Raw genomic sequence first — 72,089 nt, forward strand, 5'->3', positions numbered from 1 at the left:
ATGCGATTTTTACAGTGAGATCTCCCGTGAAACGCGATTGGTCTAGTTTTGGGCTAGTTTTAAGTAGCAATTGGGCAAGTTTTGTTGTGAAAATCTGGCAACCCTGGGCATAATAAAAGTGAAAAGTTTATAGACTATCCAAATTAAACTGTTTTGCAACAGTCCACAATCGGTGAATTCGGTGAATATTAGGTGAATTGGTAATTGTTCAGACTGTCGTGATTGGGTTTAAAAGGTTTGTAAATAATACTAAAATAACTAATGAAGAGAAAAGTGCAAAAATATATTTATTTTTTATATTATTTCTTAAGAAAATCAACCTTGCTTTAAAGATGTTTAGATATAAAGTAAATATAAATTATTTAAAAATAAAAATACACAAATGCTGATCAAGAAAACGATTCTTTCCATGGTATTTATCGGTGTGGTAAACATGAAATGAATTAGCTGTGAGAAAGAGGAAGTGCTGCATGGGGAGAGAATGGGAAGACATCAATTAAAATCCATACTTTCTAAATAAGCATCCTATTCCCTTGCAAACAGGATTTATAATTGAGAAAACAACAAAATAGGCTTACCATTTTAATAGAATTGGCTTTATATGTCTGTGACTACTAAGCATCATTCTTTCTTTTTATAAATAAATAAATAAACGTGGGACAATTTTCACCCTAGGCCTCTCCATCTCCTGAAAAGTCATATAGTGCAGGGAGAGAATATTTACTCTCCTGCATTAGATTTATCAGTCTATATGCTTGCTCATAAAGGATGCGTTCCTCTTTGTTTATGGTAATGAAGGAACCTTAATAATGCTTTGTTGGATATTGCTCACTTTTATTACATTATATTAATAAAGTACTCTGAATCAGGGGTATGTGAGCTGACAGCAGGCCGGCGTAGACCAAGGGAATGGATCTTATTGACTGAATTAGAACAAGGATTGATGTGTTCATGCTTTCTTGGTCAGTGCTCAGCAGAAAAGCATCACGATTAAATTCAGAGCTTTCGGTTTTCTCATGCATCTATTATAAGAGTCTGAGTCTGCTAAGCTGAGTCAATACACTTTATTTAATGATTTAAAGCTGTGGAATTCTGTCGACGAATCAGACTAGAGCTTTGCATCATTATGTTGCTTTTAGCTTTTTGAAGGTATTTACACTAAGTGGTTCTGATTTTGTGTGTTACATTTATGTCACAGGAAATGGCATCAGTTATATCAGAAGTACTGGATGTTTTGAATGGCATTGATTATACCAAAATGAGAAGAATATTTTTGACAGTTAAAAAGTCCTTTAAAGGGATAGTTCATCCAAAAATGAAAATAAGTTTCTGGTCAGTCAGAGGCGTTCAAAGAGTACTGATACTTAGTAAAACATTGTTGGGAAATTTCGTTTTTGGCATTACTTTGGACAAGCTTTGTTTGAATTAATAGACTAATGACTAGGTTATTTTAGCTCTGGAATTTCTAGTTTTTCTTGGAAACTGGTCACCAGCTGGTATGTCAAGGTGCGTTCATGCCAAGTCGTAATTACCATAACGATTCTGAACTGTAAAAAGCATTGGTAACACTTTATTTTACAGTGTCATTGTTGCACATGTTACATGTAGTTACTGTAGTAACAACTAGAAATTATGCATATTACATGCAATTAACCCTAAACCAATCCCTCACCCTAACCCTAAACCTATAGTAAGTACATGCAGTTAATTATTATTACTCAGCACTTAAATGTGTAATTACACTGTAATACTGACACCTTAAAATAAAGGGTAACACTTTATTTTAGTTACATATGTTACACGTAGTTACTATAGTAATAACAGTAAATTATGCATAATTACATGCAACTAACTCTAAACCAAACCAAACCCTAATCCTAATCCATATAAGTATATGTAGTTACTTAATATTACTCAGCACTTAAATGTATAATTGCAGTGAAACAAAGACACCTTAAAATGAAGTGTAACCAAATAAAGTGTAACCAAAGCATTCACATGCTTGTAGAACTTGTAATTACAACATGTAAACTCGTAATTTTCTGAGAGCTACGACTTGTACCACATGGCCGCTGTACCACCTGACCACTGCAGATTTAATGTGTGTTGGACTTGAAGTGGCGCTGTGCAGACCGATTGGTGTATACCGCAAGAATGATTCGAAAGCACACGGAGCCTAGTTATGTTATGGTGTGAAAGCAGAATCACACCATCCCCTATTAGCTCCACAACCACTTTGACTTGCTCCAACTTGCCACATTCTTTAAGCTCCTATTTCAGCCCTGGAGTTTCTCCAGGGCTTTCTTTGATTTTATTTCTCTATATTTTTTTTTTACTTGTTTTACAGTACAAATATGTAAACACTCTTCAATAAAGATACATTTACTTTTACAAAATTGCTTAAAGTATTAAGTATTGTTTTCTGTTGAAATGACAGAATCAAACCTCATGACAAAGAAAAAAAACACATAATATGAAGTTGTTTCCCTCCAGTAAATAACAATGAAGTTAAATGTGAAATTTATTATAGGGCTCATATTTTTTGTGTTGTTAGTAAATGGAAAATGAAAAGGAGTCAATTCAATAATGGCTTCTAATCTTAAAGGGGAATTCAGGGCCTGTTCAAATACCCACACACTCAAAAAACAAACAAAAAAAAATATATATATTTTTTGATGCTGTTCACTTTATTTAAACAATTTATTTTGATTTAACACCATTGTATCAGGTTTCTGGTTCAAACAGGAAGCATTATTTGAATGTCAATTTAAATGAATCCATTTATTTAAGATAATCTAAAACCATTCATTCAAGTTAAATGAACATCATTGATTCTAGTTACTTGTTGGTTTTACTTGTTTTGGTCACGTGGAACCACTGCCCATGATTGAATCATGTTCAGCCAATGAGCTACTTGCAGTCTTTGCACTTAAAGGGTTAGTTCACCCAAAAATGAAAATAATGTCATTAATTACTCACCCTCATGCCGTTCCACACCCGTAAGACCTTCGTTAATCTTCGCAATGCAAATTAAGATATTTTTGTTGAAATCCGATGGCTTAGTGAGGCCTGCATAGCCAGCAATGACATCTCTCTCAAGATCCATTAATGTACTAAAAACATATTTAAATCAGTTCATGTGAGTACAGTGGTTCAATATTAATATTATAAAGCGACGAGAATATTTTTGGTGCGCCAAAAAAAAAAAAAAATAACGACTTATATAGTGACGGCCGATTTCTCGTCGCTTTATAATATTAATATTGAACCACTGTACTCACATGAACTAATTTAAATATGTTTTTAGTACATTAATGGATCTTGAGAGAGGAAATGTCATTGCTGGCTATGCAGGCCTCACTGAGCCATCGGATTTCAACAAAAATATCTTAATTTGTGTTCTGAAGATGAACGAACGTCTTTCGGGTGTGGAACGACATGAAGGTTAGTAATAAATGACATTATTTTCATTTTTGGGTGAACTAACCCTTTAACCACTTGTTTTCTTTCATGACATATTTCCAGAGTTTGGCCAAAGTGTTCAAGTGAGCATGAAGACCACAGGTATTTTAAGACTTTGTTTACTCAATGGGACACCAGTGCGTGTGGTGCACCAATAAAATGCGCATGTCCACATTTTACAACCAAATTATATTTAACATCTAATTAACTTAATTTACACTAGAAAGTTTTCCTAGACATGACACTTCAAAGCAGTATTAGAGATGTAGATTTAGTCTGCATTAAGCGTACACTTGAAGTCTTGGCAACTTGAAACACTGTGCATGCAACAGGAAGTAAGTGCGCAAGACTGTTCCAGCTCTGAAAAATGCCAAAACACAGTACTCTTAACACACACTAAATCCACATAATGGTTGTGCCTTAAATCGCATGCTCTCTTAAGTCGGTACTTATTTTGAATAAGTACTTACTTTGCAAGTGCTAAAAAGTACATTCTATATATGTGATCTGCAGCACCAGTTGCGCCACTTTATAATACATAAAATTTGTTTGTAAAATGTAAAGTGTTGCACATTTTATTAGTGTGGAGACTGCAGGGATTATTATTTTGTAAAATGTTTGCAAATGAAGCACTACAGTAACGCACCAGTTAAGTGTGTCCCATTGAGTAAATGAAAGCCTTAAAAAACTTGCAGTCTTCACATCCATTTGACCACTTTGGCCTACCTCCGGAAATACATCATGTAAATAGACAAGCGGTCAAATGCAAAGACCGCAAGTGTGGGTATCTAGCGTTAACATTGCTGTTCTTTGTGTACTTTACTTCACATTGGTGTTTGCTGCCATGTAAATAACACTGTTACTTGTTTTAGAGAGTGGTCTACACAATAATTCATTCACTTAACTGTCCAACAAAACAGAAGCAACTTATGCGCATCTCAGGATCTTTCCACCTTGTGTATGCCTATTTACATTTGTGTTTAGTGTCTTGTGACTTCACACGTTTTCAGCTTCTTCGGTCATACAGGTGTAACAGAGGCCAGCTAGTAGTTGCTGTTAGTGTAAACTTCACTCCTCTGATCTCAAGAGATGCTCTAGCGACTGACGCTAAAGGTTGCAGTCTTTAGCCTCCTTGTTAGAGCGTCCTACTCCCACGCCGGAGACCGGGGTTCGAGGCCCACGCAGAGCGGAGCGAGTTGGACCTGGGTAGAGGGGTTACACAGGTAATGATTCTCCCGTTGTCTAATTTCCACTCTTGAAAATGGAAGCTTGTTTCTGCCACTGAATAAAATAAATAAATAAAAATTAAAAGATAATTGCACCTTTTTATCTCACAATTATTATTATTTTTTTTTTTTGAAGTTTACAGAATTGTTAGACATAAATTTGCAATTGCGAATTATAGTCTATCTCATTTATATATCTCACAATTCTGACCTTTTTCCTTGCAATTCTGACTTATTTTTCTCGCAATTGCAAGTTTAGCCTATATCTCGCAATTCTGACCCCTTTTCTAAGAATTGTGAGATACAAACTCGCAGCTGCGTGATATAAATTTAGAATTGCGAGTAATTATGACACAATTATGAGGATTGCAAGATATAGGCTAAACTTGCAATTGTGAGATAAAAAGTTGCATTCCTCGTTCCTACCTGTTGATCAGGGGCGTTTCCTCCGAGGAGGCAAGGGAGGCAGTGCCTCCTCAAAAAAACTGGATGAGAAAATAATTGATATTACAAAAATAAAACAACACAAATGTTACAAAATTTGACATTAAAAAGTGTAAAAGTCACTCGTTTTTCTAAAGAAAACACTGTCAAACAGCGACACCCGCAGGTGAAGTTACAGCGGGGAGTCCCCGTCTCTTGTGCCTCCCTTCAGCTCATAGAAATAACGCAGAGCCCCCAAAGGGTGCGGTGGGTTTAGTGGGGCGTAATTGAGAATGAATGAGGCAAAGTCACGTGACAGGAGGCAGTGCCTCCATCGCGCTATGATTGGATATGATCGGTTACGATTGGACATGATTGGTTCGTGTGATAAATCCCGCCTCTTGTTTTCGTGCGCGCTCTCGTCGAATCGGCTTGAATGAAGGCATTGATGGCATTAATGGGAAGACTTATTAAAAATTAAGTAAACAACTGTCACTTAGATATCACCACTTTATTTCATGTCCAAATCAAACTCGAAATGGCCTGAAAACATGATGACTGGTTTCAGTGAGCAATCACCGTGGTGAAATTAAAGGTACATCTTTGTATCTGTGACCAGTGAGTAACCAGTGTGTACAAGCTTGATGACTGCTGAAAATAAATTGACTATTAAAAAGAAAAGCTGAATATTAGTTTATAAATAATATATATTGTTTACATTGTTACTGCCTTTAGTTATTATTTTGGAGTAAATGTAAAAATGCGTAAAAACACTACTTGATCAAATTTATACATGATTTTAATAAATATAACATTACATAGTGTAAACATACAAAATAGAATTGTATTTGGTCTCTCTTTTTATGTAATGTTAAATAGTGTAACTTGTGTAACAGGGACATAAATGAGGACTTTGCCTCCTCATTTTAAAATGCCACTGCACAGCCACTGCTGTTGATATAGCATTTGAATTAGTTTTGGGGAAATGAGGACATAAATTGTTACTATAAATGTCGCTATAGCCAATGTAAAAAAATCTAAATTATCAAATGATTACCAACACACAACAACTGATCCATGACGTTGCCACAACTAACATCAAAAACCTTTGTTGTAGCAACAAATCCAAGATCTCACAGCGTGTTTCCACAACAAAATGCTATACGTATATGTTATCAGTAGCCTATATCTTGTAGTCATATGAGGCACTGTCACATATTTTGGTTAGCTGGGGCTTTCTTTGTCTCTTGGTTTATTCAATTCTGCCTCATAATAATGCTGCTAACTGTTTTTTTTTTCTTCAGCTGGTTCATGAATAGCTTTTCAGATTTAATGCTCTACAGAAATAAAATAACAATAAACTAAGCAAAGTTTATGCTTAAAACAATAAATGAAAGAGCAGAGTGCATTTAAAGCCTGTAATGGCATACAATGGTAGTGAATGCAAAACAAGACCGAACATTGTGCAAGAGTTTAAACAGAGGCTCATTGAGAGGAAAGGGGCACTTAGCTATAATTGAAATCTCTTGGTAATAGACTCAATCTACAGGCAACAAAGCAACTACAGCACATTTTATGCATTCATTTAAATGATGTGCCATTAAGCTGTCAACAGGGCTCAACTCTTGAGTATGGGCTTGATCTTCATCTTTGTCAGCTCTGATAAGCTACCTGAAAATGTCACCTTTCAAATGAAATCAGTGTCCAAACACTCTTTACTTTTTACTCATATATCTTTTTATATTGTAAGTGAGCAGATATAGTGTCAACTGTTATGAATATCTACATTTTTTTTTTTTCTTCCATACAAAACCAAGATACCAAGCTTTGGTGGAGGCCTGTGTTGTACCTTCTGTAGGTTAATAGATACCTATTCTTACAATGAGCGGTTGTGTGTTTGAACCAGGCATTTAATGCATTGAAATTACTCCGAAATACATCCACCAGTGAATAAAGCATCCCTTGGGTACAATAAGACAAAGGGAAAAACGCTCTCTGTGTTCTGTGATCTTAAGCCTTTGAGGTAACAAAGTGACACAGTGATTCTATTGGTCGGCTCTGTTCTTTCATTTCACTCTCATTCCTGCATCAGCTTACAAATGTTCAAAACTACTTTAAATTGAGCACAAAAAGCAGTACCATAGCACAGATGTAAATGAAGCTTTAATTTGGTATCTGATCCAGTCCAAAGCCTCTTTTTTTGAAGCTAAACTGACAATAATTGCTTTGAAAACGAAGCTTTTTTTAAAACAAGAGCAATTCTGTTTCATCTATAATTTCCAAGGGTGATCCAAGACATTCAAATACTTACACTTCCAAAAAAAAAAATATATATATATATTTTAGTCTACATTGCAAAAGGATTACTTAAACCAGATGTTCTGAGGATTATGACACAGACATATTTTCAGACAAAAAACTTGTACAGTACAGTAATTCTCCATGGAAAATTACAGTCATGCTTGTATCCTGCCAAATCTTTAGTTCTGGAGGCTTGGAGGAGTGATATAGCTGGCCTTTTTGATCTATTTCTTCACAGGGTCATATCAGTTTTATGCGGTCAGCCCTTTCCATCAGCTAGTCCTAGAATAGTTTCTTTTCAATAAGAAGGCAATGTTCTTCTGTCTTTCTTTTCATGAAATGCTCTTTGCGACAAGCCTATTTTAAGTGATATCGAGCATTTGCCTGAAAGATACTGTAGGTCAGTGAAAATCTAAATAAAGCATGCTCTCAGAGTGCTGTCAGCAGTCTATTGAATGCAGTCAACTCCTCACAGTTAGAGGTCACTGAACTCTGACTGAGTGACTGGGTGCTACTGTACCCTTAAAAATATCTCTTCCACATAAGAATTGCTTTTCACTTATTACCGTGACCTCTGTGTATCTGTGTGCCTCACTAGTCTGCTCAGGGAAAGAATGCAACACAATAGTGGTAAGACTGCAGGCCTTAATTAACTTAGAATGTGGGAGGTGTTCAAATATCCTCCTACTATCTCTCAGGTTTGGGATAGAGGTTTGGGACAGGTTACTTTCATAAGGAGTGGGGAAGTTTTGAGCAAATGTACTAAAAAAAGCAACTACCATCTAAATTCACAAGATAGTATATTTTTGTCATTGTCTTTTCTTTATTAACTCCTGAATATAGAACTGTCCACACAAACCTCTATTTACAAACAGTATATCAACATTAATGGAGAAAGTTATAGTCCTAACAAGCATCTCTCAATGTTGGAATGGATCTCTCAATGTTGGACGCCATCTTGTGCACACTGTAAGTATTACCACAAAGATGGCAATATCCGAAATCCTTATACTTGTCCTTTTGTGGACATTTTTTGGTCCCCATGAGGAAAACAGTTTATTAATCATACTACGTGACATTTTTTGAAAATGTAAAAATGTAGAAAGTTTTCTGTGATGGGTAGGTTTAGAAATACGGTTGGGGTTAGGGGATAGAATATTTTGTACAATACAAAAATCATTATGTCTATGGAATGCCCCCATAAAACATGAAAACCCAAGTTCTACATTGTAATAATATTTCACATTATTACTATTTTATTGTAATTTTGATCAAGTAAATGCAGCCTTGGTGAACATAAGAGACTTTTAAAAACATAAACAATCTTAATTATTCCAAACTTTTGACCAGTAGTGCACATATAATGTGTATATTAGAAATTATATATATATAAAAGTCATTGTTATACAACTAAACTCCTCATTAAATAAACATGTATTTTCATTTGTATCTACAGCTGAATATCTTTTCAAATCAACACAGAACACACATTGATGCTATTTTTAATAAATGCATTACTAGAATAAAATCCAGTGCTTCATTATGTAGTAAAAATCGAAATGACTGACAAAAGGGGGACAGGGTGGTTATTCTCTTCAATCAAAACACTCTCTATCAGTTAACTATTGGTCTCTAACAAAAAAAAAAATCCTTCAGATTAATTATTAATCACTGTATACACCTGTTATAAACCAGAGCAGAAGTTTATTTTAAATTAAGCCATAATATTGTACTACAACGAACTTCTTTACAAAGTACAAAGTACAACGGAAACTGAAAAATCCTCCATTCAAACATTTAATATGATGAAATAATTGAAACTTTTATTTGAATTTGAATTATTTGAATTTTATTTGAATTGATTGTATCTTGGTACTGTTTCCTGTCACATAAATGTATGTACAATTATAAATCAAAGCAGAGGAATGCAAAAATTCAGAGTTGTTGTGTGTCTAGATTGTGATATTCAAAAGCTTCATCTATCTATCTATCTATCTATCTATCTATCTATCTATCTATATATCTATCTATCTGTCTGTCTGTCTGTCTGTCCACATACAGTGCTGGATAGATTACTTTCAAATTGTAGTCTATTACTGAATGCAAATTACATGATAAAAATTAGTTAAAAATGTAATCTATTACATTACACATTTTTAGGTAATATAATCTACTTTTTGATTACTTTTAGATTACTATTGACCTAACTTGTTAATGGCATAGGTTTGAGTTGTACCATATAAAAAATACAAAGAGAAAGAAAAATGAATTAAATATTTATTTGTTTATGCTGTGTGGCCTCTTAGTTTTCCATGTAATTTTGTCGCCTGACTAGTGGTCGGTCTGTGTGTGCAATTCCATAAAACTGGAAGACTTTCTGAACATAATCTTTTTTTTTTTTTTTTTTTTTTTTTGAAAGGGCTATTTAAAAAGATTAAAAAAAAAAAAGAATTATGAAGGATCAATGAATTCTGAAAATTATACTGCCATTTTGTGACGACGAATTAATCATGTAATCAATAAAAAGTAATTGTAGTCTGATTAAGAGTATTTTAAAATGTAATATAACTTTTGAAATATGTTTACATAATCCAGATTACATATAATCAGTTACTACCCAGCACTGTATACATCCACCAGGTGGAGTGCCCTTGATTTCCACCAGAGGGCACTCCTCTCGACTCCTGTGCCCTTTCCCAGTGTCCTTTTTCTGTGCTCGTGATTGTTTTGATTATGTTCAGCTGTGTCTCATTATCTTGTTAATGTTTCCCTTTAAGCCCGCGTGTGTGTTCTTTGTCTCTTTGTCTGGTCTTTTCCTTTGTATGTTATTGCTGTATCTCGGTCAAAGCATAGCACTTGAGTTTCAGAAAAGTGCTATATAAAATAAACGTATTATATATATATATATATATATATTTCTGTTAGTGTGGTATTAGTCTGCTCAGTCTACAAATAAAACACAAGGGAGCAGCTACTTAACAGCCAGAGTCATTGTCATCCAGTATAATGAGTTGGATCTCTGAGGATGTGTCTGCGTCCTGCTTGTTTATATGAGTGGTTTGTCTCATCTGTCGACTAATTATCTCTGTGCGCTGGTGGTGAATGAAATTTGACTGCAGACGGCATGGATCTTCTCCCTCCTCTGGCTCTTCTAATGGACTCAGTAATAGGATGATATTCTTATCATTCTTGTCTCTGCTCATCTGGAACATCAGGCTAATGACTCTGATTGGGTCGTGCCACAGAGAGTCCCCAGATGTCCTTGGCAGAACTCATTCATACTCAGATATATTGTCCTTTAAGATTACTATTTGAAAGGTTTTAAGGGTTGGGATTTGGAGCACCATACACTCTTAAAAATTAAGGTTCTTTATTGGCATTGATGGTTCCATGAAGAACCTTTAACATCCATGGAAACTGTCCATTGGAAAAAAAGGTAATATGGGTAAAGGTTCTTTAGGTTATTAAAATTATTTGCACTAAAAAATGGTTATTTTTATAGGAACTGTTCACTGAAAGGTTCTTTGGGGAATCACACTTACGGTACTTTGGTGTCAAATCTGACAGCAACAAAATCCGACATGAACTGTCCCATAAATGTTGTTTTCTATACTAAAATAGCGTTAAAAAGGCTTATTTTTCAGGCTAGACGAGCCAATGTGCATGTGCAGTCCTAAGCGCGAGTCTCAGGTTTCTATGGTAACCAGAGCTTCTAACGGCAGCTGCAGTGACGCAATGACTTGATCATTCAGCGATTGGCTCTTTTACTTAGAAGGCGGGACATATTCCACCATATTGCGCATTGCAGTTTCTCCCATTCATAACTAGTAGTGAACCGTCTTCTAGAAGTAGAACCAAAGTCCCTTTCAAGGAAAGTCTGTTCACTTGGTGGCCATATTTGCAACACCTCCGGGCAGCTATTTCGGGCATCCAAGACCAAGTCCTAACTATTTGAATGTGGGAATCCTGAAATTTCAAAAACTGCTTGGCGAACTCACAATTAAATAACACATTTCAAATTAGCAACAAAATCTGACATGAACTGTCCTATAAATGTTGTTTCTTATGCTCAAATAGCGTCAAAAAAGCTTATTTTTCAGGCTAGATGAGCCGATGTGCATGTGCGGTCCTAAGCGCGAGTCTCAGGTTTCTATGGCAACCGGAGTCTCTAACGGTAGCTGCAGTGATGCAGTGACTTTATCAATTAGAGATTGGCTCTTTTACTTAGAAGGTGGGATGTATTTCGCCATATTGCGTGTTGCAGTTTCTCACATTCATTAAGTGAACCATCTTTCTATATCTATAGTCTTTGGTAGAACCCATTATAATCAGTAAGTACAACCGATGCTGTCTACACTGGCCCTGTCCCAAATGGCACCCTAAACACTCACGGCCTTCCTACGAGTCCACACTTTCGTGACGTAACGTCGCTTTGACTGTCGGGAAGAAGTCTGCCGCGGAGCTCGCACCAGTGCGGGCTCAGCAAAAGTGTGCATCGAGGGCGCATATCGGCTGCAAATCGGGCACTCGCAAGCACCCTTCTGAAGCCTAAAATTGACAAATGGGACACGGTCTCATGGACTTAACGGACACGCGCACGAGGCAGCCATTGTAAGTCCACAAGACCGAAAGTGCATAGAAGTGTGCCATTTGGGACAGGGCCACTGAATGCTGCACCACGCAGCGTGATGCGACATGTCTCGGCCGGCCTGTAGACACGGGCTGCATCCGAAAACTGGAAAATGCTGCCTTCGGAGGACACATTTCAAGGTAGGAAGGCATCAAGGCACGTTCGAATCCAATGTTAGCTTCACTTCCTGTTTCCTGAGATACCTTCATCTGATCGATTTTTGAAAACAGCATAGATGCATCCTTTGCTGCCTTTGATATCCCACAATCCTGTGCTTTCCATTCTGTGACAGTTGAGCTAGAAAAATAAAGATAGCATCCGAAAGTTGCGTTTGCTGGTCAGTTTGTGTGTAAATGTACATATTTGACCAACACTTTCCACTTTTGATGTTATTTCTAGCAAGAAATTACTACTGTAGTAATAAAATTTGTTTAGTTCTCACCAAAGCTTGCCCTGTTTTGCTGTAGATAATTAAACTGTTACACTGTCCAAAATCAGTTTCGTGAGGTGCCTTCATGCACAAACGCTGCCTTACAAGTCATCGCCTGATAAGGCATCGAGGCAACAAGTCAGCTGCCTAGGTTTTCGGATGCAGCCATGGTGTATTGGTCAAATTCGGCTACGATGATAAATGTCAGTTGCTGTTCTTACTTTTTACGTAACAGATTACGTAATTCAAATTTGAATGATTAAAAAGTATGATAAGTCTATATTTAGAATATAGCCTCCAAAAATGGTTTAACACTATTTAAATTGCTTAGTGTCAGTGTTTTAAAGAAAGACATGCAGGCATTTTACAGATGTTTGTATGGTTTCAAATGATGATAGATTAAACAACTTCATACATTTTCTAAAAATCACTTCAACACCAGTTTCAAGTCATTGTAAAATCTCTCAGAAAAAGCTAATTCTGAGACAAAAAGTCCAACATCATTTGTGTGCATACGTCACTTGGTATTTAAAAGTTTAATGTTTTATCAAATGCAATGAAATTCTGACATTTACCACAATTTTATGTGTGATTTAAGTGTCCAAATACTTTTAGGGCCACTGCATAACATCAATTTATTTTTCAAAAGTACCACTAGATGTCACCAGAGTACTGACATCTGCTAGAGAGCTCTTTATTTTGTGATGAGGAGCGATTCATGGGTTTCTAATTGTTTCCAAAGAATTGTTTCTTAAATATAAATATATATATATATATATATATATATATATATATATATATATATATATAGATATATATGTATATTAATCAATATTACACTTTCATTAAATATTCTGATATAAGGTTAACTGGAGTCAGTTTTTCAAAGTTATACAGTACTTGCATATTCCTATTAATTTCAGTCATATAGCCTACTGTAGGCCTAATAATACTAAAATTGTATGAAATGTGTTTTGAGATTTCCATAGCTTACAGTTTGATTTTCCATGCATAAATGAATAACATGTTCACGTCCTCACAGGAACTCAAAATAACTGCGTGGGAAAAGCGATAGACTGACAGAAGTGGCTTTCAATCTCTTCACTCTCATCAGTTGCAATCGCGTACGTGAAACTGTATGAAAGTGTTTATGTGGGCGTTCAACTCGGTGGATATTCACTGATTTTCTTTCACCTGCAGTTTGACAGAGTGGTCAAAAGTAGGAGCTCTACGCCATGAATATATTTTTTCTTATAAAATTTCTTAAGTCTTCTTCTTCACACAGGTCAGGATAATACACCTGAGGATGCGCTTACAGTACATGAGGACTAGAAGAGCGCCGCTCCTGAGACAGAGGGAGGAGTTACTACACAATCACCTAGTAACCAGTAACGTAAACTGACCAGAAGGGTCGTAAATACGAAACCCGATCCGCGAAGTCGGATCTTTTGTGCAGCTGCTTAAACGCTCGCAGACTGAACTTGTCTCGAGATTGAGAAGACAACCCTTGCGATTTTTGAAGGAATAAAGAAAAGGGAATAGGAATGTGCACGCAACACATGGACAACGTGGGAAAGCATCGATGCACGCGGCTGGTATAAAGAGAGAGGAGTTCATTAATAGACAACGAACGCTTCCTCGAGCAAGTGGAATAAACCCGTACTTTCACACATTTTTATTTGGTAGGTTGTTGAATTTGCATGTCATCATTCCATGCGGTCATATTCATATTTCCAATGTTTTCTACCGTGAAATTTGTATGAACTTCTATTAACTTATGTATCGAAACGGCTAAAGTAACTTCAGTTGATTACTGTTCTCTAGTATAAGGCGAATGGATTGAGAAACTTTTCTGTTTTGCACTGAAGACAATGGATCACAAATTGCCCAGTCATGTTTTTCATTATTATTATTGCTATTATTATTATTATTATTATTATTATTATTACCTTTACAAAAACCATTCAGGTTTTTTTTTTTTTTTTTTTTTTGTTTTGTTATCGATCCCCAGCGCTGAAAATCATGAGATAAATAACAATCATTTAGTTTGGTGACCATTTGGCGTGCAAACGCACGTTTGTTTTTAGCTGAATATACAACTGCGCTAACAAAGTCAAAGTTTCCGAATGCATTACTTAATCGCATCACCGCAGTTACTAGACTGTTACGTTGTTGTTGTTTACCTGCTGCTATACTCTGTATTGTCCGCAGTATATGTACAGTCTTCTCGTCCCTGATTGACGTGGCGAGACCATTGACTCCAGCGGTCAGAGTTTGAGCGGTCAGCTGGTGATATAGTTTTAAACACAGACTTTTACAGGTCTTGTGTTTTTGTGACTAGCTATAATTTAACGTTATCTCTAAAGAAAGAGAACTTAAACCAGTTTATGTTGTTTGTTCAGGCGTCTCCAGTGAGTATCATAGTACAATTTACAAAGTTAACAACATTGAACTAGTGAGCTCACAGCACGAAAATACGCAGGTGGGTGAAACGGAACTTTCAAACAAAACTCGAGTAAAGTTTCTTTGAGCTGTTTCGTTCCGGAAGCCTATTATTAGCTGAGTAAAAAAGACATCATTTCTTTTTAAGTGTATTACCAAACAGCCTAAAACTCTACGTTAGTGAATGCACACGTGATGAGTTGAGTTAATAAAGAGGTGGTTAACCGAAAAATTGTTGTCTACTCACTAGTTATGTTGCTTCAAACCTGCATGACTCTTTCTTTTGTGTAACACAGAATGAGATGTTTATAGACTTTACAGTGTAAAAGTAACTGCTCTTCCATAAGTGAATGGTGACCACATCTGTCGAGCAAGATTTAAAGTGAATAACAACATAAATTTAACTTTTTTCTTCATAAAGAAAAATTTTTTTTTTTTGGCTTGACTCTTCCTGGTCAAGGTGAGCAGTAGGCTATTAATATTTGTCATCACTTCTTTTGTTGTGTGTTGGCAGTAATTGTATGGCAAATGAGTTTGGAATGATATCAGGGCTACAGACAGCGACTGAAAATTACCTTTTTTCCTTGCTGGTGCGACTACATTTCGTAAGAGGTTGCACTAGTGCCGCTACCAGTTTTTCTAAGAGACAAAACAAATAATATTATTATTTTATTACTATTATTAATTATTTTTGGTGCTACCAAATCAGGTGCTGGTGCCACCTTCTGAACTCTGTAGAACTTGGTGGCACCTGTGCTACTGCTCTCAAATGTTAGTCTGGAGCACTGGACATGAAGCTTTGTAAATGATGACAGAGCTTTCATTTTTGGGTGAACTATCCCTTTAAGGGTTGTTCATGTAGGTCACCCACTTGCTTTCGCACACTACAACCATCAATCATAAGAGTGTAAAGTGCAAGCTGACATCTGCCCCCTCTCGCATTTGTGCTTAGCTCCTGTTCTGTGTGGTTTCTTACACGCACAGGATTGGTAATTTATAGCTCTTTATCTGGTTTGGTTAGTGACTGTTGTACTTGTAGCATAGCGACTCAGCCACGTTGTGTGATCAAACATTATTGACTGGAGCAGTCAATAACTGTGATAACTGTGGTAATACCACAGAGGAGTGCAACTTAAAGCAGCACGCATCATGATAAATGGCCTAGCACAAATCATTTAAACATTTATAAAAGTAAGAGAGCATCTTTTTAAAGACATTCACGTTTCATTTACATTTACTTACTGTATGTCTTCAAACTGAGTCTGTGTTTGAATTAGCCAGTGTTGACTTTTTTCAGCACTGAAGTGTGTGTGTGTGTGTGATACTAATGAGATACTTTTGACACATTTTAGTAAATATAAAAAAAACGAAAGTTTTCTTATGACTTTTTGGAGTCCTGCAGATGGAAATTTGTCAAAATTCGGTGAGGGAGTAGAGAAAAGTTTGCATAGTGTGACAGGGCTAATTGTCATTCCCAAACATCATTGTTTAAATTCATTTGCGAGAGTAAATGTTGAACATTTTAACGAGAAACTGGATTTATTTGCAGTGTTGGAGCTCAGGTTTGTTGTGGAGCTTTGAAACTGGTGTTGATGAATCATCCTGAAAACCGTCACCATCTGCCAGACGTTTTCCAGGTCTGTTTACCCCTCTGTGCATGATGTGCCTTATCCCTTCAGAAGAAGTTTTGCGCTCTATACTAAGTCTTAAAAGTTGTGAGCAGTGAGAGCTTTGTGTCTTTTTCTTTATGGGAAACATGTCTGGTGAGAAAGCTGTATAGTTATCGGAGCTCTCTCTCCATGATGAGGTGTGGTTTTTATTGGACCTTTTCCCCACTTGTAAAGTGCTGTGGGAGAGGCAGAAAATGAGTACAGCTTTAGTCACATAAGCCTCAAAGAACCCCATGAAAAACTATTAACATACATGTTTCAGTCTTAGGGGCCATTCACACAAAACACGTTTTTCTATTCCACTGTGCTACTTTTTCATTTTTTTTCAATGTAAACATTAAATATCGCTAGACAGACGTGTTTGATTGTTGCTCTCATGTCTTTAGGCCAATTCACACTGCACCGAGAGACGTCAATAGTCACCAGATTACAGTACGTCACATCTCAGACATTTCAAGACCTGACAAACAGTAATTTAACATGTTCAACTGGCGAAAACGAGAGCCGACCAACGGCAACAGACGCAGACTGGGGTAACACCGTGATCCAACAAAACCTGACGTTCGTATATCGGTCATCTCTCTCGCACATGACATGACATTCTAAAAACGTGGCACTCAAGTTAAAAGAAGTGCAACTTTTAAAAAACATGTCTCTAGACCTTGCGCTTTTTTTTTTTTTTTTTTTTTTGTTCTACTGTCCTCACACATTCTGTGTGATCCAGTCCTTACTGAAGGTTTCATGTTAATAATTTGGCTACAGACATTCAAGTATATTGATTTCCACTACTTTTGCTTTATTTTTTGCCATTTGCAAAACTTTTTTTTTTTTTTTTGTTTGTTTCATGCCAATCAGTGTGTGTCAGACACGTCTTTGGTTGTTGTTTTGTGTATCTTTTTTTTTGTTTGTTTTGTTTTGTATATTCATTATTATAGCCTTTGTTACAAAAAGTACAAAAATCTCCAAAACATTGTTTTGTCATTATGTGACAAGGTGTTTTCTGCAGATTACCATAATTATTTTAAAGTGCCCCTATTATGCCTTTTTTAAGCTTCCTAATATTGTTTTGGGAGTCTCCTACAGCAGATTTACATGCATGCAAGTTCAAAAAACACTTTCGTTTTCTCATACTATACATTTAATTTCACCTCAGTTCTCAATGTTTTATAAACAATTCGTTAGAAGCAGTTCAAAGAATCAGTCTCTCTGAACCCCTCCTTTCCGTGAGCCTACACTGCTCTGATTGGTCAGATGGCCCAATCCTTTGTGATTGGTCTACTGCGCGCACCATGTGCCCATTGCCATAACTGAATGACAGCTATCAATTCGCAAGACATTGTATACAATGTATGGACAGAAAAGATAGCATCGATTTTATCGTATCAATTCGAGCCCGAGTCCAACGATGAAACGACTGAAGTAGTCGATCAACCAGAAACTGATTTGCAATCACGACTAGAGTAGGACGTTTCTCTATGGTAAGTGTCACCTTAGTTATTTATAAGACGTGATAGCAGCGTCACTGTTATACTTTATGTAGGTGCATCTGTGGGAACTGTAACGTTATCAGAATGCCAAGCGAAGCTGAAAACCTCTAACATAAGATAAACATTTAGACCAGATGTGTACACAGACTTTTTGCCATAACTATTAACAAAGTAATAAATTGCTATATCATTGTTTGACATTATAATGGGTGTTTACTGTTTGCAGAGAGAATACCTAAACTAGTTAGCTTGGACTAGCATCTTAACATCCTATTACAATACAGATAGAGCTCCACTCTATTGTAATACTAAAAACGCAGAGGAAAAAAAAACAGTTTGTTTTACAGTTATGTAAGCAAACCGGACCAACAGCTATGTTGTAAACTCCCACGTCAGCCAAGCACAAACGTGAATAACTGATAATGCATTGCACTTTGTAAACATGCTCCATTCTTGATCATTACTCCAGGTAATAAGACAGATAAGTTGCATTAATCAACACATTTTTAGACTATATTGGACCCACATCTGAATAGCAGAACTACAGAAACGTGAGTTAACCGGTTAGCATAAGACATACAGGCTAGGGTGTACGTTACACAACATAACATACAAAACTATGAATTTTGAACGATCGCTAGAAAATATAAACATCAATTATTAATCATACTTACAGGTTGAGATTCAGAGGAGCAAGATGGTCCACATAAACTGGGCATTGAACCATCTTTTAAGCGTTTTGTGAATCCTGCGTTAAACTCCCGGAGGTTTGAGAAGCAGTCGTCAGTAAAATGCTGTGGTATTGTTGAAAAAATGAATTTTCCTTGGCGTCTGCGCGCACAATAAGTGGGCGGGCAGTATGCTAATGTTTCGTTGTGACATCACAACAAAACGGCTTGGGATTCGTTTTACAAACGACTCGTTTAATTGACTCAGAGTCGACTCTTACTTTTGAAAGACAATAACTTTATATACTATGCACTTTCAGATTTAAAACTTTGCAGGATGTTTTCATTCACTTAGAGCTGTGTTACACACTACATGAAAGGTAATTTTCAAAAATCCATAATAGGGGCACTTTAATAAGCAGAGCTGTTATAAGCAATGTGGATTTAATACACGTGTCCAGGCAGTTATGTCTATGAAATAATCAGTATTTATTACCGTTGGGTACAGTTTTCTTTTCTTTTTTTTTTTTCTTTTCTTTTCTTTTCTTTTCTTTTCTTTTCTTTCTGTGCAGTTGATCATGGGCTGACATTGCTGCGCCATTATTTGAATGAGTTTTTCCCCCATCGGTCTATTAATGAGTTGTCAGCTATTTCAGATCAACCCGACTTTAAATGACACTTAAAAACAAAAACTGTGGTTGAGCACTTTACATGCTGGTCTCTTCCTGTCTAAGTCTGTGTTTTACTTGTATAAGCTTCAAAGTAGGCCAGACTTTATGCCACTGTAGTCAAAAGTCTGGCTACATGAGACTACCAATAGAACAACTGTGCCAAACACCTATAAACACTTTTATTAGATATGAAAGTACAAAGAGTATGAACTTGTGTGCTTATTAAGGGAGGTTTTGCTCTCATTAAAAATGACTCTATCTTACTCTATCCAATATTTAGTCAAATACTGTGTTCAAAGTGTGCATGCTGCTGCCTTGTTTGAAACAGTCTTTTGAATTCAAGTTAGTGATGTAATCACTGAGTCATATCTCGTTTGACTCGGACACATTTGACTAGCCTGATCATGCCTGGATCTGCTACACTGGCAAATTGACTGTACAATTCTCTTCATTTCCTCTCTGTCTCTCTGTCTTTTTTTAAGAGTATGTAAAGTAGAATTTACAAGCCCCTTCATGTGAAAAATGTATCTGCATTTACCCTAAATCAGAATGATCTATGATTCCCCTACATGATACCCAATAGTTTCACACTAACCTCAACATTAGCGAATTTCACCAGAGAATACAGCGGCTGAGTTATGTTTCTTTGTTCCTAAATTAAAACTGAGATGTATAACTTAGTATTTATATTATAGTTAATATTATGTTATAGAATTATTATATTTCACATTATCGCCCCAGTCATTGCATGGCGGTACACCCCACGTGAAAAAAAAAAAAAAAAAAAAAAAAAAAAAAAAAAAATCATAATCAAATTTCTAAGCAAACGCTGAATTGAATAACACAAAATGTGTATCATTTTAAAACTTACTTGCTTTAAAACTCAGCTTTTCAATGCACCAACCCTTTTGATCAACTGTTATTGAGTGCTGCTGAGTAGTCCCTCTAAAACTAAGTGTACCGCCCATGGGCGCCACCTAGCTACGAAAAGAACAATAATCATATTTTTCAAAACTACTGCCTTGATCAACACAAAATTTGAAAGCTTAGAGTCTGAACTTTACAATGCATGTAGCCAATTCGATTAACTCCTGAGTAGTGCTTATTTGCTGATAAATAAAGTTTTCATAATTTATAAAATACTTGTTTTGTACTATGTACTGTAATATGTCAAAAACATCATATAGCTCAGATAGTCATGTGTCAAATGTCATTTGAAAGGTCTCATGGAGTAGAATACAACAAGCATAATTGTTTTGGGCTTTGACTAAACTTGAGCAAGTTTTTGTATGTGAAGCCCTGCAAGACCCATATGTAAATAATATACGGATGCGGCATGCATGTCATGTTTTCGCTCATAACTTCATGAAACTTGCTCAGATTGTGGAAAATGGCACAATGTTATTTACAGCAGATTCCCAATTAAAATTAGTCCAATCTCAACATAATCCATTGCGCCGATCACGAGATATTCCTCACGGAGTTACGACAAATAAAATTCCAAAGGCACACATCGCTAAGTAAAATCAAATGTAGTGTTCACGTGGCGTTTTCGCTTATAACTACATGAAACATGCATATATCGTAGAAAATGACACTTCATTACTTACAGTGGATGCGCTCGACTGAAATGAGCCCAAAATCAATATAATCCATTGTGTCGATTACGAGATATTCCTCACAGAGTAACAACAATTTTAAAAATGCCTTCCGGGTGTCAAGGGCTAAACAAAAAGACTTCCTTGGTTCCAAATACAAACTTTTGATTACTTTATGCTATCCCCACAAAATTTGAACCAGATGAAACTCACATGTAGAGGAACTTCACCAAAAAAAAATGTTCCTACCTTATTTCCATCCTGAGTTCTTGCATGTCAAATAAGAAGAATATGTAAAATTGTGTCTTTTATCAGCAGTTTCTCAGCATGAGAATGTCCAAACTTAATTTATATTTTTAAAAAATTTAAAAAGTTTTCTCTTAAACAATACCTACCTTTTGACTCTCCTTGCTAGAGTTTTGGATTTATGAGTCTTTACTTTTGTGTATGTCACTCAGAGTGGAAAAAAAAAAAAAAAAAAAACACTCTAAAAATGCCTTCAAGGCTTAAAGGGTTAAAGGATTGCACATGTGACACATTGCTGGTTCCTTTTATACATTCTTTTAACTGAATTAGTTCATGAATTAAAGGCATAAAAAAAGGTCAAGTGACACTTAAGTACACTCCCATTTCTTATATACTAAGCTGCAATTTATTGGTTTGTACTCTCTCTTTTATGAGTGTAAAGATGATGTTTCAGAACCATGCTCTTTAATTTTTATAGGAGCCTCATCCCAAATTGTTCTGGAAAGAGTCATGTCATAGAGCAAACAGTTTTTGCTGGATGACATCCAGAGCCTCTTATAAATGTATTTTAGTTATTTAATGTGTTATAAATATTTGTCTGAACTATTCTAATGGGCTAAAAATATATATATATATATATATATATATATATATATATAATTACATTTCTAACATGCTGTTCAATTCATGAACCTTTCTCTATGTAATTTTGTCTTTGTCTAAGCTGCTTTGAAAATGCTTTGAAATATACATTACTCAAAAGGGTCAGATTTCATTTTTTTTTTTTTTTTTTTTTAAGAAATTGATACTTTTATTCAGCAAGGATGCATTAAACTGGTCAAAAGGGGTAGTAAATTACATAACATGTATAATGTTCTAAAATAATTCTATTTCAAATAAATACTTTTAAACTTTGTTAATCGAAGAATCTTAAAAATCATGTGATGCTGTAGACTGGAGTAATGGCTGCTGAAAATTCAGCTTTGCCATCATGGGAATAAATTAAATTTAAACTCTTTTCTATTTTTATGTATTTTATTTAAATTGTAATAATATCCCTGTTTTAGTGTATTTTTTGATCAAATAAATGCAGCATTGATGAGCATAAGAAACTATTTTCAAAATAATTTAAAAAATCTTACCGACCCCAAACTTTTGAACTGTAGTATACATCACCAAATTTGAATGATCGAATGATTGTTCATCTGTTTTCCCCAATAAATTCTTTAGAACAATCTGTTCTCTTAAATACATCTGAAAGAAGCATATAACTGCATCATCAACACGTATGCCTTCATTGTACGGCTTAATTAATATGATTTCATTTATCTGTTTCAGGTAGAGTGGATTACTGATGTTGCAGCTTAATGCCTGAACTCAACATAAAACCAGAAAGCCCTCCTGTAAAACATGGTGAGAGGGGCTCTTGAAACCGATGGGCTTACCAGGCAACATTGCTGCCAGCATAGACCACTCTAATTAATGTGAACGTGATGGGGATGATAATTATATTACACATAGCAGTGATGGAACACCCACATTGACGAAGATTAACTGCATCCATCTTCAGTGCGCTGCAGCCAATCAGCATGCTGCGGTCGCTCAAATTTGGCCGCGTCTACCGATGTGGCAAGTTTCTCTTCATTGTAGCGCTTTTTGTTATTCTGCTGATGAACACTCACAACCTGTTCGCCTCGTTTCAGAGGAACGAGCTTACTGACCGCCGATTCATTGGCCTCAATAAGTGTCCGGCCTGCTTCGGCACTAGCTGGTGCCGCAAGTTCATGAATGGCCAGGTGACCTTCGAGATGTGGGGTCGCCTGCGTTTCCTAGACTTTTTCAATGTAAAGAACGTCTATTTTGCCCAATATGGAGAACCCAGGGAAGGAACACGCAGGGTCGTGCTCAAGCGCCTGGGCTCCAACCAGGAGCTGGCAGAGATCGATCAGAAGATCTGCAAACGGGCCACTGGAAGACCGCGCTGTGATCTCATTCAGGGTATGTACAAAACGGAGTTTGCCCGACTTAACGGGGACGTAAGACTGCTGACCCCAGAGGTGGTGGAGGGCTGGTCGGATCTAGTGCACTGCCCCTCGCAGAGGCTTCTGGACAGAGTGGTCAGGAGGTACGCAGAGACTAAGGACTCTGGAAGCTTCTTGCTGAAGAACCTTAAAGACACGGAGCGAATGCAGCTGCTGATGACGTTGGCATTCAACCCTGAACCTCTTGTGCTGCAGGTATTCACACACTAGCCCATTAAAACCTCTCCTTTTAATGCATTTTCAAGTTGCTGAATTTTTCTTTTGATGCAGAAGCACTGTGTCTGATGCCTGCTTGAAAGTTCAAGGGATTAAGGGTGCATCTTTGCATATTTTAAAGTTCTGCACAAGGCTGTGTAAATAATAGATACTTTGCATCTGTCGGTGGTCACTAAGAGATTTCTCTGCTTTGGCAAACAGTGTGCTTGTCCTGAAGAATTCCTGCAAACATAAATCATGGCCAATTGTTATTCCATAAACAAATCTGGCGTTTAAATATACAGAGTTGTGTATTGGTCACAAAGATTGTCCAAAACATGTTTTGGTATGGCACACATTTCCTACTTGGAGATATTGACAAAATATTCTCATTTATTTTCTGGAATGTTGTCGATTACGATAATTAAATAATATTTTGCTGAGTATGTTGACTACCAAAGCTTTTCATATTTTTCATATTCTGTGTGCTGGGGTGTATCCCAGACAGCAGGTTTAGTTTAAGTTTAGTTTGTTAACCCCAGAAAAGGGAAACTTTTTCGGTTCCAGTAAAACACAAAACTAAACCTCTGGGTAAGTTACCATAGTAACTCTGTGAACCTAACCTGGGATAAAATTATCTGCAGTGTGGTAATAAAAATAATCTTAGCGCAAACGGAAAACAAGATTATTCGGCGGAGTGTCTATTACTAAGTGCAAGTTTACACTAGCTCCGCCCATCAATGTCACACAAGGTTAAAAAAGACGCGCTTGTATCACCGGCTTCAGTGGTGTAGGCAGTATCTTGTAAGGTGCGTAGAACTAACCTGACGCGATTGACCCGGGTTCGAGTCCGAGCTTTGCAGGACTTGCTTTTCTCTCTTTTCCCATCACATATCAGAAAGGCATTTATTTTCAATAAAAATTAAGAAAATGTTCTAAAAGTTTAATAATGATAAAAGTATTTATAATTTTAATAATTATAATAATTTACACTCTGTTATTATTGCATCCTGTTTTTTTTTTTTTTTTTTTTTTTTTTTTTTTGCCTGTCGGATACCTTTAAAATGAATATTAGTTCAATAACTTACTGTTCTGCCAGTTTTCACTTTCACTTTATTATAACAGTGATAAGAATTTAAGTTGTATTGACTTGAAACTATGCAGATGTTTTTTTGTCGGGTGCTGTTGCCATGGTGAATCATAATATTGGAGCTCCATTGATCATGGCTTTTCATAGTCATGGTGCACGCATTTAACTCAGAGTCAACCTACTCAGAGTTGATTAAACTAACTCAATTAAGCTGTTCTGGAACCAAAAACTCAAGTCAACTCAGAGTTAAAATTTAAACTCAGAGTTTGTTAAACCTCCTTTTTGGAATACACCCCTGGTCAGTTCACAGCAGTGACAGAAATGTGGTGATATTTCCTAAATTGATTTCCTGGAGATTTTTACCTTTATAATGGCATTTATTTTAATAACCTTATTAGATATTTACCTTATCTAATGTCAAAATCTAATATTTAATTAATAAATTCAGTTAGAATGGTAAGGCACTGTTCAAACGAAATCAGTATCAGCAAAATTCATCTTTGCACTGCAGAAGTTGCACAGACGCTGAATCTAAAGTGGCATTTAGAATTTATAATTGCATAAATCATTCGGAAATTTTCATTGATTAGGCAAAAACGGACAATATTGTGTCTATAATGTAACTTAAATTGTTAACTTATTATTTATTGAATTGTTTTATATAATCAGTATATATTCAAACAGATATTCACAATCGTGCTGATATTTGGGAAAAGCAGCAATCTTGCTTGGGTGATATGGGGATGGGGGGTGGGGTGGGGCTAATGATATATCGTAGATGATACATATCGCATACCCCTATTTCCACTGTATTTTTTTTCTTGTGTTTTCATGAGAGACCTTGACAGCTCTCTTTTTTTTTGCACCCCTTAGTCTGGCATTGATTTTTAGACCCAGCTAATCTATTCCAATTTCTTTTGCGATTGACCTAGCTTGTCGAAGGCCTGGGCAAACAAAAGGACATCTCTGTGAGAGCAGCCAATATCCGTTCTCACCTCCCATCATTCACTCCATCTGCCACACCTCAGGCATTCTAGGTGATAAAGGCAATCTGATCTCTCTCCGGAGAGCGAGTCGCTCGATTTGATTAGCAACATACAGTTTAGCCCCCTTTTGCCCTGCAACCTCTGCAGCGGTTTGGTCAACATAATGAAATGTCATTAGTTTGCTGTGGATACACCTAATGAATTGGCTCCTAATCCATAGATGCGATTTAAGTGTGATCTTCACCAGTACTTGCTGTTCCTTCCCCTGCTGAAAACATGATGTTAAAGCTAACAGATGCTTGTCTCTTCAGAATGCTCTAAATCATTCATCACACTTCCTGAAGCTAAGAAAAGCCAGTTTTTCTAGTTTGCCAGAAGTTGTAGCAACCATTTGCAGTTTCATAAGGCAGGCAAAATCTGCTTTCCAATCAGAAACTTGAGGCAGTCAGTCAATGTGTACAAAGGTGCCTCCAAAACACCATAAAGTGCTGCAAAACATTGAAGAGAAACGTGATAATTTATCAAATCATGCAATTTGCGAGTCTTAAATATGTAAAATCAATTGAAATTATAAAGTTGCAAAGTAACGGAAGTAGAGACATATCTATTCTTTCGTATTGTGACGTATATGTGAGTGAATATCGAAACAGGAAAAAATGTTGAGCGGGGACTGGGTTTTACCCAACAATTATTGATTCGATGGAGGCAGATCTGAATACGAGCTTGCGTGTAAGAAATGAGTGGGTTTAAGCGGACTATATGATTTGAGAAGTCTGGCATACACCAACAGAGAGCAAGATTGATTTATAACATTTTGATTAAAAATTACAAGGTCAAAACACATTTATTAATGGGATGCATACATGGGTGAATCATTAATAGATTAATAACAGACATTTAGAAAATAGGGTAAATTTTCATTTCATGTTCATTTTAAAACTTAAAATGGTATAATCAACATACATGTTTGATGTTATTTTGGGTAAAAGATTCTTTTCAGATGAAGTGTTTGCTATTAGCGCAAAAATTACTTTTAATTTTTCTGTAAATTACAGTTACTTCTGATGTAATTGAATTATAGAACTTGTATACAACATTTCTATATAAAACAATAGTGGATTTAACATCAAAATTTATCATGTTAAATGTTAAAATGTATATTTTTATTGTAACCTTTTCCACTTTAAATACTTTGTTCAGTTCAAGAATAATTTATGCAATTTAGTATTGTTTATTTGAAAGAATTAAAAGAGCAGTTTTATGTCTATCCTTGTATTGTTCAAATGGTCAAGTTTGATATGGGATTTAGATAATAATTAGTAATAAGTGATGCAGTACTTTTTAGAGAGAGTAATTAGTATATTAATCTAATTAGTCTGCTGAAGATGTAACTAATTACTTTTTTAGGGTAACTTACCCAACATTGATCACAATATGCACATTTGCAACATTAATGTAGATATATTGTGCAGGTGCAGCCCTAACTTTGACTACAGTTCTAATTTTCCTGTAAATACATTTAGAACATTTCAGTCACTCTATTAGATGCCGTTTTCAATGTCCGTTAATGGTTGGTCCACACACACAGGATTGTGGGATGTTATACAGTAAGCAACAAAGTAGAGCCTTCAGAAACCTTTTTTTTATACACTTGCAATGCATTCAGACATGCTTTGTTGGCTTCCTACCTTCGTATTCTGCTTGTGAAAGCAGTCTTTTTCGGTTTTTGACCACAATGGACAGGCACGCTATATGGTCTCGTATACTAGATATAAGGATTTCTGTATGTTGGAAAGCCAAATTTAGATTCCGTCATACGACTGTTTTCTGTTTGCCCTGCAGGATGAATGTGGAGTCACTCATGTTCAGATTTTTGTGGTCTTTGTATTTTTAGGTTTGAGTAAAAAAAAGAACAGAGTAATTTGTTGTGTTTAAAGTTGATGGGAGTGCTGCGCTCAAGGGGCAAAAGAGCCTATGGAGCCGGAGACGAGCAAGATTACAAAATCAGGATTACAAAATCAGCATGTAACAAGAATGCAGATGCCCCATCCTGTTGATGTTTTTTTTTTTTTTACTGCTATTTATAGCAGTAAAGGTCAGAAACACAATTTGTTCCCCTTAGCCTGGTATTGTGTCAGATTGTTGTGAAATGTGTGTCCTCTGGAAAAAAGCTGCTGCGCTTGACTTTGTGCTTGCATTACTCGTGCCTCCTTCCTCCATTGAGAACGTGGCCCATCTGCTCGGCAAGGCTGAGAATAGCACAGGCAGAGCCCTGAGGGTCACGTCCATCACGGCATTAATCTTGCACACAGCCCAGTGTGTGTGGTGTGCGCCTCCTCTCCCTTCACCTGACAATGAGGTTATTATGAGGTTGTCATGCCCAGAGCACCTTTCTAAACAGTCCCAGAGCTGACAGGAGTCAACTGCTGTTTGTGTGTAAGGCTTTCACAAACAAGACTGAGCACAGCAAGGTTGTTATCAAGGACGTGCCTATTATTTAGTGCATGTAAACTGGTGAACTCTCTTCCTGTAAAAGAAATTTGTCCTGATAGTGACTGCAGTGCTTTAAAAGGTGTTTTTGAAGTGATTCCTGGAATGAGATTCTAGAAAAATTTAATCTAGTTTCCCTTAGGTTTTTAAAGTGTAATGACTTATATAAAATACAGTCTTAATTACTGATTCATATCTTAAATAGTTAAAAAAAAAAAAAAAAAAATGTCTGATTTATTGTTTGCAGACATCTTAAATCTGAGGGCAGAAACACAAAAGAGGATTAAGGTACATTAATACTTTAGTAAGGGAACTTTGAGAAGAGTATGAAGTAGTGTGAAGTGGAGCAACAAATTTCGTTATTTGTTTTCGCAGATTGAACATGCTGAATCAGAATTAGAATATCTGAGGAGTGACGTGCTGTAATCTGGTGACTGTCGTCGTTGGTCTACGTCTGTTGGTGCAGTGTGAATTGGCCTTTAAAAGTGTTGGCTTATAACTCGACCAAAAAAAAAAAAACTACAACAACAACAACAAAAAGGTATCAAGTGTGTGGTCTCATTTGATAGAAAACCTTTCAAATTTTGAAGAAAATTGATTTTGATCATGTTTGGGGGTTCTTATATTTAAAACACTGCTGAGAAAACCCAGAAAAGGTGATGAAATTAATTGATTTTTGTTATTATTCAAGGATATTAGAAAGTATATGTCATAAAACCAAGTTTGGGCTTGTTCAAAATCATATCAACTGTATCCGAGTCAAATTTTGTGTTGATATCTCAAAGCAATCAAAATATTTATAATTACATGGAAAAGTAAAATGACGATGAGTGATGATCTTCCAGCACTGTTTCAGCTGTGCAATTTCTATGGCGCATGGTAAATCAAGACCTGTCAATCTGAATGATCGATCCAATCCAAGGGCGCTCCAGCTGTAAAACAGTGTCTGATTGGTCTTGACACATCGTCCCTACTCACCATACCCGAGATTCATTTCTATTGGTTGAACTTTCAAATAATGTTGGAAAACATTGCGTTATGATCATGATGTGTTCAAGTCCTGGAAGTCCTATAGCTTTAGCCCAGCAGCATGTAATGTCACTCCATGAGGATCTTCTCACGGTCTACCATAGACTGTAAAAAAAGATGGACGATGCGATGCTGCTTTCTTCCATTGTAATGAACTGAATGTAAAACGTACGACGATGGGCGTTGACATGTTACGCAAAAACGTCGGTTTGGAGCCTGGGCATGCGCAGAAGGAATCGTCAGTGGAGCCCGGAGGCGGAGTCGCGGTATCAAACTTCCGCCCAGACGTCTGCGTCATCATTGATGTATTTTAAATAGGCTATATAAATTATGCACAATTTAAAATTCTACCTATAAAATAATAGGCTATTCTGTTTCTAAAGCAATAATATTTTTGAAACAGCAAATTCAGTTGATAAACTCAATATAATATGCCACTAGAAACAACTCTAAAATGTCAGAAACGGTCCTGCCATTTTAAATAAAGTTGAACTAACGTTACAGGAGATCGATTGCTGTAGACAGTGCTCTATAATTAATTAGATAAGGCTATCATTAGTTTTGTCCTGCTAATTATTATTTTATACCAATAAAAATAATTAGTAACTGCCATATAACAATCACCTGCTTTTTCCCGACATGGCTAATGTTAGGCATGTTATCTTAGCTAATAACATTTATTAATTAGCTTATAAAGCCCACATTTAACGTTACCGAAAAAAGTGATCCGTCAGATCCTGTAGGTCGGTTAGTACAGTTTACTGCTGAACAACTCATTTTGTCAGTGTGAAATAACACAGAAATCGAAAATTAATAGTTAGTTATACATCTTCAATCTCCCCTTGAAGCTCCGACAGTCCTCAGAGAAGCTGTCAATCACAACTGTCAATCATAACGACACGCCCTGTTTCTATAGCATCAAATTGCTAGCTAAAATCAAACTTATTACAAATTTAATATATATCAGCGTGATAACAACTACCTTAAATGACCAAAACCATCTTTTGGAAAATGTTATTGGAAGTGTAGTTTTTTTTTTTTTTAGTTTTTTTTTTTTTACTCAAGTGCCTTTCCTTTACATGGAGAAGGCGGAGTTTATGACCTGTACTGCATCCAGCCACCAGGGGGCGATCAAAGAGCCCGCAGCTTCACTTTTCAGTACGTATGAGGCACACCCGCTGTCTACAATTGAAGTTATGTTGTGTGTGTGGGCTCTTTTGATTCGAGAATCGAGACAACCTGCTCTAAATAAAGATGTGTGATTTACTGTGGTTTACTAATGTTTCGCGAAGCTACAAAGCAGAACGTGGTGCAAAAGCCTCATCTGTATACTGTTTACATGCCCCTCGGTGGCGACTTTTTAAGTTTTTATGTCATCAAAATTGCAATCTGTTCATGGGATCAGCCAAATTTACTTGACTACTGGTCGAGTCATAGAATGTGATTATAAGCCCATCTCCAGCCGATCAATCAGAGCATCCCTAGTAATGTTTAGGTTTTGTTGGCTAAATGTTTGAAACTTTTTTACTTGTTTGCATTGATTTTCATTGTAAGCGCTCAATATAGAGGTTGGGAATGGGGTCGGAAAATGTTGCAGGCTGGCTTTAAACCAGCATTACCCACATGAGCATCAGTGCACTGTGCTATAGCTCCAACATGCCCATATTTTCAAAATAGCACAGCTATATTCTTTTACAGTTCGTCATCTGTGCAGAGTCGATATTCCCTCCTTACACGTCAGCACTAGTTTGACAGGCTCTATAATTGTAGAGAGTGTGAGAAAACTGTAGACTTAGGAGCTTCGCCACCCAAATGGAAGTTGCCATTCTTGATTAGTTGTCAAGCAGATGTTTGTTTTTTAAAGAAACTTTGGTCCCACTTATATTAAGTGTCATTAACTACTATGTACTGACATTTAAGTGAGTCATGTGATACAATGCACTTATTTTGTATCTACATGTTTTTACATTGTACTTGTATTTAAAAACTACCTGCATGTAATTAATTTCTGTAATTACATCTGTAATTACACTGTTGACCTTCCCTTACCGCGTAACCCACCCTTAAAACTACCCATACCACCAAACCTGTCCCTAACCTTACCCGTATCCCACCTCAATAGCAGCAAAAGTGTTTTACAATACAATATGAACACAATAAGTACATTGTACCTAACAATTATTTTTTTTAATTTATTTTTTGATGCAAGTACATAGTAGATAAAGACACCTAATATAAAGTGTGACCAAAAGTTTCATGTGAAAAGTCTCTTGGTGATTAGTAATCCTACTAACTCTCAATTTCTGGAATTGGCCCTATCAAGGTTGGAAACGGCCTTTGGGTTTCTTGCCCAGATCTCATTAAGCTGCCACTACACTAACTAGGGTTGGTTTGAAATCAACATTTATTACAACACTGGCATGATGCCAGACCCTTTGTATTGATACTAAAGTGGTGCCTTGACACAAACAGATGGTCGACTTTTAAATATATGATTTACAATTCATACTGACCACTAATTGAAATAGGGCCATATGAAATCTGTTTAATTTTTTTTCCCCACATTCTGTTTTTTCCATTTTATTTTTTCCGGATTAATAATGAAAAGACATGTCAAATTAATTGAAATAATGAAACTTTTATGTAATTTAACAACAATTTATTAAAATATTAGCAAAATTACAAAATTAACAATAGGACCCCAATTTTTTAGGGCCTTATGAAATCCATTTTATTTTTCCCCAATTTCAGTTTTATTTTTCTCAAATTCTATGCTTTCCGTTTAAATTTTTCTAGATTCCATTTCAGTGGTTTAATTAATTTTTAATAATAATAAAAGAACATGTCTAATCACTTGAATTCACAAAACTTCAACTATTTATTTATTCATTTATTATAATAGTACCCTATAGAATGTTTTGTTTTTCTAAGAAATTGTGTTTTATTTGGACCTGGATCTGGATTTATAATTTAACAAAAATGTATTATCAAAAATGGTGGTGATCAAATGAAGGCAGAAATCATTAACAATTTAATCAATCCTTTAAAATGTAAAATAAAAAAAATAAAAGTTTTATTTTTGGCGAACGACATGCTGCTTGACATAAAACATGGAGGAAAATTTGATAAAGTGATTTAAAGTTGTAATTGTATTATTATTATTATTATTATTATTATTATTATTATTATTTTATTATCATCATTATTGCTTTAATTACATTCTACTATACAATAGTAATGTGTTTGTCACAATTTCAAGTTAATACCTCAAACTGAGTAGTGTAACACTGAGAAACTCAAGTCATTCTTGTGATGGAGGCTCGGGTTGAATAACTATTTCTTCTAATGTTTCATCATCTGACTCGTGCTCAGATTGATATGGTAAAATCAACGCCATCGTTACTGTCTTTACAGTGTGTACAATTGCTGAGCTTTAGGAAGCATACGGAGCTGAATCTTATGGTAATAGGGCGTTTTGTTTCCAACTTGCGCTGTAAGCACTAGACCAATCACAACAGACTGGGCCATCTGTCCAATCAGAGCAGAGCAGGCTCTCGGAAAGGAGGGATTTAGAGAAACTGATTCATCCATCGAGTTGTTTGAGAAATATTGAACAATGTGGTGATATGCAATGTATATTATGAGAAAATGAAAGTGTTTTTGACCTTGGATGCATGCAAACCTGTTGTAGGAGACTCCCAAAACAAAATAAGGAACCTTTCAAATACCATAATAGGGGCACTTTAAATCAAGTAGGGTCATAGAATTATCAACAGTCTATTACTAATAAATCTTACAAATAAATTATAAAACTTAATAAAAAAAAATAAAAAAAGCTTTTTTTTTTTTATTGTATTTTATCTATTTTATACCACACAGCCCTAATCCATCAGCAGGTTACATTAGAAGGGTGTCTCTTAGTTATAGATGACTAGCACTAGGGTTGGGCCGATAGATAATGCCATCGTCCATCGCCGATGGTTGACAGATTCTATCCGGACCATGAGATATAATGGTAGCACATTTTTACTTTTTCTAGTTGAAGTGAGAACTGCGTCAAAACAGAGGTGTGAATCACACCACAAGCCACAATGATATTTCAGTTCTATATTCTCTAGTAGTTTTATCTAAAGCTAAATGCACTTCATTCGAGCCTTTTCAGCTCTGTGCGCGTTCTCTCTTTCTCCAGACGTGCGCCACATTAACGGTGCGTGTCCACTGTTGCGGAGCAGAGCGAACGTTTTTAATTCATTCCAATGGAAGTTGAGCTTAATGCTCAAATGTGAACATGAAGCTCCCAGTTTCACTGTAGACATCATCTGATGCCAATTTTGTAGACATCGCCCAACCCTAACTGGCACCTGGCGCGTCTGTCATTATGTGGTGTTGATGGTGCTTTTATTAAAACAAACCTTTCACCTGCCTACAACAACCTATTCAGCGTATCACGCAGCCATTTTGCCATTGTTGGAGTTTATGAAAGGGTCGAGTGCAAACAGACGCACATTCCTATTATTGATGGGCTAGAATTTCCACTGGGTCGGAAAAACAAATAACTCCCTTGAAACGTTTCCCTCTGCATGCTCTTGTGTGCGTTGGTTGTGTTTGTCACTGATTCCATGATTTACTGATCTGACAACACTCTGTGATGCAATTTGTCCGATTTTATTACTCTTGAAAGCACATATATCGTGCACTCCTAAAGCTTCAGGTGACAATAGTTGACAGACAGTCACCTTTGATTCAGTTTGCCCTTGAATGTGTTTGCAGCTTTTCATATCGTTAATTTACCTTAAAAGGTTTACAGTTGTTTGTAGATTCACATGCTGCTTTAGTGTGTTTGAGAATCGAGGATTTCTTTGACCTTTCTGGGTAAAGTGTTGTACCTTCTCTTAGAAATGGTTTAATATACTTTCGAAGGTTATGTATATCGTCGTTTTACAGAGTCCTTGACAAAAGTCACAGCTCTGTGGGTAAAGAAATAGTGTTAAGTGTTAGTCAGAGTCTCAATTATAGCAAGAACAGCACTTCAAGTTGAAAAAAAAGAGAGAGGAGAGGAAAAAAAAGGCTTGTTTCTGGACCATGTTAAACTGCAGCTCAACAGGTTTGTGGTGCGAAGGGCTGTTTTATTTCACTAAAATTCTTGGAACGGTTTTGTTTTTAATGTCAAAACCTGGTTTGAGTTCAATTTAATATATAAGGATTTGGTTTTCCTTCACGTTTGGTAATGATGCAGATCCTTGGAAATTTGATAGCAGAGTGTAGCAGAACAGGAGACGTTGTAATGACAGTGATGTTTAACAAAATCAATGCAAAGTGTAAGCCAGAGAAATGCTAGAAATTATTATTGAATTTAAACAACACCGTGTGCAAGTGTGACTTTTGTCACAATAACATAAAACCAGATATCATTCCAATTAGGTTGGGCGATATTACCAAATTTTTATTTCCCGATATGAGAAATTTTATTTCACGTGATGATAACATATATCACGATATAGTTATTGTGTGTTATTTTTATCTCATTTCTAAAATAATGACTTTATTCAACAATATCTAGTGATTAGCAATTTCAAAACACTGCTTCATGAAGCTTCGAAGCTTTACGAATCTTTTTTTTTCGAATCAGAGTGCTGAACTGAGTTCTTTTTGCCGCCTTACAGACCTTAATCAGAGCAGCGCAATGACAAGTATGAAAGCGAGACTGTGAGGGATAGAAGGGATGACAAGTATGAAAGCGAGACTGTGAGGGATGTCATTGGATAGAAGCTGCTTCATGAAGCTTCAAAACTTTATGAATCTTTTGTTTCGAATCAGTGGTTCGAAGCGCGTATCAAACTGCCAAAATCAAAATCGAAGACTCGAGAGGTGAACTAATCAGCGACGCTAAAAAGTCATCTTCTCCTCAGTCATATTGACAGCTCTAGATAAGGAACAATGGCTTACGGCGCAGCACCGGATGTACAGTAAATGTGCTCCCTGAGGAAAAAAGTGGAAGTGACCGTGCATAGAGTCCATTCAGAGAGAAATAAAACACAGGCAAATTTAAGTGCAAAATCTCGAAGAAAAAAAAAAAATGCAGTTCACAAGTGGGTATTGAACTGTGTGTGTCGTACCGAATGGTTCAATATTATATTGAGAATTGCGGCATCCATGGTATCCACACACACACACACACACACACACACAAAATAAAGTCAGATTCCTCACACAAAATAGCATTTTAATATAAATTCCATTAATCTACAGTCTACATTAATAATCTTGATTACAATGTCAAGGGATATAATCAACAAGTGATTTTTGTTAGTTGGTATCATTATAAGCATTAGGTCAAGGCAAGAGGAAAATATGGATGTTCTTGTGGGTTTTGTCTTCGCTTAATTCACTTGTGACCCTTAAAAGTCTCAAGGACAGGATGAGTGTAACAGATTGGAACATACCGAAATGCCTCCTGCAGTTATCAGATTTATGACATTAGGAGTGTAAGCCAGTAAAATGTTATATACGTGACAGATTCACTTGCCAGATGCCAAATGTCCATCACAAACCATATATCGTGAATAGCAGGAAGCATGCCCTCTCTAGCCCAGACCACAGAGGCCAGATGCTGGAGGCTCCGACTGGTTACCGAATGCTGTGTTTTGTCCTCTAAATTATTTGAATCTCTGGGATTAAAGTTTAATGGTCACTTATCCATTTTTAATGACTCGACTTGAAATGGGGCTATCGAATATCAACAGCACTTAACAAAAGTTTGGTACAGCTACTTTGCTCCAAGCTAATGATTGTGCAGTTTATCAATGTCTTAATGTGTATCTTTTGCTTCAAATGTGAGAGGACGTGCTGTTTTTTCTTTATCGTGTGTGTGAACGGAGAACTTCTGTATCACCATGACTCTCTCCTCATGTTTCATCTCTGCAGAGTTTTCCCTCTGATGAGGGCTGGCCGTTCGCCAAATACCTGGGGGCCTGCGGCCGGATGGTGGCGGTGAATTACGTGGGCGAGGAGCTCTGGAGCTTCTACAATGCACCCTGGGAGAAAAGAGTAGATCTGGCCAAGCAGCTGATGGACATCGCCGAGCAGCTGACCAATAACGACTTTGACTTTGCCCTTTACCTCCTAGACGTCAGCTTCGACAACTTTGCAGTCGGGCCCCGTGACGGGAAAGTCATCGTCGTCGATGCAGAAAACGTCATAGTGGCAGACAAAAGATTAATAAAGCAGAGTAAGTAATGACTCATTCCAGTGTCTCCATGGTCTTGGTTTGCTTAACGAAATTTATACATTTCTCTGTAAGCTGTTATCCAGGTTAGACCAGATAGTTGTTTTTTTTTATTATTCTTTTTTTTTTTGTCTACTTTCATATGCTCTGACCCACTTTCAGTTTACCCTGAGCTGGAGCACCTGTTTTTTTGGCCTGTTTGTTACTGTACTGCATTCCCAGTCAACATAAATGTTTCTCTGGCCTTTCAGGCAGAATTATCACAGTAGACAAGATAGAGATGTACACATTGCACAAGCTCTGCAATTCGGAACTCCAGTCAAGTCACGTTTATTTATATACCACATTATACAATAGTTTGTAAAGCAAGCAGCTTTAAGCCTTGTGCACACCGGAACAATTATCACGTGCACTTATCGCCAGCATTTTTCGAGACGTTTTTCGACGTGTCTTTGTGTTCACACCCAAGCGATTTTCACTGATGCGCCGAGTGAACGTGCAAATTCACTCCCTGACAGTATATGGCACATGTGCTTAGTGCAAGTGAACGGTACTGCAAATAAACATATTTATGAATTAGACATTCTAAATAATATATCTTGAATGTTAATAAAACAATAAAAATACAGATATAAAATGGCATATACATGACATGAGGAGATGGCAGTCAGAAACGGTGATGCAAATAAGTCACAATGACAGTAGTGAACGGTAGTGCAAATAAACATTTATTAAATAGACATTCTCAACTATATTTGAAGACTTCAGATGCAAAAGCCTCAAAGTGCCATCGGAAATTTTCTTCTAAAACGAGCATTTTTATCAAGCTCGTATGTTTAGGTTCAGTAATTTCACTTTAATGGCAATTAATAGGTATTTTTCATTGCCATTAAAGTGAAATAACTGAACATAAACATACAAGCTTGATTAAAAAAAAAATGCTCATTTTAGAAAAAAATGTAGAGGCTTTTGCATCTGAAGTCTTCATTTCTTGAATATAAAAGAAACCCAATAAAAAATACAGAAATAAAATGGCATATAATACACATCTGTTGGTGTGGCCAAGAACTGGCAGAGCACCCATAGTTTGTAGGGGTCTTCTTCGTCTACTTACTTCCTCTTCGTCATCTTTTTCGTAGGTATCAATGTGTGCTCAGCAAGACTGTTTTGTGCTTGAGTGCCACCATGCGTTGTTTTACTGCAACTTCAGCAGCTCCAGGCACATGAACAAAAGCGCCAATCTCATTGGTCGGCCAGTTTTTAATGCGGCGCGTCAAACAGAAAAAAAACGAACCCGAGCCGTTTTTTTTTTTTTTTTTTTTAAATGACGCTTTTACACCTGCCATTTTGCGCGTCAGTGTACACACTCACATTGCCGTAATTTGTTTAGTCACGAGGCGTTAAACGTCGGCGATAAGCACGCACGATAATCGGCCCGGTGTGCACAAGCCTTTACAATATTTAACATATTTAACAGTCACAGTGTCACTTTCGATTAGAATTACAACTTATTGTTCTACTATAAAGCAGCTTTCAAGTGTGTACACATTTTTACTTGCGTCTGACCTTGACGGACTGAAGAGAAAAAATGAACCAGAGAAGATTTCAATGAAGGTAGCGCCTCAGAGCCACACCTACCTATTACGTATTCGCCACAGACAAATTGTAGTTTGAAGGTGTTTACCAGCCAGACCAAACTTTTCCCGAAAGTTCGCTTTTGGCAAGCTGTTTCAAACTTTCAAAATGAACTTTTTTTTTTTTTTTTTTTTTTTTTTTTTTTAAATGGCGTCACACCAGTTCATTCTTCAGTTTCGCTTGAAGTATATTGGTGCCTTTAGTCACAGCTGAAAACGCCCGTTTTTTGCTCAGTGCGCTAAAATGATGCCACTGTCTGAATTCTGCATTCTTATAAATTCTCTTAGAAACAACAAAGTGCAGATCCAATGTAAGTAAGAGAATCATTTTTGCAGTATAGAGAGATTGAGTGATTGTAGTGTATAACTTGCGCTAGGCTGAAGTCATGGAGAACATTTTTTGCTCGCTTTCTGCATATAATTTTATTCAGAGTTTTGTTTTTAGTTTTTAATGCTACTAAAATAACCAGTGTTAAGTCTTGATTTTATAATGCATGAAAAAAGCAATAAATTAATTCATAAATGGTTTTTAGCTTGTTTTGTCTGTGTAGCCATAATCTGACATACCATTTCCTCAAACAATACCGTTACTGTTCAGTGTTATCATTTGTGTACTCCATGTAGGCTATTTACATTAATGCTGCTCAAAGGTAGCATTCATGCATTTACACAACAATTGAATAAACATGAATGCCATGTCTAATGCTGTGTCTGTTCCACATTAGCAGTATAAAGATGGCTTTTGTTGATGCTTCTAAAATTGAATTGGTAAGAGTCTGTAGTATTCTGATGCATTGAAGTAATTGGTTAAATTTAAGTATTTGACATAAAAGACAACACAGAGACATTAAGGTAATTATAAATAATACCCTTACAAAGGTAAAATTGCCCTTGGAAATCAATTCCAGGGATCAAATATTGCCCCACAATGGAAAAATTAATTTCAGACCCTGGTAGAGCCCCTAATTTAATAATGCATGGGATTTAAATTCCAGTTTCACATTTGAGTAAGTATTGCTATTGAAGTGTTTGCATTGCAACAGATGAATGTGGCCCAAAGCTGCACTTTTGATTCTGAACAGTAGCGAGTTGGCATGGATTGGTGCAGTGCTGGACCAAGTATGCGTGCCAGTGTATCTGCCATCCAGAGAGGCCAAACTGGGCTGGCGGATGAACTTGGAGCATGTGTGCTACATAACAATGGCTATTTGCTTCAGCCTGCCAGCATTTATCTGAATGAAGCTTGTGTGTGTGCGCGTTTGCTCGCAGATGGGTCTTTCTGAAATGTTAGATAAGACGTGCTTTTTTTGAGTTTCTGTTCTGAATTGCCATGTGCATATGATGTCATAGCACTTCAATGGACCTGTGTGGGCATCAAGGTTCAAAGTCATTTTGCAGAGGGAACTGGATAGATGGGCTTTATTCATTTTTTTTTTTTTTTTTTTAATTTAATTCACTCTGCTAATAATATATCAGTGCACTAATTCAAATTAATTAAAACGTGCCTTTCATGGCTTCGGAAACAATTTTCATTCAGTGGTTTCATCCAAAGGTGGTTTCTGCTTATATATGCTCAGCTTTTTTTAATTGAGAATATCAGTGTTGGCAATTTGAGTTAGTTTAAGATATTTTGAAGATTGTTTAATCTGTTTTTATTCATACAATGAAAGTCAGTGGGCTTTTTTTATATTCCACTGAAGAAATAAAGTCATACAGGTATGAAACGACATGTGGGTAAATAAATGAACTGTTCCGTTAATTTAACATTTTCCATCGGGACTGGAACAGTATTTTTCTATTTCTTGTTGTTCCTCCATAAACCTCTGGATGGGATTCTCAGCGCACACACAGCAAAAGAGAAAATCACTGAAGCCAGCGTGCGCTCTGATTGGCTGTGGCACATTAACTCCTCTGGATCTCATAATTGGCTCCCTTGAGAGTGATTGGCAGCATGGTGACTTCATTTTCTCTAATTAGTTATTGGCACAATATTGAGCTGTGTCAAATGACTAAGACAGCTGATCCCCCACTCTTTAAGTCACTTTATGACTCAATATAGTTTTGCTGATGAATAGATGTCACAGCACAGTCTATTTCTGCACCCCACCACCTCCTCCTAAAGGATCCTCAGCTTTATTGATTTGTTCAGCATTAAAATGGGTGGCCAGAGAAGAGCTGCACCTGCTGTCAGAAGAATTTCTTATTTGTCTTCTTCCAGTGAAGAGCTGAATCAATTCATCGTCTTTATTCTGCAGATCATCATCAAAGACTAGGCTATAGATATACAAAGACGGTTCACCCCTATTAATTATAAATGGGAGAAAGTGCAATGCGCAATAGACTTTGTTGGCCAATCTGCAGTTAGCATTACACTGGTTCCCTCGACAAAAACCCAAAAGGATTTTTCCGTAGGCTTTTGTATTTTTGCAAAACAAAAGTTTATGATGCTTACACGTTTTTTGTCAATCAAGATAATTTTCACAAAAAAAAAAAAAAAAAACTTTTATGAATGAATGATGACGTTTAATCTCCCCGACTACCTCTGAAGTCCTATTTAGCCTCTTGTTAGCAACCATCTTTTTCAAGACACGTAACAGCTTAAAAAAAAAAAATCATGAGTGGAGTAATACTGATGTATTTTATGTTGTAGAATAAAACATGAAAGTGTCTTGAACTTGTTCACCACAGACCTTATTTTAGCTATTTAACCAAAATCCCATTCAAAAAAAACCCATGGACTTTAACACAATGGAACCGGAAGTACTAAAATGCTAACTCGTTCCTGTGTTTTGGCCTACAAAGTGATGTCATGCCTCCACCACTCTATATGGCAGAATACGTCCCGCCTTCTAAATAAAAGAGCCAATCACTGATAGAAAAAGCCATTGCGTCACTGCAGCTGCTGTTAGAAGTGCCAGTTCCCACATAAACCTGAGACTCACCCTTAGGACTGTACATGCGCATTGGCTGGTCCAGACTGAAAAATTCGTTTTTTAACACTAGTTAAAATGTCAGATTTTGTTGCTGATTTGAAATGTTGTTTATTTGTGAGTTCAAATACATGCCCGAAATAGCTTCCCGGAAGCATTACAAATATGGCCACCAAGTGAACAGGCTTTCCTTGAAAAGGACTTTGTCATCATTCAATTAATGTATGTTGTGCTTTTTAAAGAGTTACAGATGGAAACTCTTCAAGAAATAAAGCACTGTGTGATGTTAAAGAGTTTTTTGTTATTGTTGTTGCCTGTTATACAGAATCTAACATCAAGCTGTTTTTAAAAGAAAAGAGAGTGGAATAAGGATAAGGCGGTATTGAATAAGTCAGCTGGCAACTAGGCATGTTGTGAAACATAGAGGAGAACTTAACAAGAAGTTTCACTGCTTCTACAAAAGATAGTGAACTTCTTGAATGTTGACTTAAAATTAAACCTATTTTTCTCTGAACACACATTCCTGGTCTTTTTGTGCATGCTATTCCAAAAACTATTTAGGCTATTTAAGTAATATTTGGACTAACAGCCTGCAGAAATTGCAAATCACAATCTCCAGCACAAATTAACATGTTGCGAGGAGAAATAACAAAACCGCGAATGCTGACAGGTTCCACTTTCGTAGAACTGACCACAAGCACAAGTTCTGTTCTGCATACATGGCATCTTAACTTCTTCATACTGTCAGAAGCTAATATTTTGAGGCACGCAACACACTGTTGTCTCTCTTCATTATCCACCGTTGTACTGGTGAATCCGAGGGCAAGATATGCCTCGTCTGTCTTTTCACTGTGTCTACACCGGACGTGACAGACACGCCGCAACAGCTTGATGGTGCATGTTCGCTGGTGCAGAGTGAGCAGAACAGAGCGAGTGTTTTCAATTAATTCCTATGGAAGTTGAGCTTTCGTAGAAATTAACTGAAAATGCTCTGTCTGCTCCGCTGGCTTCGTGCCAGTGGACATGCACCGTTAGACTGGACACAACAAAACGAACGTTGCAAATCCACGCGAACGCAAACGGGCCATCAGTTTACTGTCAGGGATTTTGCCACACCACATTCAGTGTAGACAGCATCCCTCATTATAATGGTTTTTGCTTTTTTCGCACCGCACGCGTCTGGTTTAGACATGTTGTTTTTGTAGTTGTGATGTTTAAAGTAGATTCATTGTTTGCTTTATTGTCCTGGCACTGACAGTCCTTTTACAAACTTGTCCACGCTTAGTGCAGAACCATGCATCATTCATTTATATTTTTACACGGTTCCCTGCAATACTCATTTCTGATTTTTCAATCGCGCCATCTAGTGGTCTGTTATTGCACAACAACAACAACTACAACTGATAACAGACCAACTTTTGCTTCACTTTAATTTTATTTTTTTAAAGCTGCTTTGAATCAATCTTTATTGTATAAAGCGCTATATAAATAACAGTGACTTGACTTCACTCCTTGAGTCCTGAATTATTATTATTATTATTATTATTATTATTATTATTATTTATCAGCCCAGAATTGCCTTGAAAATAGCATTGGAGCCCTCTATTGGTCAAATACTTGGTGACAGATATGAGTATCTATTACTAGTAAAGATTACAGCAACTAAGCAGAAAAATCAAAGAACAAAATTGAAACTATAATAATCTTTATTAATCCAATGGAGCCAACCAACCCCATGACATTACAGGTTATATTACTGCGAGATGATGGTTCCCTTGCTACATCTTTTTTTTTTTTCTTTACATTTTTTGGGTTTGTTCTATAATTTTTGATTCGAGTGTAAATACATTTACTAAATAATGTTAACTTGACTGACCGCTTCATTTCCACTTAAGTTACGTTACATAAAATTATTTCCTGAAGCTATAGACAGGCTAACACATCACTGTACTAGCTAGGAATACCATTAGCTGATAACCCTGCTAGTTTAACCTATAGCCTACACTTTATAAGTCACTTACCCTGCAATGATTTATTCTGAAGCTCAAAATATACTTTGTCTGGCCTACATGCTTCAAGCTACCACAGCTACAAAACGATAACAGGTGTTAGGCTGTTTTGATTTAGCTACAACAAGATATTGCAATAACAGCTTTTGATTAGCCGGCTTCCCCCTGGGGTCCAATGTGAACTGTGCAGCACAGGGGTCCTTACTCTTCATGATGCCAGCGACATTTCAATACGCTGCAGATTTTCATTCTGCTCTGGCTTCACTTCATAGGGCCCTACAAATTCAGTTTTATTTTTTTTTCTGAATTCTGTTTCATCCCCCCACCACCCCGTTTTCATTTTTACTGGATTCTGCTTTAATGGTTAAATTAAATTTTGGTAATCCAAAGCAAGTGTAGTTAATTCGTTTACAGTTTAAAAACAATTTATTATAAGCTTAAACATTTTTTTAGGGCCCTATGAAATCCATTGAAATGCAATGTTTTCCATTTTAATTTTACTGGATTCCATTTATAATCAAATTAATAATCAAAAGGCATGTCTAATCAATTGAATTAATAAAACTTTTGTAAAAAATGTTTACAATAAAAAGGCCTTATGAAATGTTTTATTTATTTATATTTTTGTTCATTTTAATTTTTCTGGATTTATGATTGAATACAAATTTATTATCAAAAACAGTGGTAATCAAATGAAGGCACAAAACATTTACAGTTAAATTAATCCTTTAAAATGTAATGAAATGTAAAAAAAAAATCATTTTATTTTCTGAATGGTAAAAGAAAAAAAAAAAAAAAAACTTAAATTCCTTAAGTTTAAACATGCAGAACATGCTGACTTTAGATTTAAATAGTCTTTTTTGTGGTTTAATATTCATCGACTTATATCACAATTTGGTACAGCTTTACTTTTGATGTAATCGTCAAATTCATTGACATTCATTGTACTTTAAATTCCATTTTTATGACTGGATTTTGCGATTCTGTCAAGGTTTTCTGCGATGTGGGCTTTAACTTCAGTCTTAAATATTCAGTTCTCGAGCATCCAGTTTCACCCAGAAACATGCACTGCAAATGTCATTTCATGTAGATTTTAAAGTTTGATCTCATGTTTTATTTTTGCAGATATTATGCACCCTTTGACAGATTTTTTTTTTTTTTTTTTCTTTATCCACTCAGATAAACCAGATAACTATGACGTGTGGTACGAGAGCCGCTACGAGGAATGTGACAAAGAGGCCTGCCTGTCTTTCTCCAAGGACATCCTCTGCTCGCGAGTCACCGTGGACCACAACTACTATGCTGTCTGTCAGAACCTGCTCTCCAGATTCGCCACCTGGCGTGGCACCACGGGCGGTCTCCTTCACGACCCCCCTGCTGATGTGGTCAAAGACGGGCGCCTCATAGCCCTGCTGGATGAGTGCACCAGGCCTCAGAAACATTACGGCCGCTTCCAGGCAGCTAAAGAACTCCGGGAGTTCCTGACACAACTCACACAGCTGAGCAATACTAACAGGTAGTGTCGAGAACAGGGGACGCTGCTCCTGCATTCTGTGGCTCCCTCAAAAAAGACTTCAGAAGTACTTTTACAAATCTGCTGCCAGATTTTGGAACACTTTCGTACACCTTCAAGGGAGTCGCTATTTCGTTGCCGCTATTAATCATGCCAACATTGGTTCCAGTCCTGCCCGGGGCTAATTAAGAAGTTTGCACATGAACATGGATTAAAGGGTCGTGTGAAAATCAGCAGACTAGAGGCTCGAACTGCTGTGATCGCACTTGTGTGTGTGTGTGTGTCTGTGTGTGTGATTGTGAGCTGATGCTTCAGTGAACCCTCACTGCTATTATTGGTTCTGATCAGCATCCTGTAATACGGTTTCTAATTAATTTATAAATTGGGTACTGTAAGTGCACCTTGAGCAGCGGTTATTACTGACGTGAAACTGGGAGCTTTGTTTGTTTAGGTGAATCTTAAAAAAAAAAAATGTTCAGGTCATGTTTTACCCGAAAAAAATAAAAAGGAAAAAAATGATTTTCAATATAACATATTCCCGTTTTGGCCAGGAATATAATTATATTTTAGGAGAAATTTGTTTTTGCATATTATTTCCCAAAATTCTCATTATCGTAATGCCAAAATATTGAACTTTTTTTCATGTTAATTTCATTATGTTAATACAGTAAATAAAATAAAAAACTATGTATAAAATTTTTTAAAGCATCATAAATTTAAGGCAGTCTAATACTACCATGATGTGTTTAAATATATATTTAAATATCAAATTAAAGATTTAAGCAAAATATGCTTTCTTATTTGATTTTTGGGTGAAATATCACCAGGACATGTTCTTGACGGGCTTTGAGATTCATCCGTTTGTGTTTTCTCTATATTCAATTACCACCTGATTTATTTTCTATACGGGAAGCTTGGTGAAGTCTTAACTGAATTTGAAAATTATGTCAAATTATGCCTTTTTATCAAAGGGAAATCTGATCAAGTCTTTCCTGTTACAATTAACCTTTTTGGTGAGGCGTTGAAGCTTTTCGTAAAAGTGGCAGTCAGTGGCAGTAATGGTAGTTGGATGACATGATTCAAAAACAAACCTGAAATCAAAATATAAAAAGAAAAAAAAATTGATTTAAAACAACAGAGTATGCAAGAATAAAAATACCAAAGAATGTTGTCACCATTGTGTGGTTCATTTTGTTCTTTTAGCTTTGACCAAGATTGTTAAAAAAGGAAACCACAATAAAACTCTTATTTTTCATGTTTCTGTCTTCATAAACCTTTGTTATTGTAGTTTTTTTTTTTTTTTTTTGGACATATGCAGTTTAATTTTTCATAAGCTTAAAACAACCATGGCATACCGTCACATTCACTTGCACTTGCATTGAGTTTACAGAGACAAGTTGCACTACATTTTCAGATCATAGTTTTTCCTCATAGACCCTTTAATGTTCGCCCTGTCATCAATTTTGTCCTTTAAAATATTTTTGTCATTTTTTTTTTTTTTCTCCTACTAATGTTTACCCGTGTTTGTAATAAGCAATATTGGGTGTTGATTGTGTTTAATGAACTATCGCTTTAAAAATTCCTCTCATTTCATATTGGTTTGAAGACATTCCAACCTTTGAAATCCGCTGTTTATGTTTATGTTGAATTATTTGTGTATTTTCTGTAAGAAAATGTCTGCTTTCTGTACGTGTTTGTTTTGAGACTACGGAAAAGTCTGGTCGTACTGTGCCTTTCATTCAAAAGTTGTATTTTCGACTGGATAAGAATTTAAAAGTATATTAAAGTTTATCTATACTTACCTGTTCTGATTTATTTTCTATATTGAATCAGCAGTATGGAATCAGTTGTGAGGTTTGACAATAGCAAAAATTCAATTTAAGGCGGCATCATTTAGATTTATATATGTGTGTGTGGTTCAGGTAAACCCTACATTACGGGGACAAAATGTCCCCACAAAGATGGCAATATCTGAAATCTTTATCGTTGTGGGGACATTTTTGGTCTCCATGTGGAAAATGGGTTATAAATCATACTAAGTTATGTTTTTTTGAAAATATAAAAATGCAGAATTTTTTTCTGCGATTAGTAGGGTTAGGGGATAGCATATACAGTTTGTACATCATAAAAATCATTATGTCTATGAAATATCCCCATAAAACATGGAAACTCAATATGTGTGTATGTGTGTGTGTGTCTGAGGACCTCCATATGGTTTCATCTGGAATGAAGCCAACACCCATATCCTGAGCAGGAGCCAGAGAGAAGTGTGAGAAGACTGTTAGACAAACTGAACAGAACATGAACCCTTTTTAGTTTACTCCTTCAGCTTCAACAGAATGTGAAATGCTTAAGGATAACCTGAGTTCAAGAATTAATTTCTGGTAAAGCATTACTTTTTTGGCCAATAACCTGTGAATAAATATGTGTTTGCCGTACTGGTTGACCGCAGAAGTCATTAATATCATGGCCTGAAGCTGGAGTCAAGGCTTGCCCTCCTTTGAGCATGTTCTGGTGATGAATGGAGTGACTCTGGGCTAAAGTTAAACACATTCACCCATGGCATCTAAATATAGATTTCTTCCTCTGGTTGCAAAACCCACGGCAAGGATTAGAGAATACAGAGTCAGCACCACTCTGACAGTTCTAGGAATCTAGTGAAGAGGGAAAAACTGAGGGTTAAAAAAAGTAACATCCAATACCCCAGATAGTCCTAAACCATTCATATTATTCACCTGTTTCGTACACTAAACAAGAAAGTTCTGGGCTTACTAAAGTGTTCAGGAAAATGGAAAAAGTACATAAGCTCCAGTGTCAGAATTATTATTATTATTTTTTTTTTAGAAAACGTTTTACACTGCCCGGCCAAAAAAATAAAGTTGCTGTTTGGATTTAAATAGGCAAATGCTTAAGATGCGAATAACATCACAACATTTCTTTCCATCAAGAGGTGCATCAATTTTTGGTCAAGATCTTGTATTGACAATGCAAGAGTCAAGCACTCTGTAAAGTCTACTCCAGCACATCCCAAAGACTTTCAATGAATTTAAGTTCTGGAGGTGCCAATTCATGTGTGAAAATGATTCTTCATGCCCCCTCCCAACCAGCGAGTATGAAGTTGAAGAAACTGCATCCATCCACATCCATCCATCATAAACCTTCGACACATGGCTCCGAGAGGTTAATAATGCAGTGTGTAAAAAAAATCTATATTTAACAAGTTATGAAGTAAAATATATAGCTTCTGCCAGACCGCCTTCTGTATTCAGCTTACGAAAAAAACGGAACTGGTGTCGCGTCAGTTAAGCTTTTTCCATAAGTTGAATAGGGAAGATGTAGGCCATAGTGTAAGCTTTTTGACCTGCAAGAGGTGTTGCACTTTCTTCTTAAGTTGAATACGGAAGGCTGTCTGGCAGATATTTTACTTCATAACGATTTTTTTTTTTTTATATAGCATTTTTTGCCCTGAACCCCAGTTTCTGTCCTTGATAGGCACTACAGTATTTAAATGTTACCAGAACTCAGAAGTGTTCTACCACATCTTTAGTTACAGAAAGAAGCAGAATGGAAGAGAGGAACTTTTCATTTAGACACAATCTGAATATAACATGTTGGACATGTAATGGGCATAAGTTCAGAAGCCATCATTATTTTAATGACACGAGCGTGTGAAAATGTACAAGTCAAGACACTGCTCATGACCTCAGAGGCTCCGCAGAGTCTGAACACAGTTTAAAACATGCTGTAGTCTTTATTTTTTATCTGATGGTGATGCAGAATAGTCAAGGCAGGGTAACATATTTGGCAATGTGAAATGAAGCTTCACAGGTTGTCGAGACTGTTATTGTTGGCTGCAACTTCAGTTGTGGAATTAATAACCACTTTATATGATGAAAAGATCGGAATTTAAGCCTTTATTCAATTTCAAATTGTTCTGTGGTGAAGTAAATACTGCAGAAAAAACAAATGTAATTTCTACATGAATAAGTTAATTCAGGCAAGAATTTAAAACACGAAGTAAATTCTATATTAGTACTCAGTTTAGGCTTGTATAAATTAAAGCGTAAATATCAACATTATAAAATTAATATGTCTTTTGTCATTGCAGTCTTTCTTTGTTCACTCAGTCACATTCCTGACTGAATGACTCATTATGCGGCTCATTAGGGGCAGGGTTTTAATCTCCTCAGGTGTGAATCACAGCATTATTCATGAAGATTCACGCCTTCTTGCATACGGCCTTCCTAAACAAAAAGTGTCTTAGAAATTTAAAATCAATAGATTGTTTTATGTGCCTGAGTAGGCAGAATGATTTTTACATCATTGTGAAGCAAAAACTCTAGGCTAAAATATACAGTTCCCAAAAGTCTTGTGAAAAAATATTAAGTATGTGTTTTGAGGCCTTATTTCAGTAACTTTATTATTTATTTATTTATTTATTTATTTATTTTCAAAAACACACACATATATGTAATTCTCTCAAAAATACAAACATGTACATACTTGTTAAGAAAACCTATACTCAACTTTCTGATACTGGCATTCCTATCATGCACTGGGGCATGAATAATTAATAAGATTGCATTTTTCACTTTTTTCCAACATTTTTATATCATTGTTTTTGTTGTTAGGTTTAGTAACTTGCTGTTTTGTCACATCTGGAGTTCATTTTCTACTCAAAATGACACATTCATACTCAAAAATGATCCATCGAATATTACTGTTATTGTGCATTGTGTACCAAATATTGAGACCTCTGTGTTCTGGTGGGCCATATTTCTTCTATTTTGTAGATATGTTGTCTACACAATTTCTACGGTATAATTTATTTACATGTCTTAAAAAAAGCATACACTTTGAAAGCATGGCTTAATTCAGTGTTATATTGTTTGAGTAAAATGTACTTGAAACAGAGTATTGCAAAGTAAACAAAGTAGAACTTAAACTGGCAAGTTAAAGGTACTTATTTTCTTTTGTTAATTTTACTTAACTTAGTTAAGTAGATTTTACTTAATTCCATATGTGAAATTTACTTAAAAATATGCGTGCAAAAAAAACAAAACAAAACAACAAAAAACAAAAACAATTAAGTAAATTTTACTTATTGTTTTTTTTTTTCTCCAGACCTTGGAAATCTGTCTGTGACAGCAAACTGCAGCCGAAAGTCATGTAGTTTGAGCTTTCCTTAAGTGTGCATTGAATAATGTTCTGAGTTTATGTTCTGATTGAAGAAAGTGGTTAGTGTTCAGATCCTAAATAAGAGCACATCTGCATCTTATGGTCAGAAGGACTATCCAGCTGTCTGGGGTTATATAAACTGTTCCATTATCTGGATGTTTGGTCAGGTTCACAAAGTAAACTTCATGAATCAATTTGTAAGTGGCAAATTTACAGCTGTGTATAATGTTATTCAGTCTCAACGGGAAACTTTCGTACATTGCAGCCACTTTGTTGCTGATTATGCAGACAAAAACATCACATCATAGATGTCAGCATGGTTGTAGTTTTATGAAATTTGAGCTGTAAGCACAGATGTTACAGCAATAGTTCACTGTAAATACAGGCAGCGGGAACGAAGCAAATAAGGAACCTCTGCAGTGAAACTGTGCTGCTTTTCCTCTGTGAGGGGATGAGGAACTATAGAGAAAAACCAAGATAAAAGAACTGAGATATAAATGACAATCACCTGACCTGACAGTACCAACAACACCATAAGCAGCTCTATATACACTGTCAACTGAAAGCTAATACCAGAACACACATAACCGTTGCTATAGCTGCCTTCTCTGGCAGCATCATTTAGTAAGACAAATACAAGCTTATAAATGACTGATTTGTACACAAGCAGCGCTGCATGCAAAGCACACAAAAGACTCTCAAATGATTTCAAAATAGGTGATGTAAGAGTAACCCTGCTATAAAAATATGATTTATTATTAATATATATATATATATTTTTTATTATTATTATTTTAGACAGTTTTTGTTGATAATTGTCAGAAGACTCCAGCGTACCTGTGACTCTAAATAGGACAAGAAGTTTGGAAAATGGGTGGATGGATGGATGGATGGATGGAAGGAGTGCGGGCTTCCGCATCGGGAACGGGAGCATCGAAGCTGGCCAATGAGGACTGAGAAAGCGCCAAAGTGGTCTCTAGCTCCCCTGCGACGCGGGACCGAGCTGCAGGGAGCGTGAGTGCAGGCAGGAAAACACACACTTTCAACTGTGCTTATTACTAACATTTCAAGTTCCTACAGGACAAACAACACCAAATAGGACTGATAGTTTGACACAGAGCGCTTGCTGAAGAGAAAAAGCTGACGTTAATGTGTTGCCGGCTTCCCTTTGTAACTTCCTTGTTACACTGTCACACATCACAAGGTGACACAGCACCAATCGGGATTGGATTAGTTGCACATGTGCTTCAGACACTGCACCCAAGTTCCCTCGAAAGGGAGTTTTCTGTATTTTCGGCTGCAGTGATGAAGTTGACGATGCTGACTCGTCATCTCCACAGTAGTGGATGCACCTATATACATGTTTCATATGGATTACATAACCTGAGAAAATTTGATTTCCATTTGAATTGGTTCATTTAAAAGTAGACATTTATCTTTCTATAGATATATTTTTCATGTCTGTGAGGCAAGTTTACATGGAGTTTTGTTTCTTTTTTTGTTGGCGCGCTCAAGTTCACAGAGAGATAGCTACTGCAGAAAGCGCACCCTCTTTCCTTTCATTATTTTACAAAAGCACAACCTTTTGTTGTTATTGTGAGTGCACACAAAAACTAAAAGTAGACTCTTCACAGATTCAAACGATGTATTACTGTTAACTGTATGACCAAAAATGACAGTATTTTAAGTGCAAGTGATCGCACTGGCGCCTCCATGTTAGCTGTCATGCAGTAAGCACGCTACTATTCAGCTTTCACACTCAGCACAAACACTTGAATAGCCAACATTTATCTAGGTTAACGTTAAAGTGAGCGGCCATGTAAAGTTGCTACTACTTACATGTTTCAGATGATAAGCCATATTTGAGGTTGATGAATAATAGGCGAGCATTTGGATATCCTGCCCGATGTACTGTAATTACCACATAGACCAGCTGTTAAAGATCTGTCCATCACAGACTGCGTGACTTCGCCACTTCCTGTGGATTTTTTTCTTGCGACTAAGCGGCTAATAAAATTTTGGTCGACTAAGCCTCTTCTCGTCGACTAACGGTTAGTCGACTATTAAGGGGCAGTCCTAGTCTCAGGTTGTCTCAGCGCCCCATGCCCCTCTTTTATCACCCTTTCTAGTTATATACTGGAGTTTCAAGTAGGGTTAATGGCTTCCTTCCAATCATACCTTCCTTAGGTGCGATTAACATCTCAGGTTGTGAATTCAACCCGATTCCCTGAGAAGGGGAACGAGATGAAAGGGCATGCCTGCACGTCTTTTGATAAAAGAGTTGATGACGTGTAACTCAGGCACCCTTTTATATTCCCGGGTACTCCACATGTGACATCATAGACTGCCATCTTCCAATGATTACTGGCATTTGTTTACACTGGCCACGCAAAGGGCGTTCCCCATAGCATCAACACCAAGACGCAGTGTCTCGTTCGCCTTCTCAAGGAACCGAGTTGCATTCGCAACCTGAGACATTTTGCCTGTAGTGTCTTGCTTCAGTGAGTTATAAGTATTTTATAATCAACATTTTGTCGACAAACATTTTGTTCGCCATCTTGCATTTATATGCATGGGACTGCATTTCTGGCATAAAATAATCTGGTAATAAAACAGTATCTTAGGAGGCAGCATAATCAAGTTGCAACCATTTGAAACAAACTTATGCCTAAGATATCTTAAATTGGTGCGTATAGAGGTAGCTCACTGTGTTTTGGAAAAGAGCTAGAGTCTTTTCTGTCAGTGCGGTCCTGTGAGATGGCCACAGGCACTGAGGTTAGACAAAAAGAGAGTGCTTGGAAAACCAACACAGAGGGGCGTCTGAACAGCTGTGCCCCCATTACTATCACTGCCCACATGACCACCCCACAGAACACATAGGATGTGATTACTATTGACCTGAACAGAAGAAAAAAAAGAGAACACCATCCATACCCCCCTGGGGGACTTTTAGAGCTGGGTTGGCCTCATGATTACAGCTGAGTGTTGAGTGTTGAGAGTGTGTGTGTGTGTGTGTGTGTGTGTGTGTGTGTGTGTGTGTGTGTGTGTGTGTGTGTGTGTGTGTGTGTGTGTGGAACTACACACTGACCTCTCTGCCATCCATCTCTATTACTGGCACAAATAACACAGCACTGCAGGACACAGTGTTGTTCAGTTCTTTCTCATTGCTCTTGTCCTTAACTGCAAACTTCAGAAGTTTCAGTTTTATTTAAAGGCAGAATTCAAAATGTGATTTTGCATATACACAGTTTGCACTTTTGTCATATCTCATTTCTTATCTGAATGCTACCTTTCCAGTGAAATCAGAAAATAAAATTAAACCAAATACGAAACTGTTATGGTAATATATATGCCAGCTGAGCCGACAAACACTGCACGTGTTTGTTAAAATTTCAATAAAAAAGACAAACACTGCACTTTATTTATTATAATTTTAAAATTATGTATATATATATATATATATAAAAAGAATATATTTAAAATAATTTTAAATATTATTATTTGTATATTATTAAATGAAAACATTAAATATGTAAGCAATAAGGTACGCGAGGCAGTGCTGTATCGTGAATAAGTCACGGCTGAAGGGCGTTGTTAGCTGCAACCTCTTCAGCCGTGACTTATTCATGATACAGCACTAGCCTTGAGTACCTTATTGCTTTTATAAAACGGTTACCACACAATACAAATATTAAAGCCAAAAATATGTATCAATGCAACTTTCATGAATTAAACTTTCACCAAAAGCCTTCCTTCCGCCCGAACAAATAGTCCCTGACCGTGAACAGCAACAGAAGTTACATTATTACAGCATTAGATGGCGGCAAAGACTGTCTTTATGAGTGTGTCAGTCAGTAGCGAAGACTTTTACATTGAAAAGACTGAATTGTTGTGAACACGGAACAAGACGCAACTGACAAATGCTTTGACTAGCGACTGTCAGTCACGGGAAAACCCCTTAACTGTTAAAAGGGCAGGATAATACATCGGACATTTAAACAGATTTTTTATTATGAACGTAGGACTGACCTGAAGAAAAATGCTAAATCTGAATGCAAGTAATAAACAGGAACTAACCATTTTATAATACTATTTTAAAAATATTAAATACTATTATTTAAAATGTAAACATTTTAAATCATATTAAATATTTAAAATCTGAATGCAATCAAGATGTATTTTCTTATTATGAATAATTCATCCATGCATATAAAAAAATAAAAAAATAAAAAGTTTTCTTTTGAATTTTTTCTTGTTGTATATTGTCAGACGATCAAGATTCAAACCTGCAATCTCTGGCAGACATGATAAAACACTCCTCAGAGTCACAGTTACTCACTTTTAAGTAAGGGATTGAGCCCATCTAAAGGTGAAATCCTAGAATCACTCCAGGCTACTTTTATGATAGTTTTGAAGAATTTTTTTGTACTTTTTTGAGTTTGACAGTAGCCATTACTACTTACTTACATTGTATGGAAACATAATACTTTTCCTAAAGAAGCACAGACAGCATAGATATTCTGCAACATTTCATAATAAGAAACATGTGTCCAAATATATCAACATTTATACCTTTGAGATATTTGACTTTGTTGGTGGTGAGTTTCATGCATATCCAATTTCCCTTCCACAGTTTCTCCCTTCATCTTTCACTTTTCAAGCAATAAAGCTCAACTGAGGGCTTGAAAACCTCTACTGAGCCTTTTTGTGCTGAATTTCCAATTTTCACCTTTGAGAGCAGACCAGGTTTTCCATCTCTATTAAATGAATGGAGAGTAAAGACCTGAGGTGCATCCACAGATCAAATGCATCGACATGCTGACTCAGGAGCAGGACACTCTGGGACACGGCAACTCTTTAGCATGGCAGTGTGGATCAATAGAGCAAAGCTTGTGATTCAGGACAGCGCCGTGCCGAGCCAACAAATTGGGATTCTTCGACTTCATCTTTTGATTAACATTTCACTCTGATGAAGATCAGTGCCGAATCAGTTCAGAGAAACATGTTGTTGACAACATGTGTCTCCCAGAGCGAGCTCACTTCTAAGGATGATAGGAAAATGTCACTGGCTTTCAACTACGAGGGGCTCACAAACTTCTGTAGTCAGATGTACTGTAAGTTGAAATTAAATTGATCAAAAGTGGCATTTATAATGTTTTGATTTCTATTCCAAATAAATGCTGTTCTTTTGACCTTTCTGTTCATCAAAAAAGCCTGAAAAGTATCATAGTTTACACTAAAATATTAAGCAGCACAGCTATTTTCAACTTTTATAACAATAACAAATGTTCATTGAGCACCAAAACAGCATATCAGAATGATTTCTGAAGTATCATGTGACACTGAAGACTAGGGTAATGATGTTGAAAATTCACCTTTGCCACAACATGAATAAATTATATTTTAAAATATATTAAAACAAAAAACAATTATTTTAAATTTTAAATTACCCAGCAAAGTTGCAAAGTTACCTTATTACTGTTTTTACTGTATTTTCGACCAAATAAATGCAGCCTTGGTGAGCAAAAGAGACTTCTTTAAAATATAATTGACTTCAAAATTAAAGTCTTAGTCCACTGGATCATGTTTATTGATGGGGAAATTAATATTTTCTCTGAAATTAAATCGTTTCTTACACATTTCATTATTATTATTATTATTATTATTATTTTTTTTTTACTAATTAATACTAATTAGGATTTTTTTGTTTAATTTGTTTGAATTAGTTACTAAACAACTATACTTCTACAGACTTTATAATTAATAGTAATAGTATTATGGTAACACTTTACAATAAGGTTAACATGAACTCAATGAAAAATACTTCTAAAGCATTTATTAATCTCAGTTAATGTTAATTTCAACATGTACTAATACATTATTAAAATCAAAAGTTGTTTATGTTAAGATTATTTAATGTCCTGAGGTAACATGAACTAACAATGAAAAATGTAAATTTTATTAACTAATGTTAACAAAAATTATTAAATACTGTAAGAAATGTATTGCTCATTGTATATGCATAAAATAATGTTAACCAAAAGAACAATGTAAAGTTTTACCATTATTATTACTATCTTAGTTAATTTCAACATTTACTAATACATTTTAAACTCGAAAGCATCTGTTAACATTAGTTAATTTGAAACTACGATGAACAACCAATGAACTTGTATTTTTATTAACTGACTTTTAACAAGGATTAAAATCTAACATATTTTAGTTAGTTAGAAAATGCATTAACTGATGTTAAGAAATTAGATTATAAAGTGTGTCTATTTTGAGAGTACTTTTACAAAAGTAGAGCCCAAGAAAGTTGTATGGAGATTAATCCATGTCTTTTCAATGGCTAATAGTACAGAAGGCTCTTATTGTCTATTTTTGGTACGTTTATGAATGAAAGTCCACTAATGGCATACTTGATGAAGTATAGCCCTAGGAACCATGCATTTGTACTGTGAATTTAGCCTGTCTGAGCAGGGAGATATTAACACAGCTCAGTGGTCTCAGCATGTAAGGTCTAAGTGGAAATCTCACTAAAGACAAAGCAGCCAGCTGGAGCCACAGACCCGTGTGTAATTCCTTGCGGTATTCGAGTCTGTGGCATACCGAATAAACCCAAAGAAGTGGAAAGCCAAGTGTAAGGCAAGGCATTAAACCAACATGATTGCTGTCCTCTCTTGGGCAAATTGATATGGTTGGTAAATCAGTTTTATATCACATACAGACTCTGTCTAATTGTGACAGATCACCCATGCTAGCCATATGTAACATCACATGACTCTGATTCCCTTGCTAACAATGTGTATGTGCTGTAAGTGGAAAATGTTGATGCTAATTTGTGCTAATTATAAAAGTAGAAGCATACTGAAAAATAGATGAGTGTGGTTTCCTCAAGGGAAGCTTTCTATAAATGTTGAACACTCATTGCCAGCATGTAATGGCATTTTAGATAAGGGGAGACAGGAGGCGATGCTATTTTCAGATGCATCAAAGTGCCACACTACCATAAATACCAACCAGCCAAATCTGATTTGAAGAAATTCACATGTGCTGCTGAAAAACAGAGGCAGACAATCTGAGACACACAAATAGAAAAGAGTCAGAGGTTGTAGCGCTGCAAAGGAGAATGCTAACTGCGCTAATGTGTTGCATTTCCTCATTTATGCTGATGCTTTAGCAACGGCTGCTGTCCCAGTCAGAAATACTTAGAACTCCCTTTGAGACTTGGAAAGCTAGCATTAAAACTCACGTGGTGCTTTTAAAATGGGTCTGTGTTTACTTTCTGAATGGCCGGCCATCTGGTGGAACGCTTGTCTGGTGAAGTTTTATGCTGTGCACACTTGGAAAAGTGTCATTTAAGTCCATGGTGGCTAATCTGGACTGCAATAAAGACAAGTTACAACTTTAAAAGGAATAAATAGTATTCATAAGGATAGTAATTGTGCCACTAAATGATACTAATAAGATTGTTCTACTTTTAGGAAAATTCATCTTCAGTTTTCAACATCTTCAGTGGATAGGCATCAGTGATCCTGGTAATAAGGGAACACAGGTGGTGTCTCTGATAAGGTAACAAATGGGTGAGCTGTCAAAGCACACTACTGAAATATTTGACCAATCTCTCATTCTCACTCAAGCAAAAAAAGTCAGTGGCAGATTGGATGGCAGATGATCAATAAAGCTCAGAAAGCAGTGGGTTCCCTCAGGGCATATGCTGATGTCCCATCAAAGCTAATATAGCCAGCTGTGTGCTGTTGCCAGGAATGAAATTATCTCTGGCAATAATTGGCACAAATCTTAGTGATAAATCCAAACTAAAAACAACTTTGCTGGGTAAAAAATGTAATGTAGAGAAAAATAACTGATACTGACACTTAGAACTATGAACAAACCCCATTAGGTAAGAAAAAAGAGAGAAGCAACACAAAAACACCCCCTGAAGTGATTTGCTTTACTGTAGTTTAGAGGGCAGTTTCAAAAGTGCCTTAAAGGGATATTTCACCAGAAAGTGAAAATTCTGTCAAGAATATAGTTTGAAAATGTCTCAGTGTTGATTACAATTTGTGGGTTTCTGCTTGTCCAGTCGCCTTTTGTGGATTTGAGTTCGTTTGTAATCTGTTTTTCTGTTCGTGTCAGTTTCTAGATTAGTTTTCTAGTCATCCTCCATTCCCTGCCTGTTAGTATCCCTGGTTACTGATTGTTTTAGTATTCTACGGAGCCCCGCACATGACATGCAAGAAAAAAAAATTAAATCGTGTGTACGATTTACTAATTCGTTCCATTGATTTACTAAATCGTGCACACGACTTATTAATTCGTTCCCTCGATTTAGCCTACAATCTGTTTCCTACATGTCATGTCCGGGGCTCCGTAGTATTCTGTTCAAGTGTGTTTGATTGCTATATTCCATTGACCTGTGCCTTATCAATTAACTTGTTAGTCCCTGTGTATTTAAGCCCTGTGTTCAGTTCAGTTGTCTGTTATTGTTGCATTTAGGAGGTTGTGCTGTTCTGTGAGTTCTTTGTTAAAAAAAACTTAAAACTGCTTGCGCTTAGATCCTGCATTCTACTTGATTTGCAATGCACCGTGACAGAATAACAGACCAATTGATATGAATCTAGCAGCAGTGAATGTCTGGTCAATGATGATGGAATCAGGAGGAGCTTTCTTTGAGTGAGAAGCTTTTTTGTGCACAATTTTCCAGGACGGAAGAAATATTGAGAAGTACGTGCAAGAGTTCTTAGAACATTGTTACCCAAGTGTGTGGAATGATCGTACTCTTATCCACTGTTTTTCAGGGATTGGATGATGATGTCTGTCATTTGTTACCCCTTGAATATCCTAGTTTGTCGCTGGAACCATTCCTAGATCTGGTGCTGGGGCTGTATGGATCACCATATACTGTCGGTGGACGAACACCAAGAAATCACTCAGTTTCAGTTCTCCCAATCAGCTTCCCGTGTGGCAAACCCAATCCTAACCTCGAAGCCAATCCCCAATATGGGCCGACAACCTGAGTCCCCTGTAGACCCAGAGTTGGAGCTGAATTCCGCCATGGACCCCAAGCAAGAGCATGTGCCTGCCAAATAGTCCGTTCCGGAACCGGTGATGTCTGAGCCGTCTGACCAGGGTAGTGAGCCGGGTGAATTCTCCATACCTGTGGGTATTTTAGTAGGATCGGATGAGGAGTACAACTATCATTTCCCTCAGTCAGTGCCTGTAAGCTATGGTGTTCCCCGACCAGAAGTTCTGGATGTTTGGAGTTTCATCTGTCTTCCAGTCCTGACACCTCAGCTGAATCCAGTGTGTGAAATCTCTGAGTCTGTTCCGGTGTGTGAAATCTCTGAGTCTGTTCCAATTTCTACAATTTCTGAAACCGTTCTGGTGTGTGAAATCTCCCAGTTGGTTCTAGTGAGTCCTCTTAATCAGTCTGTTCCTGTTCCTGTTCCTGTCTTTGGGTCAGCTCCTGTGAATGAAGCGCTGACCATTACACATGTTGTGTGTGTGTGTGGGCTGCACACACATGGGCTCCAGCCCCTAACTATCGTCTAGTGATGGCTCCAGCCCCTGACCAGAGTCCAGTGATGGCTCCAGCCCCTGACCAGTCATATGTCATATGCCCGCTCTCGTCCCCGAGCTCAGCCCAGTGCCCGCTTTTATCCCAGAACTTACCCATGAGCCCACTCCAGGGTCCTTTCAAGCCCATATGTCCCCGGCCGTAGTGGCCGAGCCAAGTTCCAGGCTCAAGGCCATAGAGGCCGATCCTCTCTGGCCCTCTGAACTGCCAGTGCTGCCATGGTGGCTTCCTGTTCGCCTGACGCCGCTACTTGTCAGACTCTAGTGCGCCTACCCTCCCACCCCTTGGATGTATTATGGCGCGAGGACGCGCCTTCCGGGAGGGCGGGGTACTGTCATGTTTTCAGTTTGTTTGATCATGAGTAGGGTTAGTTTTTAATCTGTTTTTTTCTGTTTGTGTCAGTTTCTAGATTTGGTTCTGTCATCCTCCATTCCCTGCCTGTTAGTATCCCTGGTTACTGATTGTTTTAGTATTCTGTTCAAGTGTGTCTGATTGTTGTATTCCATTCACCTGTGCCTTTTCAATTAACTCGTTAGTCCCTGTGTACTTAAGCCCTGTGTTTAGTTCAGTTTAGTCGTCTGTTATTGTTGAGGTTGTTCTGTCCTTTGTTTTATGTATCCTGAGATCTTTGTTAAAATAAACTTAAAACTGCTTGCGCTTAGATCCTGCATACTACTTGATTTGCAACCCACCATGACAATAGCTATATATTGATACATAGAAAATATTTAGAAATGAAGACAAAAATAGCATTACATGTAACGTTCATAAAGGTTTATCCTTTATTGCATACATACATTGCACATACATGTTCCCATATAAATGTGAATGTATTGTACACGCATATATACACACATTCACAGAATGAGTTCCAATCAGTGGTAACAACAAATTTCTAGTTCCCAGCATGCTTTGCTAGGAGAGTAAATGTTAAAATTGTGTTATTTCATGTGTTTTTCCTCAATATTAATAAAGAAGAAGATCTGTTAGTGTTTAACGTTCTATTATTTTGGAATTTAAACGTTTTTCTGGTATGTCAGAGTTTTTGGGGTTACCATTGTGCTGAAGAGTAGAGCCTATGGTTAGGTTGACAATTGGCCAAACACCATTAAGACTATGATTACTTTATTTACACATACACTTTGCCATGCTAACAAATGCCTGTCCTGGTCTGATGCTGTCTTGGCACAACTCAGGACAAAGGAACTTGCAACCCCGGGGTGACCCGAAGGTCAAGGCTATAAAACCCTATAAATGTGTGTGGGGAGGACCGCTCCGCCGCATTACAAACTTCCTGCAGGGATGCCCCTGACAACAAAGCTCTGGAGGAAGCAACGTTTCTAGTGGAATGAGCCCTGACTTGAAGAGGTGAAGGCAGGCCGTGCACCTCATAAGCCATAGAAATTGCTTCTACAATCCACCTACTGATTGTCTGTTTAGAAGCCAGGCATCCCCTTTTTGGGGGCCTGAAGCAAACCAGAAGCTGGCTAGTTTTTCCTCCACTGTGAAGTCTTCTGCATATAGATCTCAAGAGCTCTGACAGGGCAAAGTAAATGTAGCTTCTCCTGTTCCGCTGACACATGAGGAGAAGGATGGAAGGCCTGAAGGACTATAGACCGGGCCACATTAGTGGGTACCTTAGGTACATAACCCGGCCTTGGGAGGAGAATAACTTTCACCCTACCCAGGGCAAACTCAATGCAGGAGGATGCAATTGACAGGAACTGCAGACCTCCCACTCTTTTAAGTGATGTAATTGCCAATAGAAACGCCATCTTAAGAGCAATACACTTAATTGTTTCCAATTCCAAGGGCTCGAAGGGAGCAAGGACAACCCTTCCAAAGTGATGGCTAAATCTCAAGACGGGACTCTAACTTTAGCCATAGGCCTCATCCTCAAAGTACCATGAAGGAAATGAGACACCAAATGGTGCTTCCCTAAAGATCCACCACCCTCAGGAAAGCTGAAATGGCTCCATGGCTGGGGCTGCCCTTTAGCAGCAGCCTCCTGGGGCTGCTGGCGGCGGGGTATGAACCTGTGGAATGCTGCCGCCTGTTTCTTTGCTTCCTGAAACCTCTCGACAACCTCTCACAGAATCGCCGAAAAGGCCAGGGGGCGACAGCGGAGCATTAAGGAAGAAAGACTTATGCTTCTCCTTGATACCCCAAAGGTTCAACCAGAGGTGTCTCTCCATAGCCACCATAGTTGCCATGGATTGGCCAATGGCGCAAGCCGTCTCCTTTGTGGCACGGAGAGACAGCTCTTTAATAGCGTTGGGCCCCACCTCATCAAGATCCCTGACCCGCTGCCATGTACATCTTGCCCACCAGCGAAGAAGTTGTGCGACAAGGTTTGGTAGGCAACTTCCGGGCTTTAAGGGACTACGCAGCGTCAGGGAAGAGATAAACAGCTAAAGCCTCTTCAGCCCTGGGCATCGTCCCATAGGCATTCTCCTTAAGCCCCATGATTGAAGAACAATGATGGACCATGGGACTAGATAGGCGAGAGGAGAATGGCTTTTTCCATGATCTCGCAACATCAGTGTGGAGATCTTGGAAGAATGGTAAACCCAGACGCTGAGGTTGTGGCTGTGACTGCAGGAAGCACTCATCTAGCTTACTTCTTAGTGTTTCCTGCTTTTTGGCTGGCCATTAAATATTTAATTTAGACACAGCTTGAGACACAACCTCCATAAGCTCCCTGTACTGCAGGGATTTGGCTGGTGAATAAACCCACATTAATGCTGAGAACGTCTAACTCCTCAGAGCTAGACAAACCCAACATCAAACTCTCACTTGGGGCAGAAGAAGCCGCGGAGCATATCCTGAGCTTGAGGAGAGGAACCAGTGAGTGAAGGCTGAGAAAGGGCTGAATCCATCTCAAACCCCTCCACTAGTTCCATTTGCAATCCCCACGAATGAAGCCGCTGCTCTGCCTCAGCAGAAGCGGGATCCGATTAGCGAGCCTGGCCGCTCTCTTCAAACACGACCAGGCGAGAGCGGAGCGCTCTGAGAGGGAGCGCCTCACAGTTTACACAGCCAGCCCCCTCGAGAGCTGACTGTGCATGCTCCACACCAAAGCAACACACACAGATGATGTAACGAGGATAGGAAGTCTTTCAAGTCTTGCACCTGAACGTACAAATTCACACAAAAAAATATGTCAACATGCTCATCTTAGTGAGTATCCTAACAAACATAGTAGGTATGTCTTAGGAGAAAAACGAGACAGACAACGTATGTGTATCAGTATCAGTGTACTGGATCTTTGAATTATGTCTCCCAGGTGAAAAAAAAAGTATACTTCCATAATGTACTTAAAGTGCCCTATTTTCACGCGCTAATTTTGTGCTTAATATAGGCTACTAAAAGTTCTTCTTTAGTACCTCTTAAGATAATCTTAAGAACATCTAAGTGTACTCAACTGTGCTATTTTGAGACACCATGAAATATGAACTAAATTGTGCTTTTAATATACTATCCCTGTTTTGCAAAATGTATTTAGTTACAACTTATAGTATACTTGAACCCATAGTGTACTACAAGTGGTAACTAAATACATTTTTTAAATACAGGGGTAGTATATTAAAAGCACATTTTAGTTCATATTTCATGGTGTCTCAAAATAGCACTTTAAGTACTTTATAGAAATGTACTTTTTTTTCACCTGGAATTGAAGGGACAGCAGTCTAATATTCCTGCTCTATGTGTTTTAATGTTAATCAAACGACAAAGGACGAATAAATAATTCTTGACTGAATAGCTTTTGTAACTTCAGTAATGTTTCAACTTTATTTAATTAATAAAATAAGTTTATATGAAGTGTTATTTTATAGTTGATTACTTTATTCAATTTCTGTACCTGAAAGCTGTTAGATACCTGAAAAACCTGCAAAGCATTGTTTATTTTATTTGTATCTTAGCTCTCATGTATTTATTTGTGCTGTTTCTTGTAGTTAGATTATTTGTTTTTATTTTCTTTATCTTTATTTGACAATTGTCCTATTTTTTACTGAACATAGCACATACCGAACTGTATCGAAACTGTGACACTAAAACCGTGACACAAACCGAACCGTGAGAAATCTGATCTGTTCCACCCCTAATATATGGACAGACAACACCAAATAAGACAGACAAAGAGCCACAAAGAGCGCTTGTTGAAGACAGAAAGCTGATGCTGTTGTGTTAGCTTCTGCCTTATGCCGGCACACGTCACGAGGTGACACAACACCAATCAAGATTGGACAAGTTGAACACGTATTTCAGACGTAGTCATGCTTAAGGCATTTCCCACAGCGTCAGCAGGGTCTACTAATGCTCTAATGAGAGTTATTGGACATGTAGTTACTTATACAGTAGTTAGTAGAATGTCTAAAGTGGACTATCAAAATTAAGTGTAACCTTTCTTTCCGTTTTTTTTTTTTTACTAGACTGAAACTTGGCTTAAAGCAGAAGAGTATACTGGTCTCAATGAGACTGCCTCCTTAGGCTATATGCATGTGCCTCATTCAAAGAGGTGGTTGGCTGTGTTGTGGTGTGCTCAGTGTTACACAGAGATCAGGATACTAATTTAAATTAGTCAAAGTGCTTATTCTCAAACGTCACTTTGCCAGATGGAAGTCAATGTTTATAGACTGCCGGGGCCCTATACAGACTTTATCAAAAAAGTAGATTTTCTTTTAGATATTGTGAATACTGTGGATAGAGCTTTGATTAGGGGAGACTTCAACATTCACAAAGAGGATGAAAAGGATTCTTCTAGATAGTCATTTACTCACATCCTCAACTTCACTGAAATCATTCTTGTATCTGAATCCACTCACTGTCATAATAAGACTTTTTATTTAATTCTGTCATATAGAATTGAAATCAGTAACACAGCTACTGTGTGATGAAATCTTGGATTTCTCAAATATGTTTAACAAATGTTATTCAATCTGCACTCCAACTTCGACATGCTACGACAGCTGGAGAAACTGATGAGGAGGAAGTGGAACATGAGATGCCAAATTTAAGCAAAATCTCATGAGCTGTTGGGAAGTGTCAGGCCTGAGGAAAGGCACACATGTGCTAATCATAGCAGCACAAGAACTTTGTATCAGATCAATAGAAAGGTCTAACACAAAACAACCCAAGATGGAGAGTTTGCAGTGAATCCCCCAGGACAATCCAGCTTGTAATAGCAGGATGCAAGAAGCAGGCAGGAACGACACACACTGACCAGCTCACTGAAGTCAGCAAGACTTAATACAGGAACATCTGCACTGGGTATTAGCTGACAACTCTCAAGTCCAAATAGGAAACTCCACAGAAAGTGGTGGAAAACCAAAAGGCTAACATCCCGTGGGACTTTGGGATTCAGATCCAAGTAAGATCTGTCCATCCAACTAAATACTGTGATCAAAGACAAAGAGCAGGGGTAATCAATGTTGAAGAAGCTGGAGAACAACCAGGAACTGAAGAAAGAACCTGAAAGAATGTGGCCAGGTAGTTCTGCCAAGAGGAAAAGTTCATTGCTCTTTCACAGCTCAGGAGATTTAACGGAATTTTTTAGTCTTGTTTCATTTAAAAAAAAAACTTTCCCTTGTGAAAAAGAAGAACACTGCTGTCCGGAGGGAGGGCTCCGAGCTCGGAAACTGGCCCGAACTCAGAGTACTCCTCCCTCCAACCCCCTGGGCTGTGATAGAAAACGTTAGAACTAAGTGAGAAGATGTGGAGGGTGGTGGATGGATGCTGATAAACTGTCAACAAACAGAAGTCTGCTTTATATATACCTCTTATCTCGTTAATTGAGTTAACTGAATGCGCTCCTCTCGTGTTAATTAGGTTAATTATCTGAACATGCTCCTCCCTAACTTTGTTAATAAAACATCCTTTAATTGCATGTTCTTTAACATAAATTACAGTTTTTGTTGTTTTTTTTTTTTTTTTTTTTTAACAATCATTAGGACACATTTCTCAATACTTAGGTGACTTTTTCAAAACTCTTCACACAGTGAGCACAACAGCAGTCTATGTGGGCTAAACTGTGGATTATTTATCATTGCTTTGGCACGAAATGCATTCACTGACTACATCTTTCGAATTAAATTATTTATTTTTTCATTCAGACACAGAATCCACCCAAACTATACCTACAGGCCAATTATGAACATGTTCACATACTCTTTTCAAAACTGTTTTTTTTTTTTTTTTTTTTTTTCTCGCTTTGGTACTATTTTCACGAGTAAGGTGTACATTTTCAAAATTCTTAGTACAAAACTCCAAACTGATAACACTTGTAACGCAGCTAGTCATTCTTTCAAAACCTGATCTCATGCTTTTATTCTAGTTATACTTTCATTTATGTAACGAATCGTCACTAAGACTGGGATCCATTTGCATGCTTTATTAAACAGAGTGGTCGTACAGGCAGGGTCAAACAGGAGCGAACAGGAATAACAGAGGCAGGCAGTATCGTGGTCAAATAACAGGCAAAGGGTCAGGACAGGCAGATAACACTCACAGAACAGAAATCTGGCAAGGATCAAGGGCAGGCAGCAAGGGTCGAGAAACAGGGTCACACATAGTCAGTAACAGGCAATCAGACAGGGTATAAATGCTCAGAAATGTTCACCAAGGTAAAACAAGACTTCGCGGTGCACTGAGGTGAGTGGCAGTCTTTTATAGTCCGGGTTATGGGTTACAGCTGGAGGTGTAATCAGTCCAAGGTACGGGCTTATGGGAAATGTAGTGCAAGTTTAAGCGTGTGTGTTAGTATTCCGGTGATGGCTCCCTCCAATGGCCAGAGGAGGGAACCACGGAGTTCGTCTCTGTGACAATTTATATATAGTTATAGTTATATTTTCATTCTACATAATCATTTTCAAAACACAAGATCATTGTGATATGTAATAAGAACATTTGGTTTAATCAGCAAAACACAACTGTATGATCAATTTTGTACTTTTAACAATCAGTTCATTCAATAGCAAACAATGCAAGATACATATTTTGCATCACCCTTGTTGCTGAAATAATTACAGTAACAGGCTACATATACCACATTAGAAAATACAATTATATTACCTAAATTACATAATTGACATAAAATCCATAATGTTTGTAATAGTATCAGTGTGTTATCAAAAGGTGTGATGAAGTATGACAAGGCCAGAGTTTGCTGCCAATACAGTAATTCTCAATTTACCATATGACTGAATCTATACTGTAGTTGACCTTTACAGATGAAGGGTGAGTTACAGTAATGTGGCAGTCATTACACAGTCATTGACTGTTTCCTCTCCCTTGCACCCTATCCTGTTCTATGTTCACAAATCTCTCTGTCACACACACACACACACACACACACACACACACACACACACACACACAGGTTTGTTTTGCTATGTTAGTGAGGACATTCCTTAGGCGTAATGTTTTTTATACTTTACAAACTGTACATTCTATCCCCCTACACTACCCCTACTCCTAAACCTACCCATCATAGAAAACATTCTGCATTTTTAAATTTTTAATAAAACATTGTTTAGTATGTTTTTAAAGCTATTTTAAATATGAGGACTCATGAAATATCCCCATAATTCATGTTTACGTCGTAATACCAATGTAATACCCATGTCATTAAACAAATTTGTGTCCTCATAATCACAAAAACGCGGTTATCCATTTGGTTATCCATATCGGAAATTGCAAACAAGTTCTATAGAAACTATGTTATGGAAGTAATTAAATGACAAATGTTTCTGAAATAAAAAAAGCTTGTTGAATTGCACTAACTGAAAGAGAAAAAAAAAGATGCGTTGCATTAACCATGCTTGCATTTTAATGCATTTTATATTTAAGGCTTGCATTTTAATGGGCTGAAGGTAAGAAGTATGACACACCCAAACACAAACATAAAGATGACTTGATGCTGGACATTCTATATTCGCAAATTTAGGGACCCTCTATAAAGTTACATACGATACACGATTCCAACATGAATAGCATTTGAAGAGAATGACTTACAGTCATAAAACCAACGGTAAAGTTTTCATGTCAGGCATGATGCACACCTTTTAGATTTTTTTAATATTTATTAAAACATAAAGAAAGAGTAAGCTTCAAAAAGCTTACTCTAAATGTCCTACGCCTTCCCTATTCCCTGTTCTCCCCTATGAGGAGAATAATCCTGGAATGTTTTCATCAAAAACCTTAATTTCTTTTGGACTGAAGAAAGAAGGACATGGACATCTTGGATGATGACATGGGGGTGAGTAAATTATCAGGAAATTTTTATTTGAAAGTGGACTAATCCTTTAACATGCCTGCTAACACAATTGCTAAAACACTAAAACCCATTCTCTAAACCAAATTCTCAAATGCCTAAACCAGTTTGTCGAATAAATCACTCTCTGCAAAACCTTAAACAAGTTCAGGAAGTTAGACACTGTTTGCAAATCTCATGCACTCTTTTTTGCAAAACTCTAAACACATTCTCACTCACTAAAACACATTTTGCACTGTGAAGCACTTGTGTGGCAAAACGGTAAACACAAGCAACAAAAGTTAAGTACAACTACAACACAGTTGTCATCGTTTACACACAACTCAAAATTTCTCACACTTGTTCCTAATGATGTGATCAAACCAACTTCAGAAATAGGCCAGTGCACAGGTGACACAGATGCTGAATGATGATACCAACAATAGATGGAAACAATCTGAAAAGGAGAGGAGGAAGAGTATGAGTGAGAGATGGTGGATGAGGTGGAAGAGGATGAGGAAGAGCAAGGTGTGGAGACAGTGTTGTCAAGGCTGGATCTGGCACACCAGAGGGTTTTTCCCTTTGCCTGGTGTAGGAAACTTTTTCCTCGTCGAAGCAGAGACCAGGAGACGTTGGGATATCTTTCAAGCAGAAGTTACTCTTTATTGAGAAACGCGCTGTGCGTCGCTGTAGTCATCCAAGTCCAACTAAGGCAGTGTACTTGGTAGTTCATATACATTCAAGGGGGAGGGATACATAGAGTAGAGGTGGAGACAATCTAAACAAAGCATGCAAATGCAGTGCAGGAATCAGCCCATTCCCTACATTTCCCAGCCATGATCTAATCAGAATAACGCTGTCATTCAAATGCATAGGTGCTAATCCACTCAGTCTGACAGTATCGCCCATACCTTTACATTATCATAGAGACAAAGGCACCGCTGTATCTTGAGCTTGTCCTGCCAAATGGTTAGGAAGTGCATGAAGACAAAAGGTTAATGTTACAGACACCTGGGCTGCCTGCCTTGATCTCCTTAAATTGTCAATATCTTTACCTCAAAATGTTACATACAATATACTTCACCTTAGTATTTCATGTGAGGTTATGTCAGGATGTAGGATCAGCAGATCTTAAACAGATTCTTAAATTTGTAGTCCCACACTGGCAAGAGACAATGTTACAGTTTTTCTCGATTTCTAACACACTATAACTGATTCATTTGGCACAATTTCCCAAACCGTTTATTCAGTTCTCAAAACAATAACCATAACAAGTTTCACTTGTTTTCACACACATTCCAATTTTCTTAATGATTTTTGCAAAACTTTACACAAAAATGCTCTTATTTTACAGTGGTTTAACCATGTTCTCATTCAGAAAACACAAACACATAGTATAATTAACTCAAGTGTCACTATGTAAACTCAAATAGCACACATTTATCCATCAGTAAACATTCAGTAGCAAAAACGATGACCCACCAATCAGAATCTCGGGATATCGGGATAATATAAATAGGAGCACAGGTGATTGTGCTCTAAAAAATTGCATCCTAGAATCATCTACAGGGTTTTATACTACTTACACATACAGTATAATTACAGTACACAGCAACAGTACTTTATAAAGTATCTCACAGAAGTGAGTACACCCCTCACATTTTTGTAAATATTTTATTATATCTTTTCATGTGACAGCACTGAAGAAATGACACTTTGCTACAATGTAATGTAGTGAGTGTACAGCTTGTATAAGAGTGTAAATTTGCTGTCCCCTCAAAATAACTCAACACACAGCCATTAATGTCTAAACTGCTGGCCACAAAAGTGAGTACACCCCTAAGTGAAAATGTCCAAATAGGGCCCAAAGTGTCAATATTTTGTGTGGCCACCATTATTTTCCAGCACTGCCTTAACCCTCTTGGGCATGGAGTTCACCAGAGCTTCACAGGTTGCCACTGGAGTCCTCTTCCACTCCTCCATGACGACATCATGGAGCTGGTGAATGTTAGAGACCTTGCGCTCCTCCACCTTCTGTTTGAGGATGCCCCAAAGATGCTCAATAGGGTTTAGGTCTGGAGACATGCTTGGCCAGTCCATCACCTTTACCCTCAGCTTCTTTAGCAAGGCAGTGGTCATCTTGGAGGTGTTTGGGGTCATTATCATGTTGGAATACTGCCCTTCGGCTCAGTCTCCGAAGGGAGGGGATCATGCTCTGTTGGCATTCATGGTCCCTCAATGAACTGTAGCTCCCCAGTGCCAGCAGCACTCATGCAGCCCCAGACCTTGACACTCCCACCACCATGCTTGACTGTAGGCAAGACACACTTGTCTTTGTACTCCTCACCTGGTTGCCGCCACACACGCTTGACACCATCTGAACCAAATAAGTTTATCTTGGTCTCATCAGACCACAGGACATGGTTCCAGTAATCCATGTCCTTAGTCTGCTTGTCTTCAGCAAACTGTTTGCGGGCTTTCTTGTACAACATCTTTAGAAGAGGCTTCCTTCTGGGACGACAGCCATGCAGACCAATTTGATGCGTATGGTCTGAGCACTGACAGGCTGACCCCCCACCCCTTCAACCTCTGCAGCAATGCTGGCAGCACTCATACGTCTATTTCCCAAACACAACCTATATGACTCTGAGCACATGCACTCAACTTCGTTGGTTGACCATGGTGAGGCCTGTTCTGAGTGGAACCTGTCCTGTTAAACCGCTGTATGGTCTTGGCCACTGTGCTGCAGCTCAGTTTCAGGGTCTTGGCAATCTTCTTATAGCCTATGCCATCTTTATGTAGAGCAATAATTCTTTTTTTCAGATCCTCAGAGAGTTCTTTGCCATGAGGTGCCATGTTGAACTTCCAGTGACCAGTATGAGAGAGTGAGAGTGATAACACCAAATTTAACACACCTGCTCCCCATTCACACCTGAGACCTTGTAACACTAACGAGTCACATGACACCGGGGAGAGAAAATGGCTAATTCGGCCCGATTTGGACATTTTCACTTAGGGGTGTAATCACTTTTGTGGCCAGCGGTTTAGACATTAATGGCTGTTTGTTATACAAGCTCTACACTCACTACTTTACATTGTAGCAAACTGTCATTTTTTCAGTGTTGTCACATGAAAAGATATAATAAACTATTTACAAAAATGTGAGGGGTGTACTCACTTCTGTGAGATACTGTATAAGGGAAATTTCACCATTCTGTGACCAGTAAACTGTAACACATGTACACCCTCAAATTCATGACTGTCAATGAAAGTCTTTTGTCAGAAGACCAAGAAACTGCTATATACTGTACAATGGGTGCAGGGTGCAGAGGATGGCAAATTTATTTCTTTATTTAAGTCGCAAAATACGTACCAATACGTACATATCACTGCAGTTTCGATGTGAAATGTCCACTGAGTGGCACTAAAAGCATGTTCATTTTTTTGCCGGAACAGATAAACGTGAATATGGTATGTTTTTATGACGTTGGTTTTTATACAAATCACCACAGTTCTGATTTGAAATTTGCACTCCATTGCTTTTTAAAATAACGTACCACCAACACTACACCTAAACCTACCCGATAGTGTTAACAAAAGCAAATGTGACATAAAAAGCATCTGTAGTCGTGCTGTTTTAGCTTGTTTAGATCTCTCTTTAAACTCTTTTACCGTGACTCGCCTTTTACGGGATTCGTATCCAGAGCTTCCTCGTCTTAAGTACAACTCCATATCAGCTGAGCTACCGAGCAAGCTTGTTATGTCAGAAAAGCGAAATATATGGAGCAGGTTAGGCGATGCAAAGTGCAAAATATATTCGTTTACAAATCGTGCACTCTGGTAAAAAAGCGTTTTGAAGTCATAACATAATATTGTGCAAGGAGACGTGAAAACAAATCTAATCTGACCCCGTAATCGTAACTGTCTATGAAAACGATTAAAAGCGCTTGCCGTTTTACTGCCTCTAGCGTTCATTTCTGTTGGAAACTGCAGTGATATGTACGCATTGGTACGTATTTTGGCGACTCGCGAAAAAGTTCCAACAGGTACGTCTTTCCTATGAGACCAGGTTGGTACTGTGTTGTATACAATATTTGTCAATATTTAGTTCTTTGGTTTTTGAACTTTTCTTCTCTTGTAAGATCAACTACTTTATCTACTTCAATCTACTGTAAGATCACTTTACAGTAGTGAAATTAAAATATTTTTTTCCTAAAGCTCATTGTTGCATTTTACGCTATCTGCACTCTTTCATACCGTATATGTTGTATACTGTAATAGACACTGAGCTGCCAAATTATTCTTGAATCCCAATAAGCGGTATTTTTGTTACAGTGTTGTGAATTGATCTCACTAGTGTTCACTGGGCAGGAAAGTCTGTGTATTTGCAGGTTTTGTGTGTCATCTGAGGCCAAAGTTTGATTTTGACAGAAGTGAATACAACCCGAATTCCGGAAATGTTGGGACGTTTTTTAAATTTGAATAAAATAAAAACTATAGCCGCTTTTCCACCGTCAGGCCTACGGTTCTCATTGCGTAACCATTCCATTCCGTGCCGATCTGGACCAGCTGGTACGGTTACGGTTTCGTTTTCCACTGTGGGGCTGATAACCGCCGCTCTTTGGAATGTAATATAAAAGCGCAAGTCGTTGCCTTGGTAACGCAACGGTTTACTTATGATAT

The 72,089-nt window shown here is 37.2% G+C and overlaps 1 protein-coding gene across 3 annotated transcripts; it reads left to right on the forward strand.

The window, feature by feature from the left end:
* The first annotated feature begins 13,871 nt into the window (after positions 1–13,871).
* Positions 13,872–46,198, forward strand: dipk2aa (divergent protein kinase domain 2Aa). Of its 3 annotated transcripts, none has more exons than XM_051913003.1 (4): positions 13,872–14,154; positions 22,593–23,491; positions 36,011–36,314; positions 44,064–46,198. In XM_051913003.1, exons 2-4 carry the CDS (start codon positions 22,844–22,846, stop codon positions 44,402–44,404), a joined length of 1,293 nt encoding a protein of 430 aa, XP_051768963.1. In that variant the 5' UTR covers positions 13,872–14,154; positions 22,593–22,843; the 3' UTR covers positions 44,405–46,198. The 3 variants fall into 3 exon arrangements, with proteins under 3 accessions (XP_051768963.1, XP_051768966.1, XP_051768967.1); XM_051913006.1 differs by having other exon boundaries at positions 22,597–23,491; XM_051913007.1 differs by lacking the exon at positions 13,872–14,154 and adding an exon at positions 14,279–14,954.
* Positions 46,199–72,089: the final 25,891 nt, after the last annotated feature.

The sequence above is a fragment of the Ctenopharyngodon idella genome, chromosome 2, assembly GCF_019924925.1.
Source record: "Ctenopharyngodon idella isolate HZGC_01 chromosome 2, HZGC01, whole genome shotgun sequence".
NCBI lineage: Eukaryota > Metazoa > Chordata > Actinopteri > Cypriniformes > Xenocyprididae > Ctenopharyngodon > Ctenopharyngodon idella.

Excerpts from the sequence above, each read along its gene's own strand:
- dipk2aa (XM_051913003.1), top strand. The coding sequence starts at position 22,844 with ATGCTGCGGTCGCTCAAATTTGGCCGCGTCTACCGATGTGGCAAGTTT. Across the intron at positions 23,492-36,010 it reads CTGAACCTCTTGTGCTGCAG|AGTTTTCCCTCTGATGAGGG; the intron begins GTATTCACACAC and ends TCATCTCTGCAG. Across the intron at positions 36,315-44,063 it reads CAAAAGATTAATAAAGCAGA|ATAAACCAGATAACTATGAC; the intron begins GTAAGTAATGAC and ends TTATCCACTCAG.